The sequence below is a fragment of the Papio anubis genome, chromosome 12 (genome assembly GCF_008728515.1).
Source record: "Papio anubis isolate 15944 chromosome 12, Panubis1.0, whole genome shotgun sequence".
NCBI lineage: Eukaryota > Metazoa > Chordata > Mammalia > Primates > Cercopithecidae > Papio > Papio anubis.
The window spans coordinates 82,430,824-82,502,912 of NC_044987.1; positions in this window are offsets into that span (position 1 = coordinate 82,430,824).

Consider the following 72,089-nt stretch of genomic DNA (forward strand, 5'->3'; position numbering starts at 1 on the left):
GAAGAATATACTTATGTGTTACTTGTTAAAGTGAGAAGGCATATACCTGGTGAAAAATGAGCAGCACCAATAATATTTCCTTAAAATATTTTAAATGTGCTCCCATTATATTTACATTTCCATACATGCTCCCATTATATATACATTTATATTTGCTCCAATTATACTTACATCCCATTCCCTCTTTTTGATCATTTGTAAGCAAATCCAACATATTTGAAGGACAATAAATGAAATGATGATGAAAATGTATATTATAAAGAGCACTGGAAAAGACTTATAATATTATTTGAAAAAATGCCATGTGGAGGAAATAGGTTTTTTTTTCCTTTTTTCTATAATATTACAGTAAAGGCAGAACTAGAATCAATTAACTAAAAATGGCAAGGAGATAGATTTCATCTGCTAAGTCTCCCAGGCATCTCCCACTTATTCTACCAAAATATAATCCTTGATTCTCTCCTCAATCTATTCTATTCCTCCCAAGTCATCCCAGTCAGTAAACAGCTTCACACTTTGATCAAATGAAATCCTAAAATTACTTCTTGATTGCTTTTCTTCCTTCCCTCTGAATACCTAATCTATAGCTGCGTCTTTCAGAGTTAACCTACAAATGCATCCATCCACTTGTTTTTAATCTCCACTGGCAAGACCCTAGTCTAAACCACCACAATTTCTCAGTAGGTCTAACTGGTTTTCCTATTTCTATTATGGCCCTTGTACAACAGATCCTATTAAAAACATCATACTCATTTTTAGGATACAGTGTAAAATTTTAATTGACTCTATAAGGTCATATGTTTCTCTTTCTTGTTTGCATCTCCAAAACTTCTTGATGATTTCTCATTCATCACCTTGCTCCAGACATGCAGGCATATTTCTTTTCCTAAAATAAGTCAATGTAATTATATGCCTTAGAAAATTTGGGGGGTTGTTGAGTGATTTTTTACCCTTATCTTCATGTGGTTGGCTTTTTCTTGACATAACTGTTTCAATGTCTATGGCCTTAAAGAGACCTCTGGCCTCCAATCTAAAATAGCTCCCAATCTCTATTACAAAACCTTGTTGACTTTGTCTCTTTTATTAGAAAGTTAAGTTCCATTGGAACAGTAACCATATCTCTTGTCTTATTATTAAATGTTTAGGACTTGGATGAATATCTGGCACATTGTTGCGTAGTATTCAATAATATTGAAGATCAGAGAAAAACTGCCTAAAGGTAAAACGACAAATAATAAGCAACACAAGAAGTGATGGATGTTGCTGTGTTAGAATAGAATTCAATCAACTGAATGGAGGGTTGTATTTGATGACCATTAAAACTTTATTAAACTTTAGATTATATGGGTTTATGATTTTGGATATATATATATAGAAAAACTTTGTGAAAAATAGTACATCCAGTTGGTGCTTATGGGCTGTGGAAGTAGACTGAATAGTGTTCTCACATTTGCTAATCATATGATCATGGACTATTTACTTTCTCTTTTCTCAAGATTCTGATCTGTAAAAAGAGAACAATGTTTATATCTCTATAATGTACACTGTTTGCTGTATCTATAATGGCTGCTGATTTTATTAAATAAGAAACTAAATATAATGAAGATACAGTGCTTAGCCTAGTGCCTTCCAGATGTGACCAACACATGTAACTTTAATTTTTAAATTTATTATTTTATATTGAACTGCATAAAAAGTTCAAGTTTGCTTTGCTAAACCATTCTCAGCAATGCTACTATGTTTTTATCAACATCATTCCAGTGCTATATTTTCATGTCTGGTCTTCTTTGTTTCTTCTCAGTTCTCATGAGGATTCTGTCTGTACATTGTATGATATATATGTATCAGGTGGAAAATATCACAGAATATACCATGGGGCTCTTTCGCTTTTATATTATCTTTCAATGACATAATATTTTCTGTATAATTATGAAGCTAAGCAGCCTTATTGAGATTATATTTATGCAGTTTAAATATAGATGAAAAAGTGTTTAACGGACAACAGTTCAGGGGCTGTTGGACAGCTAATGGTCTTTCCAATACTTTTACTAAGTTGCAAAGAGTTTGGCCTTAAAGATTCTTAAGGCCAAGCATTTAAGGAGGATATAGAAACCTCACATGAATGGGTAGTTGCTTTTAAGAAACACCACTTTTCCCTCTACTATTATCATGGTTTTCTAAATGTACTAATGGGAAGTTTTATGGAATAAATTACTTGATATCTCTGCATGGTACAAATTTCAGGAAATGTTAGTAATGAGAAAGACTTTTTATGAAGAGGAACATAATTAAGTATATTTCTCAATATGCATGTGATGATTAATACTGAGTGTCAACTTGATTGGAGTGAGGGATCCAAAGTATTAATCCTGAGAGTGTCTGTATGGGTATCGCCAAAAGAGATTAACATTTGAGTCTGTGGGCTGGGGAAGAGAGATCCGCCTTAATCTGGTGGGTACAATCTAATCAGCTGCCAGCAAATATAAAGCAGGCAGAAAAACATGAAAAGGAGAGATGGGCCTAGCCTCTTAGCCGACATCTTTCTCCTGTGCTGGATGCTTCCTGCCCTCCAACATCAGACTCCAAGTTCTTCTGTTGTGGGACTCGGACTGGCTCTCCTTGCTCCTCAGCTTGCAGCCAGCCTATTGTGGGACCTTGTGATCATGGAAGTTAATACTTAATAAACTCCCCTTTATATATGTGTGTGTGTGTGTGTTTGTGTGTATATATAATATGTATATATACAGTATATACATATATGTATATATATACTACTAGTTCTGCCCCTCTAAGAGAACACTAATAGAAAGCATTAACTTTAGACATTTTTGTGCTTGGCCATCCAAAAGTACATTATTTTGGAGAAACTAAAGGAATATAAATAAAAATATGCAGTTGAATTTTACTCTTAAATAGCTGAGTGATCTACCTTCAAGAATACATGGAATCAAATAATTTTTAAAAATTCATAATTATGTATTTAATATTGCTAGAATATGTTACTAAACATTTGAATATACTTGACTGGTCAGGAGGAAGATTCCTGTATGACTGTATAATTAAAGTCATTTGAGTTTTCTGTTGAACATTAAAAACTAAAGTATTTTCACATGGTTCACATGTTTTCCTTTGCATAAAGGAAAAAATAAGAGGTTTTGTTAAATGATGTTGAAAATTAGCTCATTTAAGTAATGACAAAATGTTCGATTAATAAAACTTAAAATATAAAAGTAAAAGCAAATATAATATCTCTACATATTTAAATGCAATGCTTTGTTGTAATGAACCAATTGAAATACAAATGGAAGATATTTTAAAATAGAAAATATTACAATTACGAATTTCAGAGGGTCAAGTTGGCCAAAATACTTAGCTGTTCCCCATGCATTTTACCTCAGGATCATTTAGGCTCTGAGAATGTATGTCAATATCAGGAAAAAGGAATTCTTCAGCCTAAATGCCCCTCAACAGTAGACTGCATAAAGAAAATGTGGTGCGTATACATCGTTGAATACCAGGCAGCCATAAAAAAAAAAAAAAAAAATTAGATCGTGTCCTCTGCAGCAACAATGATGCGGCGTATCCTAAGTGAACTATTGCAGGATCAGAAAGCCAAACACTGCGTGTTCTCACTTTTTAGTGAGAGCTAAATGTTGAGTACATATGGACACAAAGATGGAACAATAGGCACTGGGGTCTACTTGAGGGTGGAGGATAGAAGGAGAGTGAAGATTGAAAACTACCTATCAGATAATATGCTTATTACCTGGGTGACAATTTGTACACCAATCCTCTGTGGCACACTTTGCCTATATAACAAACTCACACATGTACACTTGAACCTAAAATAAAAATTGTAGAAAAGAAATTTGACATAGATATGAAACATCTGTACACTGAATACTATAGATTTTAACAAGATATGAAACATCTGTATACCTAATACTATAAAACATTGCTGAGTGAAATTAAAGATCACTTAATTAAATGGAGAGTTATACCTTGGAGAGAAAAAAAAAGAAAATGGGATTTTTAGTAATAACCCTTGTTCTCTAAATGTTAAAATTCCACCCAGACTCAGCCTATTTTTTTTGGACAAGGCTGATGGCCTATTTAGCGAATAGTTTCAGTATAAGAATAAACAAAAAGATTGAGGACAGAGATATGCCACAATCTTCACATAAACACAGAATACCGATAGACATGAGCATTGGTTTATTAGGCCATTCATTATATTCTGCTAAGTATGTGAAAGCACAGGAGGAAAGTGATTTAAAAGAGTTTTAATTTTCTCAAAATGTTGATATAAGAGTCTCTTCCCCTGGACCCTTATGTAGCCATTATACTAAAAATCTTTCATTCAAAATGACCTTGTATACTATTGAAGTGCCACAAAATTAAACTGCTAAATATTATTTCTGTCAAATTATTCCAGTATATCATTACTCCATTTTTTAAAAAAGAGCTGAGATATTTTGTAATTAAATAAGGAAAACATTTTTTTTTCATTTTCTGAGAAGTTAAAGAAACTTCTAACAAAGTTTTATTTTAGGATTCCTTTTTTTCCAATACTGAGAATGTCACTAAAATGTAAATCTTATGTTTCTTTAATTAAATGAAAATAATAATCCTAGATATAATTGGTAACTTTAGAACTAAAATAATTTTCTGCAGCAACTATGTCTAATTATACAAGGGAAATCTCAAGAAACATGCTCATTTTATGCAGATTCCTTTAGAAATTGCCTGAGCTCATTAATTAAAGAAAAACTGAACTATATAAACACAAACAAATTTACATTATATACTTCAGCTGCTTCTGGGGATATCAAACTTAATTTAAATTTAGAACATGCTATGGTAAGAATGCTGCTGAAATCAACTAATACTAGCTATAAGTACAGGTGCAACAGCTATGAACGATGAGTAAATTAAATAGTATTCCATGATTCTGGCAAATCTCGATGCTTATTTGGTAGTTTCTTATTATATTATCAATAAATAGCAGATTCGTCATGCAAATGAATCCCAATACAAAGGAGCCCCATCTGTAATTGATTATTTGGTTATCAGTCATTTTAAACCATTTGGACTAATTTAAGGTTGATTCGGGGAATATACAGTTATTGAAAGTAAAAATGGAGAAAGGCAAACGAAATAGTAAAATTGCAGTGCTTTCAAGAGATGAATAAACATAAAATTTGGTTGTACAAATATCTTAGAACTTTATCATAAAAAGAACTTTCAAAGTTAGAAGTGACTTTTGAAATCACGTATTCTTTTCTCAGTGTCAATTCCTCCCAGCACCTAGCAACTTAATGGCAAAGGGAGACAAACACGGGGCCCACAACTCCTTTCCTGTGAATTTTCCACTGACTACACCATGAAGACTTTCTGTCTGAAAAATATTTAATAATTCATGAATACAATTAAAATACTGGTCTACTTCAGTAGAATTTGATGGTACATAATATTCCTTTTCCTTCTGATCCCCTGAGTTGGTTCTAATTAGAAAGAAAAGCAGTTTAAGAACTTTATTCACATTGAATGCAATATCACAAAGTTTCCACATTCTAATTTTTTCACTGAAACCTAGAAACCTCTGTGTAAATGACTATCCCCAGCAGATTAAAAAATACATACATTTAGAGAATATGACTCACCCTATTGTAATGATTAACAGATGCCTACAAATATTCACAATGCAAGGGAAATGTGAATATGGTGAGGTGCAAAGGGTTTTGAACAGACTGAAATTATTGCACTTCTTCAAGCCTTCGTTTCTTGATATTCAGAATAAGTTGGATTAAAATGCTTCCATTTGACACTCAACTGACTCTCACTCAACTGACAATATTGGACAATTTGTCCAAATGAATTAGGAAGTTAACAAGACTAACGTTATTCAGAATTTTCCAATGAGGTATACCTAGTAAATCATACTTACTTTATTACAATAAAGCCAATGATATCTATGATTAATATTTTAGAAGGAAATCATAGCAGCAAAAATATTATCTATCATTTTAAGGACATACATACTAACAAGAACAATGCTAGCAGATGGTAAATTAGATTTTTTAAAATTTTTAGGTGCCAGAGAAAACGGACTGTGACATTCACACTTCTATAATGGGATCCCTGTGTTTTTGAAGATGAATAAATGAGCTTGAAAATGTAACTCTTTTGATTAGAAAGAACAAATCCTAAGCAACTGGCATAGGAATTCATTGTAAGGTTTTAAGTATGCAAGGTATTTCAGGAAGCCCAAGAGTAAGAAATGAGTCAGTCCCATAAAAGAGTTGAAAGCCGACCTGAAAGTATTTCGGTAATTTATTTAGTCTCCTCTTGCTTTTGCAGGTCTCTTTTCATTCTGCATTGTCTGTTTTCATTTCTCCATTTCTATCAACTTTTTTTTTTTTTTCTGTGAGAGCCAGAAAATATCTCAGCCATGGCTCAAAAGATTCATCTATTTTCCTACTGAGACTAAATAATCATCTCTTGAGAGAGACATTTCTTTTTTTTTTTTTTTTTTTTTTTTTTTTTTTTTTGTGTGGGCTCTTTTTTTTTTCACCCAGGCTGGAGTTGGGCGGGGGGCTTGATCTCGGTCTCCCGTGCGTCCTCCGCCCCCCGGCGTGTACGCCAGTTCTCCTGCCTCAGCCTCCCGAGTAGCTGGGACTACAGGCGCCCGCCACCACTCCCGGCTAGTTTTTTGTATTTTTAGTAGAGACGGGGTTTCACCATGTTAGCCAGGATGGTCTCGATCTCCTGACCTCGTGATCCACCCGCCTCGGCCTCCCAAAGTGCTGGGATTACAGGCTTGAGCCACCGCGCCCAGCCGAGAGAGACATTTCTTTGTTAGTAGGATCAGATGTCCACCCTGTTAATCTCCTGTGACAATTAGAGGTGGAGTCATGTGGTAAGAATCTGACTGTTTAAAGGCTCATCTGTGTCTTTATAGAATAGGTAATTCTCAGAAAAGGGGTAATGGTTTCTGCATTGAATGAAAAAAATACACAACATGTATTATTAGTATTTTTAAATTCCATCCCAAGGATAATGTTCAGTACAAAGGAGATGCTAAATAAACAATTTTGAATAAATACCTATTTTAGAATAACAATTTTCAACTACCATTCTTTATTTCTGGAAGAATAATTTGCCTAACCACACTAATTTATGGAGGAACAATAAATAATAATAACTGAATTTAATTAACTTTTATTACATGCCAGAAACTATGTTAAATACTTCACACGTAATCAATAGAACAAAGCATATAATTGCTTTATTATATGTCTCATTTTTCAGATACTATTCTAAGGACTAGAGATTCAGATACATGAAACATTTAATTGCAATTGTGGCGAGTATTCCTAAAGGGAAGCAAAGGATGCTATGGAGAAGTAGAGTCAGGAAATCTATCTTATTTCATACTCACAGGAACCCTACTACATAGAGTTACAGATGAATTACCTGACATTTAGCACTATTAAATTACTTCCCAAGTGTCACAGAAGGGTGGGACAGAGCCTACATTAGAACTCAAGCTTTTCTGGTACAGAAGTCCTTGTGCTGTTATACTGAGGGGATACTTGTCCTAGTCCATTTCCTGTTGCTATATCAGAATACCATAGACTGAATAATTTGTAATGAACAGAAATGTATTTAGCTTATGGTTTTGGCAGCTGAGAGGTCCAAGAGCCTGGTGCTGGCATCCCATGAGGGCCCTCTTTCTGTATTAGAACATGGCAGAGGGCAAAAGGGCATCACATGGCAAAAAGGCAAGACTGTTTATGTGAGCTCAGGCCCCTCTTTCTCTTCTTATAGGACCACCAGTCCCATCATGAAGGCCTCATCCTGATGATCTCATCTAATCTTAATTACTCCCCAAAGCCCCACCTTCAATCAGTGTATGGATTTTGGGAGTATGTTTTCAATACAGCAAATCTGAAGGACAAATTCAAACCATAGCACTACTAAAATTTGTAATTTGTGATGGATACAAAGTCAAACACATGGTAATTCTTGGCATAAATGAAGGCTAGAACAAAGGTTTCCTGACTTTAAGTCACACTCTTTATCCTGCCAATAATTTTTCTTTACAAAAATAAATAAGTAATGAAAGAATGGGTTCAGTTTTCTCATGAGCTAAATTACAGAAAGTGTCAAATCCATTTAGCTGTGTTGCTAACAGTGACATAAAAACCTCAAATCCACACTTTTCATTAGATTTACCTTTTGGAGAGAAAATCGATTTCTTGTAAAAGAGGTGCTGGCACAAATAGAATCTTTTGAATTTTATTATTATAAATGTATTTATTGGAAATAAAGTTTTATGTTTTGTATTTTTTAAATGAGATTTGTTTTAGTTCCATAGCATAAATAAAATTGGAAGAGTCGGCTTTCAAAATCCATCAGTTTGGATGTCTTTTACAGCAACAAATTGTTGCCCTAACCTCTGCATTTTTTTATGGCTGAGTATACTCTAAAAATCAAATGATTCTCTATAATTGAAGTGTGAATCTTATTTTCAACGAAATAATTATTGGCTAACTAAACTACATACTTTTAATGTAATTTTTGAATTGTGTATTTTTTTTCCTCCTTTTCAATTTATAGAGAAAATTTCTGCTATACATTCTTAAGATTATTTACCTTAGTAAATCACTTTATAGCATTGTATAATAGCTAATGATAGTTGCTAAAATATATTCAAATTTTACCATTTGCTTAATATGCATGAGTTAGAGGTCAGGAGTTCGAGACCAGTCCAGCCACCATGAAGAAACCCTGTCTCTACTAAAAATACAAAAAATTATCCTGGTGTGGTGACGGGCACATGTAATCCCAGCTACTCAGGAGGCTGAGGCAGGAGAATTGCTTGAGCCTGGGAGGCGGAGGTTGCCGTAAGCCGAGATCACGCCACTGCATTCCAGCCTGGGCAACAGAAATGAAACTGTCTCAGAAAAAAAAAAAAAAAAAAAAAAAAAAAAAAAAAAAAAAAAAAAAAAAAAAAAAAAAAAAACCTCAGTTAGTAAAGCAACAGTTAACAGTGACATTAAGGGCTAACATTCTAAGATGATATATTTAAATTTCAAAATATTATCAAATCTATACATTCAAAACAATTTTACTTTGGGCTAATAAGATAGGGCAAAATAGAGAGACAGTTTCTTTTTCAGTGACCCCTTATTTCTTTTTTTTTTTTTTTTGAGGCCGAGTCTCGCTCTGTCACCCAGGCTGGAGTGCAGTGGCCGGATCTCAGCTCACTGCAAGCTCCGCCTCCCGGGTTCCCGCCATTCTCCTGCCTCAGGCTCCCGAGTAGCTGGGACTACAGGCGCCCGCCACCTCGCCCGGCTAGTTTTTTTTTTTTTGTATTTTTTAGTAGAGACGAGGTTTCATTGTGTTAGCCAGGATGGTCTCGATCTCCTGACCTCGTGATCCGCCCGTCTCGGCCTCCCAAAGTGCTGGGATTACAGGCTTGAGCCACCGCGCCCGGCCGACCCCTTATTTCTAAATGCATCTTACTTTCTATCTGGCTTTGTGCTCTGAGGACTATAACTTATTCTACATTTCCTAAGTTTTCTGTGAGGGGTTAATAAATACTTCCAGTATTTCCAAGAAAAAAATAATAAAAAACAATAAACTATATATAAGGCTCTTACAATTTGTTTCATTATTTTAACTTGAGTATTATGATTGTCTTGGGTGTTTTTCTTTTAAATGGGGAGTATTTTAATGCTGAATGAAATCTGAATATGGCAAATTGAAAAAGTCATGCACTTTCAATTGTTTCAAGATTAAATAGATTAATCAAGTTTGTCATATGTTATGCTTTCCTATGGTGTTCCAGAAAGATTGATGTTATATAGAGACATTAAAAAATAATCAGGCCAGGAATGCTGGCTCATGCCTATAATACCAGCACTTTGAGAGGCATAGGTAGAAGGATTGCTTGAGCCCAGGAGTTCAAGACCATCTTGGACAACATAGTGAGACCCTGTCTCTACAGAATTTTTTTTTTTTTTTTTTTTTTAATGAGGCTGGGCATGGTGGCTCACATCTGTAATTCCAGACATTTGGGAGCCCGAGGTGAGAGGATCCCTTGAGCCCAGGAGTTTGAGACCCATGTAGGCAACATAGTAAGACCCCATCTCTACAAAAATAATGATAATAATAAAAAATAAAAAATTAGCCAGGTGTGTTATCGTGCACCTGTAATCACAGCTACTTGGGAGAGTGAGGCCAGAGATTTGCTTAAGCTCAGGAAGTCAATGCTGCAGTGAACTGTAATCGTGCCACTGTAATCCAGCCTGGGCAACAACCTTGTCTCGAAAGAAAGAAAGAAAGGAAGAAAGGAAGAAAGGAAGAAAGGAAAGAGAGAAAGAAAGAGAAATAACATTAAAAGCAAACAAAAAAGTACCCAAGCCTATTCTTGTGTGAGTTTATGAAATTATTTTCTTCAAATAGCACTCACTGGTGTGTCTGACTGACTTCTTAAGTAAATTAGATGATATGAAATATTAAGTTTTTGAAGGTCGATAATTGAATATTATTATTTTCATCTCTGGTTTTGAACCGCATGCACTGTGAAACACATATGTAAAAGTTGCTAAGCCAAAGAAGTGAGTTGTATTGGGAATGGAAGAGAGTTCGTAATTAAGAGTGCAGCAGACCAGGCACAGTGGCTCATATCTATAATCCCAGCACTTTGGGAGACCAAGGATGGAGGATTGCTTGAGCCCAAGAGTTCAAGAGCAGCCTGAGCAGCATAACTAGATCCCAACGCTACAAAAAATAAAAAAAATAGCCAGGAGAGGTGGCAAATGCCTGTAATCCCAGCTACTTAGGAGAGTGAGGTGGGAGAATCACTTGAGCCCAGAAGATCAAGGCTGCAGTGAGCCATGATTGTACAATTGCACACCAGCCTGGGCAATGGAGTGAGACCCTGTCTCAAAAATAAATAAAATAAAAAATAATTAAAAAAAAACCAGTGCAGCAAACACAATTGCTTGGGCTAAGAAAAATCCAGGCTTTACATTTACTGGCTATATAAATTTGGGCAAGTTAGTAAACCTCTCTGTAGTTATTTCCTTGTCTGTAATAATAATAATAAAACTAGTATGCCATGATGTTTAGGGATTCATGTAATAATATCTGATCATGCTTCATAAATTTCATATAGTGTCATAATTATTTATCCCCCAGCATATCAATACTTTTTTCTATACTTATCATTGCTTAGTTTTGAAATATTGTAAAAAAATGAAACTATGGCACTTTATGGAAACTCTTTAAAAATAGAAGGCAACTTATAGAGGTAGCAATAGATTCAGATAAAATGAAAAGATCTCTGATTTCTGTGACTTGATCAGTTGCCCTAGTATACTTTCTCTTACTTCTTTTTATATAAATTGCATCAGTTTTAGTTTTACATGCTTTAATGAGATTTTAGTTAACCACTGTGTCAAATTTGAAATAGATAAGTAACAGTAATAACAAAAGTAATAGCAACAGGAATTATAACATTTATTGTGAGTCAGGCTATGTGCTACTTCTTTATATTTGTGTAAATTGCCTCATTAATTGAATAAAATATAATCTATAGTTATCCCTATTTTGTAAAAGAGAAAACTGAGGTTTAATTAGCCATGAGTATGACAGTGAAGAAGAGTTTTGCAACTATTGACTATCTGCTAAGAAATTTAATAACTTTCTTCCTTGCCTCCTTTGTATATACATATTTCTTAAGTTAGACTTTCATAAGTTACAAAATTCAATTTTTGTTTGTTTAAATACAAATAACAGAAGTTTTTTTATTTTTTATTTTCAAAATGAATTCAGTATCAGAACTTACAACTGCCTTAAAAAAAAAAAAGAGGAAGAACTGCAGGCAAAACACAGAATCCTCGTATTAAAATTCTAAATATATTACAGTTGGATAGAAGAAATAAGTTCTAGTGTTCTTTACTATTGTTGGATGGGTAAAGTTAACAATGGCATGTAGTTTCAAATAGCTAGAAGGAAGATATTGAATGTTACCAACACAAAAAAATTATATGTGATCGAGATGATGGATATGCTAATTATATCTGTATCTATAGAATGTATCCCTTGAGTATGAGGGCAGACTACTGTATCTATTTAATTTTGTTGTTGCCTTTTTACATAGATGGGTATATTTTCTCTTTAGCATATTTCATATTGATCTGATCACTATACATTATATTTATCAAAACATCACCACGTACCTCATAAATATGTACAATTATTATGTCAATCAAAAATAAAATAAATTTTAAAAATAAAAACACCTTCAAAAACCATAAAATAAAAAGCTAATTATTTATTTTCTCCTTTTGTTTAAAAATATTACCTGTACTTATAAAACATTAATTGTACTGTTCAATTCTTTAATAATGATAGAGTTTTTATAAAATGATGGGCACATAAAAAGTTTATTTCTGAATTATATTCTTTATAAATCTACATCTTAGGAACATAAAGTAGTGCATAAACATAAAATAATTCATTGTTAAAGGATTCTTATTTAATTTTTTTGAATAGGTATCAAATAATTACAAAGCTAGATTTTTGTGCAAAGTTTGCATTTTGTGTTTTACTTCTAATTTATGCAGATACAGGAAGCTGCTCTTGGGACTTTATTTTCACACAAATTCAAAAATATTTTCTATGTGATTGTGGAGATAGATTTTCAAATTAACGCAAAGCTCCTGAATTGTATTGAAATGGAAATGTGCTAATGTACTTTAGTATTGTAGAAATAAATATTATTTCGGAATTATAATTTCTGAACCTTTGCATTCTTAAAAGTTATGAATTGGTATTTTCCCTATAGATGCTTTAGTTAGGCAGAATAATATGATTTGACAATAAGAATTATATAAATACAGTAGTACCCTCATTTGCAGTTTTGCTTTCTGTGGTTTCAGTTATCCAAGGTTAACCAGGGTCTGAACATACTAAAGGGAAAGTTTCAGAAACAAGCAATTCATACATTTTAAATTGTGTGTCATTCTGAGTAACATGATGAAATCTTGTACATCTCAATCTCTCCTGCCTGGGACATGAACCACCCTTTGGCCGGCATAACCACACTATATATGCTACCCGCCCATTTGTCACTTAGTAGCCATTTCAGTTATCAGATTGACACGGTTTTATAGTGCTTATGTTCAAGGAATCCTTATTTTAATTAATAATGGCCCCAAAGCACAATTGGAGTGATGCTGGCAATTTGGATTTTCCAAAGAGAAGCAGTAAAGTGCTTTCTTTAAGTAAAAAGTGAAAGCTCTCAATGTAAGGGAAGGGAAAAAGTCATAAGCTGAAGTTACTAAGATCTATGGTAAGAATAAATCTGCTATTTATGAAATTGTGGAGGAAGAAAGAGATTCATGCTTAGTATATAGTTTCAGACATTTATTAAGTGTCTTAGAATGTATTCCTTGAGGATAAGGGCTGACTACTGTATCTATTTAATATTGTTGTGGTCTTTTTATATAGATGGACACATTTTCAGTGTTCTCTTTGGTATATTTCATACTATGTAATTTAGTTTTCTTCAAAAGAGAATAGAATAATTCATCAGAAATAAAAATTTTCAGTTCATAATGTTTTTAGAGAGTAGGATGGACTGAATAGTGTCAGACTACTATTCCCACCAAAAACAACAGGAAAAAACAATGGATAAAATAGAGAATTATTTATATGAGTGCAGTGGTTAGGTGCTGACAAAATAAAAACTTAAGGAACAATTCACAGAAGTGGCAAGAATCTCAGGGAGGTATGCTTAATTTGGTAGCCATTTTTTTCCCCGTTGGGGATTTGCCAATTCTGCCAGCAGGCAGAGGCTGAGAGCCAAGGTTTGCAATTTTATAGGGCTGTTGAATGGGATACAAACAAATACAAAAATCAATCAATCAATCAATCAATAAACAAAACCACCTACAACAAAAAACAGATTTTTAAAGATATATGCCTTGTCTTAAAAACATACCTGAATTAACCCTCAGGACATTTGTTGAAATCTGGGGCTTTTCTGTGGAGACTGAAAAATTAAACACAATTCTACTAATATACAGAATGAAATGTTAATAATCTTAAGAGACAACAATTAAAGGTGGGGATCTATCATAGGGAGAAGCCCTGTAGAGGACACTGAGCTACACTTAATATTACAAATGGCTAGGAATAAATAACTAAACCTTACAGTGCTATGAACAATCCTTGACTGATCACATTCCCAAACTGTGACAAAATTTTTCCAGTCTATTAGCCTAGCAGAGGAAATAGTAAACCCTCCCTGGAAGCATATAACATCGGGAGCCCTTGTAATTGTTTTATATGCAATCAAGAATTTCTGCCAATCAAGAATTACCATACATAACAAAATATAAGAGTACTTCAATAAAAACTAATATTAAAAACAGACAAAAACAACAAATGAAATGATGTAATTTTATTAGTAGATGGCAATGAATTTGAAATATACTTGACCATAGGCACAAATAGAAGTAAACAATAAAAGATGAAGAACTGGAATGTCAAACAAGAAATACAATGAAAATTCTAAAATTAAAAAACATATCATCTGAAATGAAGATAAGTTACATTTTGGATCTAACAGGAGATCAAATGCAGCACAAAACAGAATAATTAAAATATATTAATACAGAATATTATACTGAAGCACGAAGATGAAAAAGAAAATATAAAAATAAGTTTGAGAGAATTGTGGGTAAAAGTGTAAAAGTCTAACAAATGTCTAAATGGGGTTCCCTCAGAAGAGAAAAAGTGAGCAGAAATAATATTTGAAGGGATAATAACCAAACATTTTTCTCACATTTTAAAACTCAGACCTAACAAATACAAATAATATAACACATCGGTGCATCATAGGAGACTGTTGAGAAACAAAGACAAACATAATACTTAAATGATCTGGGGGTGGGGGAACGCACCGTGTTTCAGGAACAGCAATAAGAGCTACAGCTGATTCACCAATAGAAATTATCGGGACAGGAAGATAGACAGGTGGATTACATATTGAAAGTTTTAAAAGAAAATAACTGCCAATGTAAATTTCATACCAAGAAAATATAATCTTTAAAAATGATACCAAAATAATTGTTTCAGATGTACAAAAACTGATTTATTTATTTATTTTTTTTTTGAGATGGAGTGTTGCTCTGTCACCCAGGCTGGAGTGCAATGGTGCGATCTCGTCTCACTGCAACCTCCGCCTCCTGGGTTCAAACAATTCTCCTGCCTCAACCTCCCAAATAGGTGGGATTACAGCCACCATGTCCAGCTAATTTTTATATTTTTTAGTAGAGGCGGGGTTTCATCATGTTGGTGAGGCTGGTCTTTAACTCCTTACCTCAGATGATCCACCTGCCTCAACCTCCCAAAGTGCTGGGATTATAGGCATGAGCCACCACATCCAGCCCAAAAACTGATAATTTATTGCTAGCAAACCAACACTGAAAGACATATTAAAGGGAGCTCTTGAGACAGAAAGACACTCAAGGAGATCCCCAAGGAGATCCCCAAGGAGAAACATGGATTGAAGAAAAATAGTAGGAATAGGATAGTACAAACAAACATGTGGGCAAATATAAATACCTAAATCAGATATTGAAGGTATAAAAACAATAGCAATATCTTGTGTGTTTTAAAATTGATGTACGGTTATTATGTTTGGCAACAATAATGAAAATACAGGAGAAATAAATGAAACTAAACGGTTATAATTTTTTAGCATTACCAAGACAAAGTAAAAATTGTTATTGGTTTTATAAGTCAAAGATTTATGTTATAATCTTTAAGGCTACTAATAAAAAATAGAAACTGAAACTGATTTTATACTTAAAAAAATTAATGGAAGTGAGAACATTTGATTATTCAAAAGAAGGCAAAAAGGGAAAATTAACATAAAGCAGGTTTGCTGGTATAAAACAAGCAAAAAGATGGTAGTTATGAACCCAACTTTAGCTGTAATTACATTACATATAATATAGGAAATTATTTTATGTGTTTCCTGTATTTTATTATAAAGCTTTACTTTTTTAACCTTTCATATTTAAATTAAAAATACTTCAGATAATACTTTCATGTATAGTACGAGATAGAGGTCAAGATATAACAATATCCAATTGCTCAGCATTAGTTACTGAAAATCCATCTTTTCCCTTCTGCGTTGCTGTAACATCTTTGTTATCAGAAACCAATATGTGTTTATGTGTCTATGTCTGGTCTCTCTTCTTTATTAGTCTAATTTTAAAATAATTTCATAATATGTCTTGACATTTAGACTGACATAATTTTTACTTAGGCCCTTACTTCTAAAGTTAGTACCCACTTTGCCTTTGTAACTATTAATAACTGAATCTCTTTTGGGCACTCACTTATGTCCTATCTTCTCCTTGAAAGAACATCCTGACTAGATAAGCTTGTGTGTGCACAGGAAAATTTTAGAAGATGAAAGATCTTACAAAGTAAAACAATATTGTAGGTTTGAGCAAGTTATTTACTTTCTCATTATTTCAGTTTTTTCTTCATAATATTGAAATTATAACTGTAGTTTGTCAATAAAAATGTTACAGGGTTAAACTTGAAAGGAATATACAGCAATTTGTACAGTATGTGGCACATAGTTATCCTGCAATAAATTTTCTAAATTCATGTTACTTTTTTTTTTTTTTTTACCATTTTATTATAGATGAGAGTAGGCACACTATGTAGAAAGACTCAAGAGAAATTCAATTGGCTCTACTAGGAATTCATAATAATAAGCAGAGAGAAATCAGTTAAGAGAACAGATTATTCTCTTCACTAAGTGTTCTCTTAACTAAATGGGTACTAGTTTTAGAAATAGGGGTTGTAAATCAAAATGATGTTAATCCAAACAGATTTCAAATAGAAAGTGATATAGTACAGTCTTGACAAGGGTATAATCCTCTCCCTTGATTATATGTATCTACTTAAATCAATAATAAATAAGACATATGTGCTGTGAAAAGTTTCAAGCTTTCTGAAACATATTTCAGCCAATAAACCAAGGTGACAACAATCGCATATAATCCCGCTTAAATGATGTATTGCTATATATAGCAAGCTGATAAAAAACTCTGTTTTTTCCTTACAGCAACATGTTAGAAGATAAAGAGTCACTTTCATTATGGTCAGAGAATGTTGAAATTGTATCACGCTCACAACATGTTTAGCACTGTTCAATATGCTTTATATATACCCACACACATATATATGTGTATATATATACCCACACATATATATTATATATATACACACTCATGTGTGTGTGTGTGTGTGTGTATATATATGTATATATATACAATTTCCTCCCTAGGAAAATGTTCATTGCATAGTCACTTCCAGTTTACAAATATCAAAATTGAAACACAGAGAATTTAGATAACTTGCCCAAGGTCACCCGCCTGGTAAATAGAGGAGCTGAGATTCAAGCCTGGCCCATTAGCTTTGAAGTCAATACAATATAGAAAATTAATATAATGTTTTTGCAAACTTGAATACAATATAAAATTAGTAATGTCCACCAGAATGCTTTCAATGTATTATAAACACTTTTAATAGTGATCAATATAAAACATTATGAGATTTGGAGGATTGAAGAGTTCTCTGACTTCCCAGGTTGAAATATCTTTAGTGTGAAATACTAGGATTTTTATGACATAGACACTGCCTCTTTGTCTTCTCCACCTACCATTTCCTTAAACATCTTTTGCAGTTGTGTTTCAATATCACAATATATCTGAAAGTTTCCAATTATACCAGGCTCTCTCCTTGATTCTGGATCTGTTCCTTCCATCTGACTATAATGTCTCCCCCATCTAACCCTGCCAGTGTCACCTTCTTCCTCAAAGTTTTTCTCATAAATAAAATCAATATCTCCTTTATAAGCCATTTTGCCTTTTACATTTTGCCTTTTACTTTTTGGCAATGTTTTTACTTGATATAGATTTGTTTCTATTTCAATTTATACTAATTGATATTAAGTAAAAAATTAGGTCTTATTCATCTTTATATTGTCATTGTTTAATTCAATGCCAATCACATGGTTTGTATTCAAAAGTTATTTATCATATGAATAAAAAATATGAAGAAGGCCAGGTGCAATGGCCCATGCCTATAATCTCAGCACTTTGGGAGGCTAAGGTGGGTGGATTACCTGAGATCAGGAGTTAGAGACTAGCCTGGCTAACATGGAAAAAACCCGTCTCTACTAAAAATGCAAAAATTAGCTAGCGGTGGTGGCTCATGCCTATAATTCCAGCTACTCAGGAGGCTAAGGCAGGAGAATCACATGAATCCAGGAGGTGGAGGTTACTGTGAGCCAAGATTGTGCCATTGCACTCCAGCCTGGGCAGCAAGAGTGAAAGTTCGTTCCACCTCCCACCAAAAAAAAAAAAAAAAAAAAGAATGAATGACTATGCCAAAAGTTTATGAAATTGGACCACTAAGATTCTATGTTGGGGTCCGCGTGTTTCCTAAACAAAGGAATGAACACACAAGACAACACAAGACAAGACAAACATGGCGGCCGCCTCCAATGGCGGCTCTGCTTTATTTTATACAGTCGTTTGTGGAATGTTGCCAAGTTACAAGACACATTGTTGTTTTTCTGACCTTTCCCTGACTTTCTGGATTTTCAAGATGTTTACACATAAACAAGCCCCCAGGGTCTGCTGTTAGCAGCTGGCTCCTTTGTCCTCCCTGTTTACAGGGAAGGAACACCCTGCTTCCTTTGCAGGAGCAGGACTTATCCGAACGCCCTGCTTCGTTTGCAAGAGCAGGACTTATCGGGAGCATCTCGTTTGTGAGCATGTAGTCCTCTACAATTCTAGGTTTTGAATAATGTTTTTTGTTTGTTTGTTTGTTTGTTTTCTGAATTAAGGATAATAATGCATAGAAACATACACTAATTTATAGACTGGATTTTTTTTTTTTTTTTTTGAGACAGAGTCTTGCTCTGTTAACCAGGCTGGAATGCAGTGGCACGATCTCAGCTCACTACCACCTCTGCCTACTGGGTTCAAGCCATTCTCCTGCCTCAGCCTCCCCAGTAGCTGGGATTACGGGTGTGCACTACCACGCCCAGCTAATTTTTGTATTTTTAGTAGAGACAGGGTTTCACCATGTTGGCCAGGCTGGTCTCGAACTCCTGACTTCTTGATCCACCTGCCTCAGACTCCCAAGTGCTGGGATTACAGGCGTGAGCCACCGGGCCTGGCCTTAGAATGGATAAACTTCTATACCATGTGTGCGTCTCTGTACTAGAAGTCCATGGAATAGCTAGAAAGGTTCATAAAAGATACTAACAGTTATAAGGCACAGTAGAAGATAATAAAGGCTATAAGAAATGCTCTGATAAAGTGCTATAGAATTTTAAAAGAATTTCTAGTCACATGAAAATAAATTTTAAAAATTCTGTTACTCATCTATTTTAAAAAGTGTCTTCGATATCTTGTTCAGTGCTGGGCACATACTAGATTCTCAGTTTTTATGCCATGACTAAATAATTTATTCATGTAAGTTAGTGTAAGAAGAACATTTTATTTAGGGAAAGAAATAGATAAAATAATCTCAGAAGCCAAAAACAGATGGGGCAGGTGTGGGGGAAAAGTATTTGTTTTAAGTTGAGGGGTGAAGGGTTTGGGGGTGTGGTATGAAGGCCCAGCGAGAATAACATTGCACTAGAATATTTATGGATTCTCTGTCCTGCAGAGGTAGAAAAGGAAGAATAAGTCAGACTGATTTTATAACAGTTTTATTGAGATATAATTTACATATGTACAATTCATTCAAATAAATGACACAACAATGATTTTTATTATATTCACAGAGTTTTGTAATGATCACCACAAACAATTCCTTCATTTAATCATAATTCTAATGGCTCAAGGTTATGATAATTAAACACCATCAATACAAGTCACTCAATATAGCATCTAGTTCCTATTAAATCTTGTTTAATAAATTTCAGCCACATCTCATTCTAGTAAATTATAAGTGACAGAGATAAATTCTGTGAAATGTCTGCAGTTATCTGAACCTCTGACTGCCAGAGTTATTAAATATGAGCAGATTGTTGACCTACCTCAAATAGTGTTCAGGAAAGATCTAAACAGCAAGTCAAGTTTTTATTTTTATTTTTCATTTTTTTCATTCTGTTGCACAGCATGGTGAATATAGTTAATAATAGAGTGGTGTACATTTAGAAATTGCTATGAGAGTGAATATCAAATATTCTTACCACAAAAAAAGTTACACATTTGAGGTGATGGATATGTTAACCCACTTGATTTTTAACAATCACTGAAAAATGGACCTGTCAGAGTCCGTAAGTGAGCAAATCTACGAAGCTAGCTAAATTGACAGCATACCCACAGAGGACGGGGCGAGCTAATGCTCACTACTAGGAATCATTCCTTTAGCAAAGGTCATGGATGAGGCAGCCTCTCAGGGCCTCCCATGGGTTCTGGGTGGAACAAGTTCCTCTCTGACCTGTGACTTAAACATGCTAGGAAAAAAAAAAGCTTCCCCTCTGCTTTTTATTAGCAAAGCTCTGTGGTCTTTGAATGTCAAATGTGAAAAGAGACAAGTGCAGCTGTCCACATGAAGTGGCTTATGACTTAAAATGGTTTTGGAAAAAAACCTGTAATACTACAAATCCTTCTTGTCAATCCTTTTATAAGTATGCAATGTCATATTCTCTTCCATCCAAAAAAATAAAATGAAAAATAAATACCCTGAAAAGGAAAGTTTTTGAAGTCTTGGTTAGAGCATCAACTAGTGTGAAATTTCTGTGAAATGGGAGATAGAAGTTGCAGTAGCTCAAGCCTGTAATCTCAGCACTTTGGAAGGCCAAGGAGGGTGGACTACTTGAGGTCAGGAGTCCAAGACCAACATGGTCAACATGGGGAAAACCTGTCTCTACTAAAAATACAAAAATTAACCAGGTGTGGTGGTACGTGCTTTAGTCCCAGCTACTCGGGAGGCTGAGGCAGGAGAATTGCTTGAACCTGGCAGATGGAGGTTGCAGTGAGCTGAGATCACACCACTGCACTCCAGCTTGGGGGACAGAGTGAGACTCCATCTCAACAACAACAACAACAAAAGATTTTAAATTACCTTCTTATTGTTGTCATAGTAAAGAAATACATACCTGTCAGTTCAGTTAGAGCTGGGTGCATATGTATGTTTGCGTGCTTGCCCGTGCTTCCTTCAGGGAGTGGATTTGTGTCCTCCTTATGGCTGCTAAGGTTTCACTGTCCTCCCAGTGGGGAATACCAGAAGCATGTAGTGTCTGATCATTTAGAGATCACCTGGTCTAACTCCACTGTTCAGTGTGACTTTCCAATAGTTGCACAAAAAGCTGCAGGAAGAACAAAGGTTAAAAATAAGTTTAAGATAGACTTTTTGAATTGTGACATGAGGGATTTCATAAACTATCTCCCCAGTGAAACTAGAATAATTGGTAAAAATTATTAAGGAACAACCATTCTATGTCTCTGGAAGTTGTCCCAAGGACAGAGAAAAGACACATATTGAGACACAGATCACAAATGTGATTCATTGAAGAGATAAGTGGATTTTCTTACAGAGTAGAAAAAAAAAATTGACATTAACTGAACACTCACAATATTTCTGTCAGTGTGCCAGACATTTGTAATAGATTTTATTTAATTGAAATCCCACAAAAGTTCCAAAAGGTTGCTACACTTTTACTTGAAGTGAAAGATTGATTCATTCATTGGATACTATATTTACTGAGCATCTTCTGTATGCCAGACATTGAGTTAGGTCTTGAGGATACAGTGACCAACAAGGATGAATCTTTCTGTATAGTGTAGGATAAACATTGAACAACTGATGCTAACTTTACAATGTAGTAACTATATTAGCACAAATACAACTATCTATCTATCTATGTATCATCTATCTATCTATCTATCTATCTATCATCTATCTATCTAATCTATCTATCTGTCTAATCTATCTATCTGTTATTGACTACTTAATGTGTACCAGGTGCTGAGCTACATTCTTACCTATAATACAATAGTGAACATTTATGTGTCAGGTGCTGTTTTAATACACAAAATAAACTATAAGTTGGGTGCTATTAGTATCTCTGTTTTACAATTGCTGAAACCAAGGCCCATAGATATTGATAACTTAAGATCTTACAGAGTTCATTAATGGAATTTGAGGCTTCGATCCTAACTATATTGACTCTAGAAGCTTTCTCTTAAATACTATGCTATTTACCTTCTCAATTAATTGTTCCTGTCACCCTTTCATAGCTTATAAGTAACCACGCTGAAACTCAAACTGTTTCAGCTTTAGAAACTACACTCTGAACCTCTCTGCCATGCTGTCAGCATGTGAAAAAGTGCAGGACAAACTACTTAGTGCTGAAAGAAATATAATGAGGAGATTCATCCAGATAAGGCTTCAGTCAGTAAGGAATGCTGAGGTTGAGGTGGGTGAGCTGTGTAGCGGTGACTTAGCAGAAGGGGGAAGAAGAGGGACAATGTGCTGGGCAGAGGAGACAGGTTGAGAAAGTACCAGAAATGTCAATGAACTTAAAGTGTTAAAGGAAGGTCAGTGTAGCTAGTGAATGCTCAGTGAAAAGGGAAGTAGAGCTATATGTGTCTGGAGAGATAGTCTGTGATCAGCTCATTCACTGAAGATTAAAACACGTACACACACAAAAGGAAAGTTAATTGTCAGTTTTAAATGGAGTCAGATAAGTATCACACCTCAATTTCTGATTTCCACACAGTTGCGTTCCTCCATTAATTCTTGGGCTTAATTTCAGTTCTTGTTTTTAAAAATAGTTTTTCAGGTGTTCTTTCAAAAGTGTGAGAAAAATTAGGAATCTGATGTGAAAGACTTTTACTGTTTCTATCCAGTAGCTGTAAGGAATTTGCATATCAGATTTGTGGATTTAGAAGTTTCAGTGGAAAGCCTTTACCAATACTAATTAGTAAATTTAAAAAAATACATTTTATCATCTAACAAGAACACTTGGTAAGTAATTAAATATATTCCACATAAAGACAGATTGCTGGATCTGAAATTGAAATTTTAGTGCAACTTTAGGTAATGAATATATTATTTTATGACCTGTCAACTGTTTAGCCATAATTATAATTCCTTCATACGGAACGCTCGTTTTGTCCTTCCAAAATTGCATCATTTTTTTGGACAAATTTCAGAAGAACCCTAATTAATAAGTGGAGCTATTTTCTTTTTGGCCTTTATAAAATTCCCTTAAAAGTCAGCCCTCCTGGGAATAAAATAGTTTACAATTAGCAATTCAAATCAGCCATTATACAATATTTCCGTTTTTTTTTTTTTTTTTTTTAACTCTTGCAAGTAGATGTGGTCAGGCAGAAAAACAATTAGAGATGTGCTGAAAAATTTTTATTTTTTGTATCAGATTTGTCTGAAGATTTTTCTGGGGTTCATGTCTCAATAGTATTTTAAAACAATCTATAAAGATAAAAATTTCTGTATTATACATGTTGTAAATGACAGTTGAAATAACAGAGATGGAAAATAACTAGTGCTTTGATATCAGATTTAAGATGGCAAGACTCTGACATATAACTTCGTTTTTATTCACGCACTATTCATTCAATCCATTTCTATTGAATTTTTATTGAAGTTTTACTCTTGGCCAGATAAGGCATTAATATTGTACACAAAAACTGAAATAAGCCAAGATCTCTCTTTTCCAGGACTTCACCATCCAGTGGAAAAGACAGAAATTTAAAGAAATACAGTGACAAGGACAAGTACTCTAACAGATGTGTCTAAAGACTGCTCTGGGTTAAAAGAAAAGAATGATTGATGAAGTACTCACAAGAATGTGCTTTTAAAACTATGTCTTGACACATTTGGAACGCAGAGCTGAATCTGCATACCATTCACTCTGCCTCTGTTTCTGCACATTCACCTTTTAGTGCAGACTCGCCAGATTCCCCCATATCCTGCTGTCCTTCACCTCCAAGCCTTTGCACACACAGTTTCCTCTGCCTAGAGTGCCCTTTCCAAGCTCCACTTTTCCTCAGTGTCTCTTTTTTTTTTTTTTTTTTTTGAGATAGAGACTCTGTCGCCAGGTTGGAGTGTAGTGGTGCTATCTCAGCTCACTGCAACCTCCGCCTCCTGGGTTCAAGCGATTCTCCTGCCTCAGCTTCCCGAGTAGCTGGGATTACAGGCATGCACCACCACGCCCAACTGATTTTTGTATTTTTAGTAGAGATGGATTTTCACCATGTTGGTCAGATGGTCTCAATCTGTTGACTTCGTGATCCACCCGCCTCGGCCTCCCAATGACAGGTGTGAGCCACCGCACCCAGCAGTGCCTCTTATATTATTAGGTTGGTGCAAAAGTAATTGCTGTTTTTTTGCAATTAACAGTAACGGTGAAGACGGCAATTACTTTTGCACTAACCTAATATGATAAATTTTACCTCAAAGGTGGTTTCCTTTGAACTTTCCATTGTTCTTTTTCTTCTCATGTATCATTCAATCTTATTTGTTAGATTAATGTTTTCCACAAAGTTATGATTATTTATTTCACTGTTTTCCCCAGTGCTACCCTTGAATATAGGAAATATCTAATCTCCTTTGTATCTTTTATTTATAGCACAGTAATTAAGCTGTAGTTGGTGTTTAATAAATGTTCACAGAATGAAGTTGAGTTGAGGAAATGTTTCCAAGGCAGATGAGATAGGACATGTGGAGTTCCAGGCAAGGGAGGAGTGTATGCAAAGGAAAAGGAATGCAAGACAGCACAGTGGTTTCTAGCAATGGCAATCAATCCAATGTGGATGCAGAAAATTTAGAACAAGGCTATAGGAGGACAGAGATTTAAGAAAGAAACTGGAACTCCAGCTTGCAGAGGGCCTTGTTTACTTTGCCCAGGGGTTTGGGCTACCTCCTGCAGAAGAATTGTAAAGAAGATTTGGAAGAACTTACGCAGAAAAATGAGATGATCCTATCTGTGTTTTGGAGAGATAGCCAGTTGGTGGCATGAATGATGAACTTCATATATGAAGCTCTGGAGTTAAAACAACCAAATCAGAGTGACATTTTTATTTTAAAAAGAGCAAATTAATTAGAAAGATGCTTTAAAGATGGGAATCATTGGCTCTGAAGAAAATATGAACTTAGACATTATTTTTAATGTACTTTTTCTAATGCAGTATGATGGCATGTTGCACTGTGTAAAGCAATGTTAACTGTGATTTTTGGTCAAATGTCATGCAAACCATTGTTGGATAGTGCTGGAGCAGCACAGTTCAAAAGGAAACACTATAGTAATTGTCCTCCACTACTAGCCACCATTCTCCAACACATGGATCCTATCTTTTTGGAGGAAGAGGTGAGGAAAATTCAGTCTGACGCTAACGCTTTCAAGTGAACTCAGCTGTCTTTGATTACAAATTTAGGAAGCAATTGAGATGCCATTACTGTGTGTAAGGTTTTGCCTTGAAATAATTTCAATAGACCTTTTTTGTATGTATGCAAACTCAACAAATTATTTTTAGTCAAAAAAAGTTATTTCTTGGAAAAAATGGCCATCCTTTTATTTTTCTAGTTCTAGTAACTGGCACACAGTTATCACTTAGGAAATGCTTAAATGAATGAATGACTGAAAGGACGACAGAAAGTTGAAGACTGAGGAAAGAATGGCATGTAACTGCTTCATGATTCTAGCACAAACGTACAAAGAAGAACCATTTACTTGATTCTCAGCAATAAATACTTTTCCCAAATGTTTTGAGCATAAGAGGTTTTATATTTTTTTAATTTGCATGCAGCATTTGTTTTTGTCAATTAAAAAAATAAAATAAGCGTACTCCAAAACATATATTAACTTTCAAATTTTAATGGCTATACTATTCCCAAACTAATATTTATTTAATATATTTGTCACTTAAAGTATTTATTGCATTACAATCTAAATGTTCTTTTCCTTTTACCATCAACTTAACATATGTTTATTGAGGAACTTGTGTGTCCCCACATGCTGCTGCAATGACGAGACATAGTCACTATTTCCAAATAGTTTATGGCCTTGAGAGGAGGAAAAAAAAAAAAAATGCACAAAAACAATTTCAATACCAGTTATGTAGTGTATTAGTCTACAAAGACTGCCATAACAAAACAGGCTGGGTGGCTTAAACAACATAAATCTACTTTCTCACAGTTCTAGAGGCTACAAGTATAAGATCAAAGCGTGGGCAGGTTCCGTTTCTTATGAGGCATCTCACCTTGTCTTGCAGATTGCCACCTTCTTGCTATGTCCTCATATGGTTGAACCCTTGCATTGTATATTTGTCTCTCATCTCTGTGTATATCCAAAAGTCTTCTTATAAGGACAACAGTCATATTGAATTAGGTCCCACCCAAAATATCTCATTTTTACTTAGTTATATATTTAAATAACTGTTTCCAAATATGATTACATTCTGATGTACTACAGGTTAGGACTTTCAATATATCAATTTTGGGGAAGCACAGTTTATCCTGAAACAAGTAGAATATAAGATACAGTCCATTTAAAGGGAGCAAGTGCCTCAGATCCTCAAGTTAAACTTGAAAATAGAGATTTATTTTTTAAGAAGAAAATTATATATATAATTCTGTGCTGATGAAGATATTTACATAAAAATATAAAATTTTTACAACTCTATTACTGTGTCAGCTACCTGCTTTAATATGTCATACTTATTTCCACAACCTCAATGGATATGTGATGAATGAAAATTTTAGGTTTTTCTATAGAACAGGAGAAAATTTTTGCAATCTATTCATCTGACAAAGGTCTAATATTGAGAATTGACAATACTTAAAAAATTTAAAATGAGGATTTCACACATCCTCCCAATTTCCTTTCAGTTTTTAATATCCCCAATTTATGTCCACCTTCCTGTTTGACTGCCTTCCCAGGTAGCTTTAGGCTACAGCATCAGACAGAGAATAAACAATCTTCCCTGGACTATTTAATCAGCTTCCTAAATTGTAAGATCAAATCACTGTAATCAGTTGTATGCGCGTGTTTCAGTAGTTTGCTTCTGTGAATTAACTCTGACTGAAAAAATTGGTTGCAGAGCCAGTAGAAGACCTTTCTGCATTTTTAGCTTTGTGTTCTTTTGTAAAAACCTGGAAATCTGAAGTTAAATGTGTGTATCAGATTATTATTTTCATACACTGTGCAATTCAAATAAATGATATTTTATCAATTTTAAGTAAACAAAATACTGTGAATTTTTTCATTATTAAACCAAATATGACGTCTGCACAGCTGTAGAAAACACATTTTAGCGGGAACTGACAAAAGCCAATTACTTCATTTCATTAAAAAACCTTAAAACTTTTCTTACCATATAAAAAAAATGCAAGAATGATCATTTTATAAATATTCTATGAATCATCAATCCTGCCATTTTAAAGTAGTTTGTAATTTAGAAAGATAGTTTAGTGTTTAAGTGTTTCTTAAATTTTAAGCCCTATTTCCATTATCATTATTAGTCTTTGCATCCTACTTTGGAAAAACTAATATGTTTTAAATAATTCTGTCCTTACACTGGCCATTCAAACAACAAAATTTTTCAACATTTTGATTTATTTTTTCCTCTCTAAGTATGTCACCCTGGGTAAAAATGCTATTAATAACCAGATTAAGGCATAAAAGTAAAAATATGGACTTGGCACCTGATAACAGTTATCTTTTCCAGATCAAAATTATATTCCCTTCTAAATTTGCATTATAGTGAGAACAGATGGACAGTCAGCCAATAAATGGTTTGTTATTGCATTTATAATCTTAGAAAGCACAATGAACTCATAAATTTAAATCTGAAATTCTTGGGCAACAGCTGAAATCTGTTCACTTGTCAATAATGTTATTATATGGAAGCTTTATAATTCAGATAAGACAAAGATGGTATGATACAGAGAAAAACCCAGAAGACAATTATAATGACACATTTTTTAAAATTAGAAAACAAAAAATAAGCTGTTTAATAATTTAACATTGTGACTTATTGTCACAATATTTAAAAACCATCTTTAAATATCAAATGAAATTTTACTTTGGGAAACATGGCTTTATATCTTTTTAAAATTATATTTTGCCACTTGTTTTAACAGGTAGCAATACAAGTTATACTTACTCATAACAAATTAAACATTTGATAAATTAAGACTTGAACTTTAGATTCTAACATGTGTTAGTACATTCATTTATTGAAAATTCTGTTTGATTTCTCTTTCCATTGCCAAAAGTATCATGTGGTGAAGCAATGAGAATACAGTCATCAAGTGATTCTTTATTAGAGCTATATAACACCTTTAAAGACATTAAAATAATCTTCAAATTGACAACCATTCTGCAATTAATTACACTTGGAAATATGTCACATGCAGATCCAAGGTGCAAAGTATTACATGTCATATATTATGTATTGACTCAATTACATCACATATTAAATGCAATCATTGGATTTATTTTTCTAAAATTACCTTTTAGAAAAGGGGTCCCGAGCCCCCAGGCCATGGACTAGTACCTGCTCATGGCCTGTTAGGAACTGGGCCACACAGCAGGAGGTGAGGGGAAGGCAAGCAAACGTTACCACCTGAGCTCTGCCTCCTGTCAGATCAGTAGCAGCATTAGATTCTCACAGGAGTGCAAACCCTATTGTGAACTGTGCATGTGAGGGATCTAGGTTGTGCACTTCTTATGGGAATCTAACTAATGTCTCGTGATCTGAGGTGGAACAGTTTCATCCTGAAACCAGCCTCCACCATCATCTGTGGAAAAATTGTCTTCCATGAAACCAGTCTCTTGTGCCAAAATGGTTGAGAACTGCTGCTTCAGAATACATACAGACTACAGAATTTATAAGAATGCCTAGAATGTTTAGGAAGTGAATAACAATGTAATTTGCAGCCCCTCATATTTGAAATTATTTTTAAATAAATGATCCTTATTAGTTTCTTGAACTAGTAGCTGTGTATGATAGTTTCCTCACATGCATATCAAAAAATTTCAACCATGTGTTATACATGAAAGACACTACAGTTAGGAGAGAGAGATTCAATAGTATTATTTTTAATAAATTTATAAGCCCTTCCATGGCACTTTGATTTCCAGTACCTATTAGTAGAAGGGGTGTACTCTCCCTTCCTTTGAAACTAGGCTTGACACAGGAGTTGCTTTGGTAAAAGGAATGTAAGCATCCATCACTTAATGGAATGTCCAACAGAAGCTTTATGAACCATCTCATAGTTTTACGAAGATTCTTCTTTTCCATTTGCCATGATAAAAACAAGTTATAGATAAAGATTACTCCATTAGCCGGGATCCACAAATGAAGAAGATATGTAAAACAAAATTGAGCAGAGACAAGCAGAGCCAAAGCTATGTCCTAAATAAAGGTAACAAGAAAGAAATAACTTTTTTTTTTTTTTTTTTTTTTGCTGTATGACACTGTTACAAAATCATCTGCTTCCAAACATTCCTATTTTATTTAAATTTTTATTAGACTCCATAGATTTTATCTATTTTCATCTGTTTACATAATTATATATTTTTCCCTTTTTAATGTATTGGTTGAGTGGGTTATGCTGTTACAATTCTTTAGTTATAACAATATTCTTGGAATAAATACTACTTAGTTATAGTGTGCTATTCTTTTCATAAAAATGATTAAAAGCTGGATTTACATGATTGTATTTTCATTGGGATTCTATATGTATAGTAATAAACTAAATTAGGTTTGTGCTATTAAACTTGGTGAAGATAATTTTGTAATATTGCATAACCTGAATAATTGTAATGTTACAGCTATTAGCTTTCCAAAGGTTGCTGGGAACTTCAGTTTACAACATTCTGTACTAAATTCCTTTTTAAGATGGCAGCCTGAGAAGAGGCTGCAATACTCTTCATCTTCTCCATATTTGTAAGAATTACAAGGAAAAATAGAAAACTAAAAGATAAGCAGAAAGAGAACATTTCCACAATTCTAATACCATGAAAGGGAGCAAAATATCTAAAAGATGAGCAGTCTGAGATAATACAGGAAAATCACCAAATATAGGGCAAAGGCAAACAGGCAAAAACAGCACCAAGATTGTTTTATACATGGAGATAGTGGGTACTAGGAGCTGATAGAACCAGAGGGACCGAAACAGGAGTCGCTAAGCAAGTGCATTTCCAGTGTTTGTTTCCAAACAGGAGCAATGGGTGAGTGAACTCAGACAGAAGAGACAGTACAGTGTTGTTGATGGCAGAGTTGGGTGGTATAGGGAGGACCTATGTATAAAAGTACAGCACTGAACATACTATCAAGCTACTACCTTCTTATTTTCTCTGAAGCTAGGCCAGGATTCAAGACATATTCCGCTCACTCTCTCTAAGCAGTCTGTATAAACAGAAACAGAAAATAGTCTAAATGGAAACATCACTGCAAAGATGAGCAAACAATCAAGATGTCTAACAGATCAAGACATCCAAGATAGTTGAAAACCTCAACATATGGACAAATATAAACATCAGCGAAGTGTTAACTGATGAAGCAGATTTAGACTTTCAAATAATAATAATCATGTTACTCGTAGTAGCTAACATTGATTATTTTCTTTGTGGCTAGAATCTTTCTACGTCTTTGTATTTTACCCTTGATTGGGTTATATAAAGGAATAAACCACCATTATAATACAAGAACTGGAGAACTGGAGAAGTGGAGAAAAAAAGGGAGATATCTCAGAAATAAAAACTGTTGTTCAAATTGAAAATAAAAGGACAGAATGGACTGTGAGGAAATGTAGATTTGGTCTTAGAAGATCTTGTTAAAGAGTGAAACCAGAAGGCATCACAGATAGAGAAGGAGGTGGGAGATGTAAAGGAAAGTTGTGAACCAATGAGGATGCATCCAATAGTTCCAACGTCAAACTAGGAGATTCAGAGGAGCATATGTGACACATAAATGGCCAATACAATGAGTAATCTAGAAGTGAGGAATGAGTTTTTTTTTAATGAAAATAATCCACTCTTTCTTAGGGAAGATATACTAAAAAACAAACTAGGAAACTTAGATACAGTGGCAAAGAGTAATTTTACCAAAAATAAAAACAATCTAGAAAATTAAGATACAGTGGCAAACAATAACTGTACCAAAAATAAAAACAAAATCAAAAATGTTTGTAGGAAAACATGAAAATAGGGTACTGGAGGAAGATGGCAATGAGACAACATCTTCAAGCAGAAGTAATGCAAAGGCTCTGAGACAGGTAGGGAAAATATTTATAGTCTTAAATTCATTTGTTAATAACAAAGAGATTAAAAATCAGTAAACTATGCTGTCAAGTTAGGAAATAAACCTATTCAAGGTATAAGAAGGGATTAATAGAGAAAAAGTAGAAACTAATGTAATAAAAATGAAAGAATAGAGTTAACAAAAGAAACCTTAAAAATAATAAAATAATAATATGTAAACTTTCTGTTGTATGACAAAGAAGAGATATGGAACAAATAAATAATGTTAGAAATAAAAGTATGGAATAAGTACAGATACCAAGAAGACTAATTGTAAGAAAATAATACGGACAACTTACCCTATCTTGTTTCTGGGAAATACACATGACAAAAAAAAAAAAAAAAAAAAAAAATAGCTCTAGAACCAAATAAGTGGAATAAAAGTGGAATCAAAATGTAATCTCCTGAGATACTGAAATATTAGATGAAGACCTGCCAGCCCAGAACACTTTCCTTTCGATAATCCAGATTTCAAATTAAGCACTATTTCCTTTGAGACTTTCTTGACCATCCTAAGGAAATCAGTTGCCCAGTCTTAGTTCATTACCTACTTAATTTTCTCATAGCTTTTATCAGTGCTTGGTAATTTGTTACATTGTTATGTTATGTTTTGACCTGATAGTAGCTACTAAGTTGTTGTCTAATTGACTGATTTATTAATTGCTTTTTATTTTCTGATTTCTTTATTATTCTTTTTGTTGTTTTCCTCTTTCTCACTTTGTACCATTTGTTTGATTAATCTTTTTCCCTTTTCTCTTTTTTTTTCCTACTAAATTCCAAGTTAATCAGATATGACATTTCACCCAGTGACAATTTTAAGGGATGAGTTTCAACAAACTGTTAAGAAACAGAGTTTCCATCTTCTACTTACTTACTCTTTCAGCATTGGAAAAAGAAGAGATGAGTTTCCCTTCTCATCTGGCATGATGTGTTCTTTATCTTGATTGAATGGAGCTCAGAATCATCCCATACTGGTAAAGCTCAGTAAAATCAGTAAAATCTCAAATGGGCATCACATGAGTTGTTATAAATAGATGAATCCCAATCGAAATAACAGCATCTGCACATACACAAAAAGAAGTAAGTTCTAGTGAATGCCAGTGTGGAACACAAGATCAGATACTTGTGAATTAACAGAAAAACTGTAAAACGTTCGAAGAAAAGTATTGTAAGAGACCAGAGGCCATAGTAAGATACAGCCATAGGCAGCAGGAAGGCGAATCATCCAGAGTTGGATTGGTGAGGTATATTTGAAGTTCAAGGATGAAAGGAACACCTAAGTGGTGGAGGAGACCATTGCGGCTAAAACAACAAGAGCAACAAAACACTCACCGAGGTTGGGAAATAGTGAAATGGCATCAGTTCTCTGCCTTGAGACTCTGAAACTCAGGCCATTTGCCCTGAGACTGCCACGTGGTTCAAGGTGATTTTTTATTAATAATTAATTCAAGAATTTTCTGAAAGCACAAGTCAATTAGGTCAGTACTGAAAAAGAATTCTATAAATCATGAATGCTGCAATCCTTCAAAGCACTTTTCTTACATAGCCAGGGCAGTCATTATACCACTTAAAAAATGAAATTTTTATCATCAGATTACTTATTCACATTCTTTTCCATTTTCTAAAGTTAATGATTTTCATAGCCAACTTGATTCCTAGGCATAGTTCAATATATCTAGCTTTTTAGACCAAAGGTACATTTTTAATGTACAGAAGAATGGAGTGACTCTCAGTCTTGTTGTAGACATAAGCATACTCTAAGTAGGTGTTTTTTGCATTTAATTTTGGATGTTTGCATAAAAGTAGGACAATATGCAGTAACTTTGAGATAGGTAACATAGTGTGCTTTCTTGACTTTGGATAAGTGGCAGCTGTGAAAATGAGCTAACTGCTGGGAGAGTAATTGACTTAGGGTCCCAGAGGCTGTACTCTGAATCCACCAACACCCAGTTCATGTCAAGATCAAACTTCCAACAGGCTGCTCCCAGGCAGTGACTGAGTGTAGCAGGAGACTGCAGCAGGACTGCTTCTGGAGATTATTTTCACTGAAGGACTTAGTGATATTCTGGATGAAATTTCTTAGAACCACTCTGCAGGGTGAGATGCTTCTATACAAACTCCTTTCCCTCCCTCTCCCTCCCACATGGATCAAATATGCATTGATTCCTTCCTGTGGCTCCTTTCTCATTTACACTCACAGGCAGTGCCCTAATAAATCTCTTGCACATATAATTATGTCTTGGTATCTGCCTCTCAGAGGACCCAGAATAACAACAGATTCTGAAATTGCTTTAAAAATATCTATCAACCTTGTCTTTGGTAATATTTCTGGAAAAGTTTCATCTTGCTTTTTTTTCTTGTAATAAATTGTCGGATAAAATCACTTTAGTGTTTGAAAACCCCAAAAATAAAACTTGGTACAATAATTCCTCTGATGTACTACACATCTCAGTATGTTCTACTTTTCTGGGCTAGAGCTGGACTAGTACGTCTTTTTAATGATTCAGGAAACCAGTGTCAGAAACCAACAAACACCTTAAAAAGTAGATGGAAGGACTGTAATTCTTTTTAAAGTTGTGATAGATCCATTTCAATATCACATAGATTCCCATATATGTGAAGAAAACATACATATTGGAAACCTTGGCATGTACATATCTTTTAAAAATATAAAAATATTCCCTGAGAACGGTGTGAGTTCATTTAGATCACTGAATTAAGGGCTGAGTGTAAAACATCATTTCAGATGTTAGAAATACACATCACTCCCTAAAAGCATCTAGGCGCCCAGCGTATTTGTTCCTGCTTTGCAGATATTTACCATACTTTAACAGAGTTGAGGGTACTTTGCTTTAGTTGAGTCCCTCAGGAGAAACCACTTGAACAAGAATCAGAGTGTTTTCGGCTTCTCAGCTTGACTCTGCCACAGCAGTGTGTATGATTTTTCACTAGCTGTTGTTCTCAAGGCCTCCTTTTGGGCTTCTCCATTTCCCATTTCCCCTACATCATTTACATAGAAGGAGTAGAAGAGAAAGGACTCTAATGGCAAATGCCTGAGAAATTCTCGAGAGTTCTGTGTTCCCAGAGGAGCATGGCTCCAGCTTTGACTCCAATTTCCTCACATTTCTCTGAAAATTCCACAAAACACAACAAAAAATGTTTTAAATATTTCTACAGGACTAATACAGATAATAAAACAATCTATACCTTCAGGCAGAGAAAACCCACAAATTCACTCTCTTCCCAATTAAAAAAAAAAAAGTGCCTCTGTGGGAGGTAGGGTCAGGAGATCCTTCACAGCCCCAGAGTTAGAGTGGAAGTCACAACTGTGGAGCAGATCAGTAGTGGATCAGAAGGACTGCTGTACTGAGAAGTGAAAGAAAGACAGACACAGCATGAGCAGTGACAGAACTCAGAAACCCCAGCAAATAGAATGCCCTGCAGGAGGGGAGAGCACCATTGTAAGGGACATGGATGTGCTTTGGTCAAGAATTAGGACTAGGCAGACATCCAGGCCTGCGTGACTCAGCGAGTTTAGGGTGCAGGTGTATACTCCACTTGTCATATAACCTGCTTGTGTAAGCTCAAACTTGGCTCTGAGCCACTATTGTCCGTAGAAGGTGCAACTGCCCTGCCGACACTACGGGCTGTTAGGTATGGCTTGACATGGCTCTGGCGCCCAGAGAAAGAGAGAGAGAGAACCAGAGCTCTCTGTCTTGCAGACGGATAGAGGGGAGCAACAGCACGGCTCATGCTGGTGCCCAAAAAGAGAAAGAGTTACTCTGCTGACCCTGAAGGCAAGGGAGAGCCGGCCGTGCAGCTGCAGATGTGGGGTGGCAGGAGCCGCAGAGCCGGAGCAGACAGCCGAGATAAAGGTGGAAAGTGTTAGAGGGCTAGGGTGAGTAAGCCGGTGATGAGAAAGCTGCTGAATAAAACTACATTTCACCTGCCTACGACCCCGCCCCAGAGTGTTCTTTCAGCTATCCATCCACTCCCCTCGGACCTCAGCTAGGGCTGGACCCTAACCCTGGGCGTGGCATTTGGCATAATCGTGGATCTGGACCTAACAATCACGAGCGGGGAACTGCTGTGGCAAAGCTTGAGAATGAAATGATCAGGACAGGAGAACTGGGAAAGCAAAAGGAAACGGCAGGGAAATTTGGACTAAAGCACAAACTTTAATTAAATAAATTGCCTGAGACATAACAGAAGAGGGAGCCCTTGAGCTGAGAAACCCAGAGAGCTTCCCTAAACTCTTCTGTGCTGGAGCTCTCACTTCTCACCTGCCAGGTGAGCTAGCTGGTCCAGGGGAAATTTACTAATAAGGAATGGAAGTAGAGGACAGAGCGGAGAGTACAGGGATGAAAACAAATAAAACACCTTTGTATGCCTGTCTGTATCATTTTGACTCAAAGATCCCTTAAGTGTATTATTATGCAAAAACCAACATTTCTTGAAATTAAACACAAAGGGAAACAAAGTAAACCCAATCATACATCAATTTGTAAAGTAACTACACAAGGAATGGAACTTCACAGAACAGACCTTTGACTGTATATCCTTAGTTAACAGCATTAAAAGCACAAAAACAAAACAACTAAAAAGAAGTATCAATTTTATGTAGTAATTAATAGTAGTATGATTATTTTATTTTATTTTATTTTATTTTATTTTATTTTATTTTATTTTATTTTGTGACCGGGTTTCACCCTGTTGTTGCCCAGGCTGGAGTGCAGTGGTGAGAACACGTCTCACTGTAGCCCTGACCTTCCCAGGCTCAGGTGATTATCCACCCTCAGCCTCCTGAGTAGCTGGTAATACAGGTGCACACCACCATGCACAACTAATTTTTGTAGTTTTTGTAGAGACAGGGTTTTGTCACATTAATCAGGCTAGTCTCAAACTCCTGGGCTCAAGTGATCTACCCACCTCAGCCTCCCAAATTTCTGGGATTATAGGTATGAGCTACCATGCTGGCCATAAATGTTATCTTGAGACTATGTCCTTCATATATTGAGTGTTAACACAAGATCTTAAGGTCTGCGGAGGAAAAACAAAAGGGCACTTTATTTTCCAAAAAATAACAATCTGCAGATCAGGGAGATGTGTAGCCTCCGATGTAAAGGGAAAGCATGCTCTGGAGAAAAAGAGCAGGTCTGAATTAAATAAAGGAAGTTCATGACCCTACCCTCAAACAGGTCAGTTTATGCAAATGAAGAAATCAGGCCAGGTGCAGTGGCTGATGTCAGGGATCTCAGCACTTTAGGAGGCTGAGGCAGGAGAATTGCTTAAGGTCAGGAGTTTGAGGGCAGCCTGGGCAACATAGCAAGATCCCTGTCTACAAAAAATAAAAATTAGATGACATGTTAGTGTGCACCTGTGGTCCCAGCGACCCTGGAGGCTGAGGTGGGAGCATCATTGAGCTCAAGAGTTAGAGGTTACTGTGAGCTATGATCATGCCACTGCATTCCAGTCTGGAGGACAGAGCATAGGCTCTGTCTGTTTAAAAAAAAAAAAAAAAAGAATTCAAATTTGTTCAGTCCCTGTGGGTTAAAAATATCAGAGTCCTAATTGGGTGGTTTCCGTGCCCAAACTAGAAGTCTCTGTTGGATGACCCTTTTAGGCTAGGTGGGAATACTTTTCCAACTACAGTGTCTCTCTCTTAGCTCAGAAGTACAAACAGGATGTTAAATAAGAATCTTGTATTTTAATACAGTTCATCTAAAAGCTATACATGTTCACCTTGTGCCCTTCCACCAGATCTACTCATTTCAACCTATTCAACTGTAAATAGGATGGGGAAAAGTAATATTCTGTGCTTCCCAGAAAAAGAGAAGAAAAATATTGATGATCACTAATGTCTACTACACTGATACCAAAGTTTCCTAATAATAAAAATGTAGGTATGAGCATTTAATTTGGCACTCTTTGATGTATTTGGTAGGTTACGTGAGAAAATATGGGGGTGTGGTCCAGGCATAGATATATATTCTAAAGCTATCCAGGTGAGTGTAATGTATAGCTATGTTTAAGAACCACAGATACTAGGCCAGGCGCGGTGACTCAAGCCTGTAATCCCAGCACTTTGGGAGGCCGAGACGGGCGGATCACGAGGTCAGGAGATCGAGACCATCCTGGCTAACACGGTGAAACTCCGTCTCTACCAAAAATACAAAGAAAAAAAAGCTAGCCAGGCGAGGTGGCGGGCGCCTATAGTCCCAGCTACTCGGGAGGCTGAGGCAGGAGAACCGTGTGAACCCGGGAGGCGGAGCTTGCAGTGAGCTGAGATCCCGCCACTGTACTCCAGCCTGGGTGGCAGAGCGAGACTCCCTCTCAAAAAATAAATAAATAAATAAAAAGAACCACAGATACTAAAGCCTGTTACAGTTTCTAATGAGGATATTCAATACCCCCAAATTAAATCTGCGGACATGTAATTTCACATACTCTTATTTAAAGTAATAAATTTAAAGTAATAAATAAATAAAGAAAACATTAATGAGAAGAGTGGCAATGTTTTACAATTTTGCAAATACTTTCAATGGCTGATTTTATAGGCTGGATTCTCATATCTTTTCCTGCATTCATCATTTCAATATTACATACCCTTTCAATAGCTTCTGAAAAATGCCACTCGTATACTTGAGAGATTACGAGAGCAGAAAAGGGCAAATAATATATTAGCATTACTTTGAAAATGCTTTTGGCATTATAAGCCTACAGAAAAGATTGCAGAAACCCCTAGGAGTCTCCAGACCATCCATTGAGAAATATTTGTGAGTGTTGTGTACGTATTTCAGCTTCTGAGTTCAAATGATTATATTCTGCACCTAGTTGTGATAATGTTAGGAAAGGTAATATCAAGATTATGTTCTTTATATTCTCTGACAAATCTCTGGAGAACACATGATCTCTCTTACAGGTTATGTACAGTTAGCAGTAAGTAATATTGTTAGCGCCACTCCAAAGGTCATTTTCACCTGCAATATTTACTAGATGAAATTGCCACTCCGGCTTGTGCTTCTGTATCATGGCTAATTAAGATGACTGAGGGCACTAGCTGTTCTGTCTTTATTAGACCCTGAGGGGGATATAGTCTTTGAGTGATTTTATTATCCCACAATGTAAGAAAGTTCTCCAGAGATTTTACCTCTGTCTCCCAGGAAAGAAACAGACAAGCATTATGAGGCTGGACAGGACATCCTGACTCTTAGATACTCAAGAGTGAGGGAAGAATTGCTCAGTGGCTGGAAGTGGGGACACTCAGAGATGAGCCTGGGCAGTCCAGATACAAGTTCATGAAACTGGGGAGTCAGGATTAGTGCAATACAGTGTCAGAGCCACAGAGACCCAGAACCAAATCCTCATGGGCAGGGAATAGGTAAATAATCTTAGAGCCATGCAATGGAATGTTTAAAACCAGCAAAATCAATGGCCTACAGTATAGGAAATACTGTGGATAAATCTCAGTAACATAACATTGAGTGAAAAAAGCAAATCTTAGACTACTTCATGCGGTGCGATACCCAATAATAAAACACTAAGCCAAAAAAATTGTTTCAGATTAAATAACAAAGCAGGGGAGTGACAAACACATGCAGTTATTTTGTAGGGAAGGCAGAGGGATGAGAGGAGGAAGAAAAGATCGATTTAAATAATTGAGAGTGATGTAGTATCAAGTTATGTTTATTTATTAAACAAAATCAAACAAGGTCATGCAAGAGCCAAAAAATCAAGGATAATAATCCAATTCTATGCACCCGAAGTTCAAAAGATTGTTACCTCTCACATATGAAGTGCTTATTGAATAATTTGTTTCCAAATATTAAAAAATAAATATTATTTTTCTAAGTGTTAATTCTTGTGATATTCTTTTTTTTTTTTTGGGCTTTTTATTTTTTATTTATTTATTTATTTTTTTAATTTATTTATTATTATTATACTGTAAGTTGTAGGGTACATGTGCATAACGTGCAGGTTTGTTACATATGTATACTTGTGCCTTGTTGGTGTGCTGCACCCATCAACTCGTCATTTACATCAGGTATAACTCCCAATGCAATCCCTCCCCCCTCCCCCCTCCCCATGATAGGCCCCGGTGTGTGATGTTCCCCTTCCCGAGTCCAAGTGATCTCATTGTTCAGTTCCCACCTATGAGTGAGAACATGCGGTGTTTGGTTTTCTGTTCTTGTGATAGTTTGCTAAGAATGATGGATTCCAGCTGCATCCATGTCCCTACAAAGGACACAAACTCATCCTTTTTGATGGCTGCATAGTATTCCATGGTGTATATGTGCCACATTTTCTTAATCCAATCTGTCACTGATGGACATTTGGGTTGATTCCAAGTCTTTGCTATTGTGAATAGTGCTGCAATAAACATACGTGTGCATGTGTCTTTATAGCAGCATAATTTATAATCCTTTGGGTATATCCCCAGTAATGGGATGGCTGGGTCATATGGTACATCTAGTTCTAGATCCTTGAGGAATCGCCATACTGTTTTCCATAATGGTTGAACTAGTTTACAATCCCACCAACAGTGTAAAAGTGTTCCTATTTCTCCACATCCTCTCCAGCACCTGTTGTTTCCTGACTTTTTAATGATCGCCATTCTAACTGGTGTGAGATGGTATCTCATTGTGGTTTTGATTTGCATTTCTCTGATGGCCAGTGATGATGAGCATTTTTTCATATGTCTGTTGGCTGTATGAATGTCCTCTTTTGAGAAATGTCTGTTCATATCCTTTGCCCACTTTTTGATGGGGTTGTTTGTTTTTTTCTTGTAAATTTGTTTGAGTTCTTTGTAGGTTCTGGATATTAGCCCTTTGTCAGATGAGTAGATTGCAAAAATTTTCTCCCATTCTGTAGGTTGCCTGTTCACTCTGATGGTAGTTTCTTTTGCTGTGCAGAAGCTCTTTAGTTTAATGAGATCCCATTTGTCAATTTTGGCTTTTGCTGCCGTTGCTTTTGGTGTTTTAGACATGAAGTCTTTGCCCATGCCTATGTCCTGAATGGTACTACCTAGGTTTTCCTCTAGGATTTTTATGGTATTAGGTCTAACATTTAAGTCTCTAATCCATCTTGAATTAATTTTCGTATAAGGAGTAAGGAAAGGATCCAGTTTCAGCTTTCTACTTATGGCTAGCCAATTTTCCCAGCACCATTTATTAAATAGGGAATCCTTTCCCCATTTCTTGTTTCTCTCAGGTTTGTCAAAGATCAGATGGCTGTGGATGTGTGGTATTATTTCTGAGGACTCTGTTCTGTTCCATTGGTCTATATCTCTGTTTTGGTACCAGTACCATGCCGTTTTGGTTACTGTAGCCTTGTAGTATAGTTTGAAGTCAGGTAGCGTGATGCCTCCAGCTTTGTTCTTTTGACTTAGGATTGTCTTGGAGATGCGGGCTCTTTTTTGGTTCCATATGAACTTTAAAGCAGTTTTTTCCAATTCTGTGAAGAAACTCATTGGTAGCTTGATGGGGATGGCATTGAATCTATAAATTACCTTGGGCAGTATGGCCATTTTCACGATATTGATTCTTCCTATCCATGAGCATGGTATGTTCTTCCATTTGTTTGTGTCCTCTTTTATTTCAGTGAGCAGTGGTTTGTAGTTCTCCTTGAAGAGGTCCTTTACATCCCTTGTAAGTTGGATTCCTAGGTATTTGATTCTCTTTGAAGCAATTGTGAATGGAAGTTCATTCATGATTTGGCTCTCTGTTTGTCTGTTACTGGTGTATAAGAATGCTTGTGATTTTTGCACATTAATTTTGTATCCTGAGACTTTGCTGAAGTTGCTTATCAGCTTAAGGAGATTTTGGGCTGAGACAATGGGGTTTTCTAAATATACAATCATGTCATCTGCAAACAGGGACAATTTGACTTCTTCTTTTCCTAACTGAATACCCCTGATTTCTTTCTCTTGCCTAATTGCCCTAGCCAGAACTTCCAACACTATGTTGAATAGGAGTGGTGAGAGAGGGCATCCCTGTCTTGTGCCAGTGTTCAAAGGGAATTTTTCCAGTTTTTGCCCATTCAGTATGATATTGGCTGTGGGTTTGTCATAAATAGCTCTTATTATTTTGAGGTACGTTCCATCAATACCGAATTTATTGAGCGTTTGTAGCATGAAGGGCTGTTGAATTTTGTCAAAAGCCTTTTCTGCATCTATTGAGATAACCATGTGGTTCTTGTCTTTGGTTCTGTTTATATGCTGGATTATGTTTATTGATTTGCGAATGTTGAACCAGCCTTGCATCCCAGGGATGAAGCCCACTTGATCATGGTGGATAAGCTTTTTGATGTGTTGCTGAATCCGGTTTGCCAGTATTTTATTGAGGATTTTTGCATCGATGTTCATCAGGGATATTGATCTAAAATTCTCTTTTTTTGTTGTATCTCTGCCAGGCTTTGGTATCAGGATGATTTTGGCCTCATAAAATGAGTTAGGGAGGATTCCCTCTTTTTCTATTGATTGGAATAGTTTCAGAAGGAATGGTACCAACTCCTCCTTGTACCTCTGGTAGAATTCAGCTGTGAATCCATCTGGTCCTGGACTTTTTTTGGTTGGTAGGCTATTAATTGTTGCCTCAATTTCAGAGCCTGCTATTGGTCTATTCAGGGATTCAACTTCTTCCTGGTTTAGTCTTGGAAGAGTGTAAGTGTCCAGGAAATTATCCATTTCTTCTAGATTTTCCAGTTTATTTGCGTAGAGGTGTTTATAGTATTCTCTGATGGTAGTTTGTATTTCTGTGGGGTCGGTGGTGATATCCCCTTTATCATTTTTAATTGCGTCGATTTGATTCTTCTCTCTTTTCTTCTTTATTAGTCTTGCTAGTGGTCTGTCAATTTTGTTGTCTTTTCAAAAAACCAACTCCTGGATTCATTGATTTTTTGGAGGGTTTTTTGTGTCTCTATCTCCTTCAGTTCTGCTCTGATCTTAGTTATTTCTTGCCTTCTGCTAGCTTTCGAATGTGTTTGCTCTTGCTTCTCTAGTTCTTTTAATTGCGATGTTAGAGTGTCAATTTTAGATCTTTCCTGCTTTCTCTTGTGGGCATTTAGTGCTATAAATTTCCCTCTACACACTGCTTTAAATGTGTCCCAGAGATTCTGGTATGTTGTATCTTTGTTCTCATTGGTTTCAAAGAATATCTTTATTTCTGCCTTCATTTCGTTATGTACCCAGTAGTCATTCAGGAGCAGGTTGTTCAGTTTCCATGTAGTTGAGTGGTTTTGATTGAGTTTCTTAGTCCTGAGTTCTAGTTTGATTGCACTGTGGTCTGAGAGACAGTTTGTTATAATTCTGTTCTTGTACATTTGCTGAGGAGTGCTTTACTTCCAATTACGTGGTCAATTTTGGAGTAAGTACGATGTGGTGCTGAGAAGAATGTATATTCTGTTGATTTGGGGTGGAGAGTTCTATAGATGTCTATTAGGTCTGCTTGCTGCAGAGAAGAGTTCAATTCCTGGATATCTTTGTTCACTTTCTGTCTCATTGATCTGTCTAATGTTGACAGTGGAGTGTTGAAGTCTCCCATTATTATTGTATGGGAGTCTAAGTCTCTTTGTAAGTCTCTAAGGACTTGCTTTATGAATCTGGGTGCTCCTGTATTGGGTGCATATATATTTAGGATAGTTAGCTCTTCCTGTTGAATTGATCCCTTTACCATTATGTAATGACCTTCTTTGTCTCTTTTGATCTTTGATGGTTTAAAGTCTGTTTTATCAGAGACTAGTATTGCAACCCCTGCTTTTTTTTGTTCTCCATTTGCTTGGTAAATCTTCCTCCATCCCTTTATTTTGAGCCTATGTATGTCTCTGCGTGTGAGATGGGTCTCCTGAATACAGCAGACTGATGGTTCTTGACTCTTTATCCAGTTTGCCAGTCTGTGTCTTTTAATTGGAGCATTTAGTCCATTTACATTTAAGGTTAAGATTGTTATGTGTGAACTTGATCCTGCCATTATGATATTAACTGGTTATTTTGCTCATTAGTTGATATAGTTTCTTCCTAGCCTCGATGGTCTTTACATTTTGGCATGTTTTTGAGATGGCTGGTACCGGTTGTTCCTTTCCATGTTGAGTACTTCCTTCAGGGTCTCTTGTAAGGCAGGCCTAGTGGTGACAAAATCTCTAAGCATTTGCTTATCTGTAAAGGATTTTATTTCTCCTTCACTTATGAAACTTAGTTTGGCTGGATATGAAATTCTGGGTTTAAAATTCTTTTCTTTAAGAATGTTGAATATTGGCCCCCACTCTCTTCTGGCTTGGAGAGTTTCTGCCGAGAGATCCGCTGTGAGTCTGATGGGCTTCCCTTTGTGGGTAACCCGACCTTTCTCTCTGGCTGCCCTTAAGATTTTTTCCTTCATTTCAACTTTGGTGAATCTGGCAATTATGTGTCTTGGAGTTGCTCTTCTCGAGGAGTATCTTTGTGGCGTTCTCTGTATTTCCTGGATTTGAATGTTGTCCTGCCCTACTAGGTTGGGGAAGTTCTCCTGGATGATATCCTGAAGAGTGTTTTCCAACTTGGTTCCATTTTCCCCCTCACTTTCAGGCACCCCAATCAGACGTAGATTTGGTCTTTTTACATAATCCCATACTTCTTGCAGGCTTTGTTCATTTCTTTTTCTTCTTTTTTCTTTTGGTTTCTCTTCTCGCTTCATTTCATTCATTTGATCCTCAATCGCTGATACTCTTTCTTCCAGTTGATCAAGTCAGTTACTGAAGCTTGTGCATTTGTCACGTATTTCTCGTGTCATGGTTTTCATCTCTTTCATTTCATTTATGACCTTCTCTGCATTAATTACTCTAGCCATCAATTCTTCCACTTTTTTTTCAAGATTTTTAGTTTCTTTGCGCTGGGTACGTAATTCCTCCTTTAGCTCTGAGAAATTTGATGGACTGAAGCCTTCTTCTCTCATCTCGTCAAAGTCATTCTCCGTCCAGCTTTGATCCGTTGCTGGCGATGAGCTGCGCTCCTTTGCCGGGGGAGATGTGCTCTTATTTTTTGAATTTCCAGCTTTTCTGCCCTGCTTTTTCCCCATCTTTGTGGTTTTATCTGCCTCTGGTCTTTGATGATGGTGATGTACTGATGGGGTTTTGGTGTAGGTGTCCTTCCTGTTTGATAGTTTTCCTTCTAACAGTCAGGACCCTCAGCTGTAGGTCTGTTGGAGATTGCTTGAGGTCCACTCCAGACCCTGTTTGCCTGGGTATCAGCAGCAGAGGCTGCAGAAGATAGAATATTTCTGAACAGTGAGTGTACCTGTCTGATTCTTGCTTTGGAAGCTTCCTCTCAGGGGTGTACTCCACCCTGTGAGGTGTGGGGTGTCAGACTGCCCCTAGTGGGGGATGTGTCCCAGTTAGGCTACTCAGGGGTCAGGGACCCGCTTGAGCAGGGAGTCTGTCCCTTCTCAGATCTCAACCTCCGTGTTGGGAGATCCACTGCTCTCTTCAAAGCTGTCAGACAGAGTCGTTTGGGTCTGCAGAGGTATCTGCTGCTTTGTTATTGTTTACTGTGCCCTGCCCCCAGAGGTGGAGTCTACAGAGACAGGCAGGTTTCCTTGAGCTGCTGTGAGCTCCACCCAGTTCGAGCTTCCCAGCAGCTTTGTTTACCTACTTAAGCCTCAGCAATGGTGGGCGCCCCTCCCCCAGCCTTGCTGCTGCCTTGCCGGTAGATCACAGACTGCTGTGATAGCAATGAGGGAGGCTCCGTGGGTGTGGGACCCTCCCAGCCAGGTGTGGGATATGATCTCCTGGTGTTCCTGTTTGCTCAAAGCGCAGTATTGGGGTGGGAGTTACCCGATTCTCCAGGTGTTGTGTGTCTCAGTTCCCCTGGCTAGGAAAAGGGATTCCCTTCCCCCTTGCGCTTCCCAGGTGAGGCAATGCCTCGCCCTGCTTCAGCTCTCGCTGGTCGGGCTGCAGCAGCTGACCAGTACCGATCTTCCGGCACTCCCCAGTGAGATGAACCCAGTACCTCAGTTGAAAATGCCGAAATCACCGGTCTTCTGTGTCGCTGGCGCTGGGAGTTGAAGACTGGAGCTGCTCCTATTCGGCCATCTTGCTCCGCCCCCCGTGATATTCTTACAGACCAATAAAATGGTAATATGCAAACAAATTTTTAACTTGAAAGAAAAGACTAAGGGAATTTTCAAAACCTTAGATTTCTATTGAAACAAAATATGAAAAAGGAATGCCATGCCTACTTACCTTTTATTTCCTGTTTCAGTGAAAAATGACTTAGTAGAAATAAACAATATATATTTTAAGTATGTTTTTGATCTCTGTTTGAATTAAATTAGTATTACTTTTCCTCTAAAGAGTAACTATATGTTAGTTACTTTGTTATTTTTCTTTTTTTCCCTCATGTTGGCCACATTTCCAACCTCTAAATTAATACATGTATCTAATAGACACACACACAGACACACACATACATATACACAGAGAGAGATATGTATGTATGTGTGTGTATATATATACATATTAGTAGAAATATTGTACTTCTCATAATATAATATTCAGTTAAAGATATCTGTTTTCTGGTTAGGCAACTGATCAAACGATTGACTATTTAGAATAATAAACAACAGAATTTTTCAATTCAGGAAAGAAGTTGTCGTCCGGGTGAGAGTCGTTACAAAGAAAGACCTGAGTTAAGATGGAAATTAAATATTTACATCAGAACTGGGTGTGGTGGCTCACACTTGTAATCCCAGTTCTTTGGGAGGCCTAAATGGGAGAATCACTTGAGCCCTGAGTTCAATGCTGCAGTGAACCGTGTTTGTGCCACTGCACTCTAGCCTTGGTGTCAGAACAAGACTCTGTCCTTAAAAAACATAAACATCAAATAAACACTTATATCTACTTTTGGTCTCTCTTAATAAACTAACTAAAATGGCAGCAAAGTATTTTTTTTTTTAAATTATACTTTGAGTTCTAGGGTACATGTGCACAACGTGCAGGTTTTTTACATATGTATACTTGTGCCATGTTGGTGTGCTGCACCCATCAACTTGTCAGCACCCATCAACTCGTCATTTACATCAGGTATAACTCCCAATGCCATCCCTCCCCTCTACCCCTCCCCATAATAGGCCCCATGTGTGATGTTCCCCTTCCAGAGTCCAAGTGATCTCATTGTTCAGTTCCCACCTATGAGTGAGAACATGTGGTGTTTGGTTTTCTGTTCTTGCGATAGTTTGCTGAGAATGATGGTTTCCAGCTGCATCCATGTCCCTACAAAGGACATGAACTCATCCTTTTTTATGGCTGCAGAATATTCCATGGTGTATATGTGCCACATTTTCTTAATCCAGTCTGTCATTGATGGACATTTGGGTTGATTCCAAGTCTTTGCTATTGTGAGTAGTGCCGCAATAAACATATGTGTGCATGTGTCTTTATAGCAGCATGATTTATAATCCTTTGGGTATATCCCCAGTAATGGGATGGCTGGGTCATATGGTATTTCTAGTTCTAGATCCTTGAGGAATCACCATACTGTTTTCCACAATGGTTGAACCAGTTTACAATCCCACCAACAGTGTAAAAGTGTTCCTATTTCTCCACATCCTCTCCAGCACCTGTTGTTTCCTGACTTTTTAATGATTGCTATTCTAACTGGTGTGAGATGGTATCTCACTGTGGTTTTGATTTGCATTTCTCTGATGGCCAGTGATGACAAGCATTTTTTCATGTGTCTGTTGGCTGAATGCATGTCTTCTTTTGAGAAATGTCTATTCATATCCTTTGCCCACTTTTTGATGGGGTTGTTTGTTTTTTTCTTGTAAATTTGTTTGAGTTCTGTGTAAGTTCTGGATATTAGCCCTTTGTCAGATGAGTAGATTGCAAAATTTTTCTCCCATTCTGTAGGTTGCCTGTTCACTCTGATGGTAGTTTCTTTTGCTGTGCAGAACCTCTTTAGTTTAATTAGATCCCATTTGTCAATTATGGCTTTTGTTGCTGTTGCTTTTGGTGTTTTAGACGTGAAGTCCTTGCCCATGCCTATGTCCTGAATGGTATTACCTAGGTTTTCTTCTAGGGTTTTTATGGTTTTAGGTCTAACATTTAAGTCTCTAACCCATCTTGAATTAATTTTCGTATAAGGAGTAAGGAAAGGATCCAGTTTCAGCTTTCTACTTATGGCTAGCCAATTTTCCCAGCACTATTTATTAAATAGGGAATCCTTTCTCCATTTCTTGTTTTTCTCAGGTTTGTCAAAGATTGGATGGCTATAGATGTATGGTATTATTTCTGAGGGCTCTGTTCTGTTCCATTGGTCTATATCTCTGTTTTGGAGGACACAAACAAATGGAAGAACATTCCATGCTCATGGATAGGAAGAATCAATATCGTGAAAATGGCCATACTGCCCAAGGTAATCTATAGATTCAATGCCATCCCCATTAAGCTACCAATGACTTTCTTCACAGAATTGGAAAAAACTGCTTTAAAGTTCATATGGAACCAAAAAAGACCCCACATTGCCAAGACAATCCTAAGTCAAAAGAACAAAGCTGGAGGCATCATACTACCTGACTTCAAACTGTACTACAAGGTTACAGTAACCAAAACAGCATGGTACTGGTAGCAAAGTAATTTTTAAAACATAAACCTATATATAACAGGAAGAAAGAGAGGAGAAAATAGAAGCAAAATTTTGGAAGCTGAAAAGAATGGTAATTATATTACAAACTTGAGAAAAATAAAGTCCAGTCAGCAGTTGGGAAAACTGAATATCATACACATTGGTTCCATAGAATGTCCAAGAAAGTTAGAAGTATGTGACCTCAAGTTCATTTAGAGGTAGGGATAGTAGGAAAGGAGAACTAGTGGAAAACCTATTTTAGCCTCAGAACTCCTCTTTCATGTGGGGAGAGAGAAAATTAACTGCTCTTTCTCCACCCCAGCAGAAATTCTGTAGGTTCATTACCTGGGCAGGGTTAAATACGAGAATTTTGAACTGGAAGACATCAGGCACAGTTAAGAACAGGTATATTCCTGTACTCAAAGTTTTTCATCTCATGTTGTTTCTAACCACCGAAAAGGCTATACAATCAATGACTGTTATATACCTGAAAAGTGACTTTTTTTTTTTTTTTTTTTTTTTGAGACAGAGTCTCGCTCTGTCTCCCAGGCTGTAGTGCAGTGGTATAATCTTGGCTCACTGCAAGCTCCGCCTCCCGGGTTCACGCCGTTCTCCTGCCTCAGCCTCCCGAGTAGCTGGAACTACAGGCGCCCGCCACTACGCCCGGCTAATTTTTTGTATTTTTAGTAGAGATGGGGTTTCACCGTGTTAGCCAGGATGGTTTTGATCTCCTGACCTCGTGATCCGCCCTCCTTAGCCTCCCAAAGTGCTGGGATTACAGGCGTGAGCCACTGCGCCTGGCCTATGATTTTTAAAAAGATAAAAATCAAGACAAACACACAAGGAAAAACACTTGAAAGAAAGAGAGACTACCTGGTTCTAAGAAACTTTCAGAAAATTATGGTAAACATTCTCAGCGAGCCAGGAGAAATTTCCCAGAAATGAACATTATGAATTTCTAAGTGAAAAGGATTTACCATGAAAATAAAGTTGGCCTGGCACAGTGGCTCATGCTTGTAATCCTAGCACTTTGGGAGGCCGTGGTGGGCAGATTACCTGAGGTCAGGAGTTTGAGGCCAGCTTGGCCAACACGGTGAAACCCTGTCTCTACTAAAAATACAAAAATTAGCCGGGCGTGGTGGCATGTGCCTGTAATTGCAGCTACCCGGGAGGCTGAGGCAGGAGAATCACTGGAACCCTGGAGGTGGAGGCTGCAGTGAGCTGAGATCGTGCCACTGGCACTCTAGCCTGGGTAACAGAGCAAGACTTCATGTAGAAAGAAAAAGAGACAGAGACAGAGAGAGAGAGAGAGAGAGGGTGAGAGAGAGGAAAATAAACTTAAAATTTCACAATCTGAAAACCAGAGGAAAATCCCAAATGCTGAAAGAGATGAAAAAGTGAGGTGTTGGGGATAGGCAACACACTAAAGATGAGAAATCAGATTGGCTTCAAACTTCTCATCTCAAGCAATGGAAAGCAGAAAGAAAATGTCCTATGTCTTCAAAATTCCGAAATTTTGATTTAATGTAATTTCCAAAGTAGAATCTGATATATGAAGAAACCATCAATGATGTATTAGAGTGAAATAGGAGCAACCTGCTGTATTTTACAAATTGTATCTGCCCTGCCCTGCTCCCTCCTTCTGGAAAATATTTCACTAAAGTGAAGTAGAAAGCAAAAAAAAAAAAAAAAAAAAAGGAGGAAGAAAAGACATGGGATTTAGGAAACAAGGGCTCTAGTGCCCAAGAATGGTAAAGAAAACACCTGCCACGCGAATGAAGAAATTCTTCTTCATGGAGAACCACCTGGCCTTCAGATGTCTCTGCCAGAAACATGTCTTAAATCTAGGTGGTGATCCATGTCCTGAAGTCTTAGGAATGATGAAATAGATACAATGTCTGTGTCTTTAGAGGTGATGTAAACATTGGCAAAGGATTTGCAGCTGAAGTATAGTTCAGAGGAAAATGAACCAGGGAACAAATAAAAAATCCAAGGCGAAGGAAACCTTCATGAGAAAAGTAATCATAGTTTACTACATGACTATTTGTGAACACTGTTTACATATAACTAAGGACTGAATACCACTCCCCCCCCCCCCCCCCCCGCAATGCATATGTTGAAGCTCTAACCTCCAATATGACTGTATTTGGAGATGGAGCCTTTAGGAGAGAATTAACTTTAAATGAGACCTTAAGGGTGTTCCTCTGATATAGTTTGGATATTTGTCACCCCAAACTCTCATGTTGAAATGTAATCCCTAATGTTGGAGGTAGGGCCTAGTGAAAGGTGTTTGGGTCATGGGGGTGGATCCTTCAGGAATGGCCTTGTGCTCTCTCTGTGGTAACGAGTGAGCTCTCACTCTATTAATTCATACAAAAGTTGGATGTTTAAAAGAGGTGGCACCCCTCCCTTCATTCTCTCTTGCTACCCCTCTCACCATGTGACACGTCTGCTCCCTTTATTCCTTCTGCCATGATTGAAAGTTTCCTGCAGTCCTCAGCAGAAGTAGATGCTGACACTATGCTTCTTATACAGCCTGCAGAACAGTGAGCCAAATAAACCTCTTTTCTTTATGAATTACTTAGCCTCAGATATTCCTTTATAGCAACACAAAACTGATTAACACAGACTCTAATCCAATAAGGATAGAGCCCTTATAAAGAGAAGACAAGACACCAGACACACACTCTCTCTGTCACTCTTTCTTACGGCAGTCTGAGCCAATACACATATTCAAAATAATCTAAAGGTTGCACATTTATTTAACTGAAATTATGATATAAAAGATGGAAAAGAAAGTACTTTTTGTAGCAGTGGAAACAAGAAAAATAGCAAAATAATTATTTAATTATAGTAATAAATCAATAGCCATTACTTATTGGTGTAAAATCAAGAAGTAACAATACAATGTAATTATTTAGGGACATGAAATTAAATTGTAAACCAAAATTCAGAGAAGAAAGCTGAAAATGTTGCCTCTGGAGAAATGGAAATAAGTGAGAAAATGGGAATGGGAAAAGGTACAGGACTTTAAGTTTTAAAATAAAACATGTATTATTTATTTAAATACTTCTTTTTAAAATTATGTACATGTTATATTTTAAAGATAATAAAAAATGAAATTTGTTTGTACGCATGAGAGAGAAAGAGAGAAATAAGTTTGTCCTCTCAAAAGAAAACTGTGTCTGAATTTCAGTTGCTTATTTTGTAGGTGTGTCTAAATTGGATCTTAGAAAGTAGATAGAAACACATTTTTCCTGTAATTTAATTTATGAAAACATGAAATTCATAAAGCTGGATCTAGAAGTGCTGTGACCTGCCTTCTTAAAGTCTAAGATCTAGTGGGACAAGTGAATCTGCTTCTTCATGGACTCCAGGTGGCCTCTCATCCCTGTGGCAAGAGGAAGGAAAGTACTAATTCCCTCAAATGAGCTTTCATTTTAGAGCTGTGCATGGCATCATCCTCATTAGAAACTAATCACTAAGAGTGGGGAAGAAATATAGAAATATATTCCTGAAAGAAAACCGTGTGAATAGATATTCACCCAGTGACTGGCCAAAACACACACACACACTCACACTCACACACACTCACACACACACACACGGACACAATGTCAATTAGAAAAGCTAAACCCTGTAGGTTCACAATCAAATGTCAGTTGGCTCTTTCTCACAACATCTTTCACTATAATAATGTTATCACTCGACATGAAAGCCCAGCAGTTCCAAATTGTCTTCAACTTATTTCTGCTTTGGACTGTTGACATTTAAACATTTGCTAAGTTCAATAAAGTCTACTGCTTCAGTAACTAATTTATTCCAGCATGATATAGTTCAGTATTTCATTGCTGCTTGATTAAATTATTGAAGTTCCTCATTACTGGTTTAACTCAAGTTGGATTTTCTGGTTTTTTTTTTTTTTTTTTTTTTCCACCTCACTCTCACAATCACACAGTTCTTATCATTCTCTATTTTTTCTTAAGTATTTCACATATTTTCCCAAAACTATAATAGCTTAAAACTAAAAACAAGCTTATTATTTATATTTAATAAACTTTAGTTCTTTAACAGGATGTAATATTATATAACTCTTAGAATTACAATTCTCAAGAATGTAGGGGTTATAGGCATATTATGGTGTGATATTAAAGAAATAAAAAAGCACACAACCTAGTTGTCACAATGTTATGCATGGTGCACCATTAGCACCTGAATGAAGAAAGAAATTAATTCACAAACAGCTTGATGTGATGTTAGAATTAAATGTTTTCTTTATATTTTTCTTTAACATCCATGATAAGACATCTGTGGTAAAGACTTCCAGTGCTCAAACATACTGATAGTCTGTCTGCGCCTATGGACATTTGAGAAGTTTGTGCTTCTCAGTCCTTTTGCAGCCAGGTGGGATCATTTGATTGGTTCTGTCCAATGGCCTGTGATAGAAGCAACATAGGACATTTTCATGCTGAAGCATTTGATTCCTGGGGTGAACCTCTCCAGCTCTGTTTCTTCCCTTGGCACAGTGATCAGAGAGTCATTTTCCTGTGGAGACGGAAGCCACAGGATGTAAGCACCTTGGGTCACACAGTCACTTTACAGGGGACGATTGCCCTGCTGAGTCATCCAGGCCACTGTGCACTGGACATGCGTGATAAATAAACCTTTGTTTTATTAACATAATGATTTTATGTGTTCATTTGTTTAAGCAAGATAAGTTAGGTTCTCCTGATTAACACATCTTTTAAATGATGAAAGTGATAAAGCAAAAATACTTGATAATCAAATGAAGAAAAATTCTTTTACATGCTTAAATAAATAGAAATCACAATTACAATTGTCCTGAGGTTTTAAATCCATTTAGAAATAAAGTAGATTAATTTTGAAATATATTTTAAAATGAATTAATTTTCTGCTGAAAAATACTAATTTGGATTTATTTTGCACTTTCTTTATGTCTGGATTGATTATTCCTTAGTACATTCTAAATTTGTACCAGCCCTTCTATGACTAATAGAATTGTCATAAAAGATAGCCGTGCTTTTATTTAATTCCAACAGTAATTCAGTTTGATGTATTTGTTCATTCATTTATTCTTTCGTTAATTTATGTAAAATATCTTAACTGAAAACCTACCACTGTCAGACACTGTTCTAAGTACTCAGAATACAAATAACAGTAACCAAGACAACTGCATTTAATAACTCTCTTTTTTCTGTTCTATAAATTATTTGAAGCATTTTATCTCATTTGATTCTTGTATTTATGATGAGCCTGGTTATTATTCTAATCTTGGGTAAAGAATCTGAGTCCTAGAGAATTCAAGTAATGTTCATGAAGTACCACAGCTGATAAATGAAAAACCTAGGATTCAAATCCATGTCTGAAACCAACATGTAACCTCTTTTGTTCATGTTAAGTGTTACTATAAACCCCAGTTTTCAGTTTACATTTATTGCCCTATTTTATATAAATATAATACCCTATCACTCTTCAAAGTATTCTGGTGTGGAAGATAAAATAGATGGCCATTTACTCATGCTTTATAGCTTCACATGGTCTCTGCTCACAGGATAGGGAAAGTTCAACCATGTCCAGAGATATTTTCAAGGGTAATCAAACATAAAGGTAACATTGAAAGACCAGTAAATATTCCTAGTTTGTTGTTATCTTATGTAGTAGAGGAGTCTCAACAGAAAAGGGCACTTTAGGAAAAACAAAAAATAAGCAGGAAATTGGAGTAGTGATGCATAAAGAAATGCAGTGACAGCCAAGAAATGTCAATGAAGAACCCAACTGTGCTAATTTGCTGTCAAGAAGACACACAACTGTACTTCATAATGTTAAATTATGTATGACTTTCCCAAACTTGTTTATTTACTGGATTATGCAAGAGTACCCAGATGGCTAGTCAAGGTCATATGGACAAGTAGCATAGTACAGAATGTTGACTGAAAAGAACAATATCACTGATAAATAAGAATAATCAGTCTCTGAACATCACACTCAGTGCATTTGTGAGCCAACCTATAGATCAAGAGTTAAATACTCTGAGTTTATTTTGTGACTACAGACATTAGCCATGGTGGGCCTCTGTCAGATTATAAATTTGGAAAGTTACTTCATATTTTACTTGACTGACCAGTAGTTATTATCTGATTTATGCCCATAGTTGTTCTAAATAAATGAATAAAAAATGAAATGGGAGAGAAGAAGAGAGAAAAGAAGAATTGTAAGGCAGTTTCTACTGCAAAGATATATAGACAAACCAGATTTCAATTCTTCTATCTTAGTAGTTATGGCACATGTGGGAAATGTTTAGTAGCAGCCTCAATTGTCAGTTTTCTCACTTATAAAGTAGAGAGCATATTATTTTGTTAGAACTGTTGGGGGGATGGTAGGTGCATATATGAAAAAATAAAATAATTTTCAAAATGAGTCAACAATACAATGAATTCATATACAATTTAATGTTACTTGGGTTGGATACTTTTAAGTATTATGTTCAATGCAAAGCAAATAATCCTGTGCTCTACACCAAGATCAGCCCATTTCTAGAGGACTGATACTGACAATTGCCAGCAAATAATAATGAATATTGCCAGTCAGGGACTCATTTGGGGGATAATGAAGGCCCTAGAATCCATGACATATGAATATTTTAAAATAGTAAAAAGAAATGTGGATATTTAGGTTTTATCTGGAAAAACATGGGCGAACCTATCTATTTTTAAATACTCGAAAGTCTTTCACAATCAATCAGCATAAGTAAATCAATCCAATAGCAGATGTCCTGGGAGTTAGGTTTGGTATAATAATTATAACAGTCCATAATTTGTAGATTTAAGGGTGTGCTTTAAGTGGCTGGGTAACCATTTACAAGGGCCTGAGAGAAGCTAGCAAACATTTTTAAAAAGTTGAAATTTTGAAATTCTTGAATTCTAAGAATTCTTCCAACTCTCATATGTTTCTTCATGCCAACTAGTTTACAGTGAAACAATATATTTGAAATGTCATGCATCCACTAGAAGTTTATGCAAAAAATGAAATAGAAACAAAATTGTGGAGGACAAAGATGTAAAAAATAAGATGGAAAATATACATTGCAGAAACAAATCAGTTAAAAATTATTAACAAAATAAGAAACATTTTAGGACTTAAGAACTCGACTTTCTAGATTGAAAGGGCTCACAAAACGATGAAAAAAATATGAAAGGATAAAATCATACTGAAGCAAACATACCATTGTGGATGTTCCTAACACTGAGAATAACGTGAAAAACCTAACGCCTTTCAGAGGGTGGGATCAAAAAAGGCCACATACTAAGGTGTGTGAAGCAAAATTACTTTGGACTTCTCTTTTCTAATTTTTGGAGTTTGAAGTAGTTTGATTTCTTAGAATATCGGAATGTATTTTCTGCTCTTCTTGTAAAGTAGAAAAATTAAAAACACTTTTATATTCCAAATTATTTTTATTTTTTGAATATAAATCTTTTTTTAAATCCAGGGTTGGCAAAATAAAGCCTGCAGTACAAATCTGGCTCTTTGCCTAGTTTAATAATGACCTGTGACCTACTAGTTTTGACATACTAATGACAACTTAAGTAGCTAAAAATATCAAAAGAAGAATAATATTTTATGACACATAAGTATTATATTAAAATTCAGTTTCAGTATGGATAAAGTATTATTGGAAAATAATATGTTTTTTCATTAACATATTATCTATAACTGCTTTGACAATGCAATAGAAGAGTGATTGCAGCAGAGATGATATATGGCAAAGTAGTAGCAGACTACAATCACAATACTACAGTAATAATTGCCCAGCATTTCCAGTATTGTCTTGCCACAGCATTTTAGTTATTATACTTGTTTAGTGCTTCTTATCTTATTTTGCAGGTGCATACCAATCATGACAAAATAAGAGGAGAAAAGTGGACTTTGAATAATGTGCTCATCAGCCACAGTACACTATAGTTTGTTTTGTTATTGAATTTGATAGCAGAACATGGAAGTTTTTAAGTGGTAACACTAAAGGCGTGCTAAAATAATACATCATACATTAATATTACCCGATAAAGCACTTGTCAGATATTCCCAACTCCCAAGAAAACAATGGTCGGAAATATTAGAAAATTTAAAATGTTTATCAGGGCAGAATTTCTTCATAAAAATTAAAAAATCAAAATGCGCCTGCTAGTAAAGTAATCTTTCATGTAGCTCAATTGTTAGTTGAGCAAAGAAAACCATTTGCTGATAGGTACTAAATTGTGTTTGGTAGCAGTTGCTGAAGAAATGTGAACAAAGAAATACACTTTTGAAAAGGTTGGCCTTTTGCTGAGAGGAGCATATAAAATAATGTAACTGACATTCATAGTGAATTTTTTAAAACACAAATGATTTTTGTGGCTTCCCTTGTCTCTTGAAAGGACTGATATTGCTAAGTTATTGTTTATTCAGAGAGTCAACAATAAGTCACTGACAATTCACCTCCATGAAGTAGTTTGTGGAAAACTATGACTCCACCATGTGTTATTGAACTGATAGTGACAGTAGTACACTTTCTTTGCTCTTGTATATTCTCTCATGCTCTCACTTATTGTGAAATCATTATATATATAAAATGTGTGTGTGCTTAACACACAATTGATATTTGAATTACAAGAAATGTTAATTTGTCTTGTATAACTGCTATGATGTCAAAAGTTAAATCAAGTCTCTACTGAGCTCAAATTACAGTTCCAGCAGCATTACTTGGATTTCAAATCAAGTGCCAAGGACATTTTTATATATCAAAATCTATTTAACAGGGAAATTTGGATATTTCTACCAAATATTCAATTAGAAGTAATTATCTCAAAGAAATGACAAGCAATGAGTTAAGTATTAATCTATAAGAAGTACATAAATGTCTTCAAATTAATGAAGGTGCTCAATTAAAATCATATTCTTGTGGATGGATAGAATAGTACCTATATATGTGAAAACACACTTTTAAATATCAGATACTATACAATGTTATTAAAAATCACCATTAACCAATGAACATACGTAACTGATTTTGATAAAAGGGAATACTGACTCTGGATCCAATTAAGCAAAATATTATCCCTCCCCAGAAGAATTATATTATTCTTTTTTAACTTTTATTTTAAGTTCAGGGGTACATGCACAGGTTTTTTACATAGGTCAACTTGGTTGTGGGAGTTTGCTGTACAGATTATTTCATCATCCAGGTATTAAGCATAGTACCTATTAGTTATTTTTTCTGATCCTTTCCCTCCTCCCACCCTTCACCCTCCTATGGGTCCCAATGTGTGTTGTTCCCCTCTATGTGTACATGTGTTGTCATCATTTAGTTCCCACTTATAGTGGGAACATGTGGTATTTCATTTTCTCTTCCTGCATTAGTTTGCTAAGGATAATGGCTTCCAGTTTCATCCATGTTCCTGCAAAAGATGTGATCATCTTCTTTTAATGACTGTGTAGTATTACATGGTGTATATTATGTATCATGTTTTCTTTGCCCAGTCTATCACTGATTAGCATTTAGGTTGATTTGATGTCTTTGCTATTGTGAATAATGTTATAATTAACATACTCATGCATGTATCTTTATAATACAATAATTTACATTACTTTGGGTATATGCTCAGTAATGGGATTGCTGGGTTGAATGGTATTTCTGTCTTTAGGTCTTTGAGGAATCATCACACCATCTTCCACAATGGTTAAACTAATTTACACTCCAACCAACAGTGTATAAGTATCCCTTTCTTTCCACAACCTCAAAAGCATCTGTTATTTTTTGACTCTTCAATAGTAGCCATTTTGACTGGTGTGAGATGGTATCTCCTTGTGGTTTTGATTTGCATTTCTCTAATTATCAATGATATTGAGCTTTCCTCATATGCTTGTTGGCTGTATGTATGTCTTTTTATGAAAAGTGTCTGTTCATGCCCTTTGCCAACTTTTTAATGGGGTTCTTTGTTTTTATCTTGTAAATTTGTATAAGTTCCTTATAGATGCTGGATATTAGCCCTTTGTTAGATGCATAGTTTGCAAATATTTTCTTCTATTCTTTAGGTTGTTCATTTGTGATACACTTGAACACACTCTTTAGTTAAATTAAATGTCATTTGTCAATTTTTGCGTACATTGTAATCGCTTTTGGCATCTTCATCAGGAAATCTTTGCCTGTGTATATGTCCTGAATGGTATTGCTTAGATTTTCTTCTAGGGTTTTTGTAGTTTTGGGTTTTACATTTAAGTCATTAATCTATCTTGAATTAGTTTTTGCATATAGTATAAGAAAGTTGTCCAGTTTTAATCTTCTGCATATGGCAGAAGTTATCCCAGCATCATTTATTGAGTAAGGGATTATTTCCCTATTGCTTATTTCTGTCATGTTTGTCAAAGATCAGATAGTTGTAGGTATGCTATCTTCTTTCTGGGTTTTGTAGTCTGTTCCACTGGTCTACATGTCTGTTTTTGTACCAGTACCATGTTGTTTTAGTTACTGTAGCCTTGTAGTATAATTTGAAGTTAGGTAGTGTGATGCCTCCAGCTTTATTATTTTTATTTAGCATTGCCTTGGCTATTTGAGCTCTTTTTCAGTTCCATATGAAACTAGAAAAATAACATTTTCTAGTTCTGTGAAGAATGCCAATGGAAGTTTAATAGGAATAGCATTGAATCTATAAATTGCTTTGGGGAGTATGGCCATTTTATAAATATTGATTCTTCCTAGCCATGAGCATGAAATCGTTTTACAAGTGTTTTTGCCATCTCTGATTTCTTTGGGCGGTGGTTTATAGTCCATCTTGTAGAGATCTTTGACCTCCCTAGTTAGCTGTATTCCTAGATATTTTGTGCTTTTTGTAGCAGTGGTGAATGGGAGTTTGCTCCCAATTTGGATGTCAGCTTGATTGTTAGTATATGAAAATGTTAGTGATTTTTGCACATTGATTTTGTATCCTGAGACTACTGATTTTTTTCTTTTTTACCAGATTAAGAAGCTTTTGGGCTGAGGCTATGGGATTTCTAGATAAAGGATTATGTCATTTGTAAACAGGGATAGTTTGACTTCTTCTCTATTTGGATGCCCTTTCTTTCTTTCTCTTGCCTGACTTCCCTGGCCAGGAGTTCCAATACTATGTTGAATAGGAGTGGTGAGAGAGGGCATTCTTGTCTGGTGCTGGTTTTCAAGAGGAATGCTTCCAGCTTTTGCCTATTCAGTATGTTGTTGACTGTGGATCTGTCATAATAGCTCTCATTATTTTGAGGTATGTTACTTCAGTACATATTTTACTGAGAATTTTTAACATAAATGAGTGTTGAATTTTATGGAAAACTACATAATCATGTAGTTTTTGTCTTTGGTTCTATTTATGTGATGAAACACATTTATTCGTTGCATATGTTGAACCAACCTTGCATCCTGGGGATATAGCCTACTTGATCATGGGGAATAAGGTTTTTGATGTGCTGATTGATTCAGTTTGCTGGTATTTTGTTGATCAACATTGATGGGCATAAAGGATACTGGCCTGGAGTTTCCTTTTTTGGTTGTATTTCTGCCAGATTTTGGTATCAGGATAATGCTGGCCTCACAGAATGAATTACAGAGGAGTCTGTCCTCCTCAAACTTTTGGAATAGTTTTAGTAGGAATGGTACCAGCTCTCTTTTCTACATCTGATAAAATTCATCTATGAATCTGTCTATTCATGGCCTTTTTTGGTTGGTAGGCTATTTATTACTGCCTCAGTTTTAGAGCTCATTATTGGTCTGTTCAGAGATTCAATTTCCTCCTGGTTCAGTCTGGGGAGGGTGTATGTGTCCAGGAATGTATCCGTTTCTTCTAGATATTCTAGTTTATGTGCATAGAGGTGTTCATAAGACTCTCAGATATTTGTTTGTATATTTGTGGGGTCAGTCATAATATCACCCTTGTTGTTTCTGATTGTGTTTATTTGAATTGTTTCTTCTTTATTAGACTAGCTAGTGGTCTATTTATTTTATTAATTTTTTTTTTCAGAAGATCAGATCCTGAATTCACTGATCTTTTGAATGGTTTTTCATGTCTCTATCTCTTTCAGTTCAGCTCTGATTTTGGTTATATCCTGTCTTCTGTTAGCTTTGGAATTTGTCTGCTCTTGTTTCTCTAGTTCTTTAATTCGTGATGCTAGGTTGTTAACTTGAGATCTTTCTACCTTTTTGATGTGGGCAATTAGTGCTATAAATTTCTCTATTGACACTGCCTTAGCTATGTGCCAGAGATTTTGGTATGCTGTATCTTTGTTCTCATTAGTTTCAAAGAACTTCTTGATTTCTTCCTTAGTTTCATTATTTATTCAAAAGTCGTTCTGGAGCAGATTATTCAATTTCTATGTAGTGTTATGATTTTTAGTTAATTTCTAACTTTTCATTTCTAATTTGATTGTGCTGTGGTCTGAGATACTTTGTTATAATTTTAGTTCTTTTGCATTTGCTGAGGAGTGTTTTACTTCTAATCATGTGATTGATTTTAGGGCATGTGCCATGTGGTGATAACAATAATACATATTCTGTCATTTTTGGGTGGAGAGTTTTATAGGTATCAGGTCCATTTGATCCAGTGCTGGATTAAGGGTCCTGAATATCTTTGTTAATTTTCTGTCTAGATAATCTGTCTAACATTATCAGTGGGGTGTTAAAATCTCCCACTATTGTTGTGTGGGAGTCTAAGTCTCTTTGAAGGTCTCTAAGAACTTGCTTTCTGAATGTGCGTGCTACTGTGTTAGGTGTATATATATTTAGAAGGGTTAGATTTTCTTGTTGAATTGAACCCTTTACCATTATGCCATACCCTTCTTTGTCTTTTTTTTTTTTTAATTTTTTAAAATTTATTTATTATTATTATACTGTAAGTTGTAGGGTACATGTGCATACCGTGCAGGTTTGTTACATATGTATACTTGTGCCTTGTTGGTGTGCTGCACCCATCAACTCATCATTTACATCAGGTATAACTCCCAGTTGATCCTCCCCCCCTCCCCCCTCCCAGCAGTAAGGCCCTGGTGTGTGATGTTCCCCTTCCCTGAGGTCCAAAGTGATGCTGTTGTTCTGGACCCACCTATAGGTGAAATTCCAGGTGTTTGGTTTTAGTTTTCAAGACTGACCAGGTTCGGCTTGCATTCCATTGACCACAAAAGGACACAAACTCATCCTTTTTGTGGCTGCATGGTATTCCATGGTTGACATATGTACCCACATTTCTTAATCAGTCTGTCACTGATGGTGTTTGGGTTGAGTTTGAGTGCGCTGTTGGACTGAACGCGCGTAACCGATGTGCATGTGTCTTTATAGCGGCGCCATTTCGCCATCCTTTGAATTTATATACCCAGTATTGGGATAGCTGGGTCATATGGGTACATCCTAGTTCTAAAAGATGCCGAGGTGTACGCCCGCAACTACATAATGAACTGGTTACAATCCCACACCAACAGTGTAAAAGTGTTCCTATTTCTCACATCCTGTCCGGCACAGGCATTTCCACGACACCATTCTAACTGGTGTGAGATGGTATCTCATTGTGGTTTTGATTTGCATTTCTCTGATGGCCAGTGATGCGTTTTCATGTCGACGGCTGTATGAAAGTCTTCTTTTGAGAAATGTCATTTCATATCCTTTGCCCACTTTTGATGGGGTTGTTTGTTTTTTCTTGTAAATTTATTTGAGGTTCTTTACAGCGGGTTCTGGATATTAGCCCTTTGTCAGATGGTAGTTGCAAGAAATGTTCTCCATTCTGTGGGTTGCATAATTCACTCTGATGGTAGTTTCTTTTGCGTGCAGAAGCTCTTTGGTTAATAGGGGATCCCATTTACATTCCAATTTGGCTTTTGCTGCCATTGCTTTGTTGTTTGAGACGCTTGAGGTCTTTTTTTGCTGTGCCTGTATTCACGAGATGGTACTACCTAGGTTTCATACAGGTTTGTAAGGTATTAGGTTAGCATTTAAGTCTCTAATCCATCTTGAATTAATTTTCATTATAAGGAGTAAGGAAAGGATCCAGTTTCAGCTTTCTACTTATGGCTGACCTTCAATTTTTAACTTTTTAAACACCGTAAAGCCAGGGATGTACCACGACAGCGTTTTTCTCCTCGGTTTCGAAGTCCGGTAACGGCGGGTGGTAACAGGGACTACCGACCGCCGACACGGTCCCACCACCATCATGCGAACGTTGCGCGTTTTGTTTGCGGCATTGTTTGAGAATTCGGTGGTGGTGCCTCCGCTTTGTTCGCGACGGTTGTCGCGGAGATCGCGGGCTCTTTTGGTTCCATATGAACTTTAAGCAGTTTTTTCAGTTCTGTGAAGAAACTCGGTAGTGGCACCGATAGGGATGGCATTGAATCTATAAATTACAGCAGGCAGTATAGCCATTTTCAATAATGATTCTTCCTATCCAGGCATGGTATGTTTGTTTGGTGTCCTCTTTTTATTTCACTGAGCGGTGGTTTGTAGTTCTCGAAGGGTCCTTTACATCCCTTAAGTTGGATTCCTAGGTATTTTATTCTCTTTGGAAGCAATTGTGAATGGAAGTTCATTCTGATTTGGCTCTCTGTTTGTCTGTTACTGGGTGTGGCAGAATGCTTGTGATTTTGCATTAATTTTGTATCCTGAGACTTTGCTGAAGTTGCTATCAGCCACAGGGAGATTTTTGGGCTGAGACAATGGGGTTTTCCTAAATATACAATCATGTCATCTATAAGGCAGGACAAATTTGACTTCTTCTTTTTCTAACTGAATACCCTTGATTTCTTTCTCTTGCCTGGTATTTCTTCCAGGCTTTGGCACTGTGAATAGAGGGTGGTGAGAGGGGGCATCCTATCTTAATGCCAGTTTCAAAGGGAATTTTCAGTTTGCCCATTCAATTATGATGTGACAGGTTTTCATCATAATAAGCTCTTATTATTTTGGTACGTTCCATCAATACCGAATTTATTGAGCGATTTTTAGCATGAGGAGCTGTTGAATTTTTGTCAAAGCAGCATACTGCATCTATTAGAGATAATCATGTGGTTCTTGTCTTTGGTTCTGTTTGTAATGCTTTGGATTATGTTTATTGATTTGTGAATGTTGAACCAGCCTTGCATCCCAGGGATGAAGCCCACACTTGATCATGGTGGATAAGCTTTTTGATGTGTTGCTGAATCCGGTTTGCCAGTATTTTGTTTGAGGGATTTTTTTGCATCGATGTTCATCAGGGATCATTGATCTAAAATTCTCTTTTTTATTATTATCTACTTAGGCTTTGGTATCAGGATGATTTGGCCTCATAAGATGGGTTGGGGTTTCCCTCTTTTTTCTATTGATTGGAATAGTTTCAAGAGGAATGGTGCCAACTCCTCTTGTACCTCTGGTAGAATTCAGCTGTGAATCCATCTGGTCCTGGACTTTTTGGTTGGTAGGCTAATAGTATTTACCCCTCAATTTCAGAGCCTGCTATTAGTCTATTCAGGGATTCAACTTCTTCCTAGTTTTAGTCTTGGAAGGTGTAAGTGTCAGAAGTATCCATTTCTTCCTAGTTTTCCAGTTTATTTTGCATAGAGGTGTTTATAGTATTCTCTGATGGTAGTTTGCATTTCCTGTGAGATTAGGTGGTGATATCCCCTTTATCATTTTAATTCGTCGTTTGATTCTTCTCTCTTTTTCTTCTTTATTAGTCTTGCTGTTGGTCTGTCAATTTTGTTGTCTTTCAAAAAACCAACTCCTGGATTCATTGAAGTTTTTGGAGGGTTTTTGTGTCTCTGCTCTCCTTCAGTTAACTCTGATCTTAGTTATTTCTTGCCGCTGCCATAGCTTTGAATGTGTTTGCTCTTTGCTTCTCTGGTTCTTTTAATTGCGATGTTAGAGTGTCAATTTTAGATCTTTCTGTGCTTTCTCTTGTGGCATTTAGTGCTATAGAATTTCCCTCACTACTTTAAATGTGTCCCAAGAGATTCCTGGTGTATTTGTATCTTTGTTCTCATTGGTTTCAAAGAATATCTTTATTTCTGCCTTCATTTTAGATTTATGTACCCAGTAGTCATTCAGAACGGGTTGTTCAGTTTCCATGTAGTTGAGTGGTTTTTTGATTGAGTTTTCTTAGTCCACAGTTCTAGTTTGATTGCACTGTGGTCCAGGAGGGCAGTTTGTTTATAATTCTGTTCTTATTACATTTTGAGGTGCTTTACTTCCAATTAAGTGGTCAATTTTGGAGTAAGTGCGATGTGGTGCTGAAGAATGTATATTCTGTTGATTTGGGGTGGAGGAGTTCTATAGATGTCTGTGGGTCTTGCTTGCTGCAGAGAAAGAGTTCAATTCCTGGATATCTTTGTTCACTTTCTGTCTCATTGATCCTATCTAATATTGACAGTGGAGTGTTAAGTCTCCCAGTATTATTGTATGGGTCTAAGTCTCTTGTAAGTCTCTAAGGACTTTGCTTTATGAATCTAGATTGCTCCTATGTATTGGGTGCATATATATTTTAGGATAGTTAGCTCTTCCTGTTGAGATTGATCCCTTTACCATTATGTAATGACCTTCTTTGTCTCTTTTTGATCTTTGATGGTTTAGTCTGTTTATCAGAGACTAGTATTGCAACCCACAGCTTTTGTTCTCCACATTTGCTTGAGTGATCTTCCTCCCATCCCTTTGGTAGACTATGTGTCTCTGCGTTGTTGAGGATGGATCTCCTGAGATACAGCAGACTGATGGTTCTTGACTCTTTATCAGTTTGCCAGTCTGTGTCTTTTAATTGGGCATTTAGTCCATTTTACATTTAAGGTTAAAGATTGTTATGTGTGAGGGCAGTCCTGCCATTTATGATATTAACTGGTTATTTTGCTTTCGTTAGTTGATGCGAGTTTCTTCTAGCCTGATGGTCTTTACATTTTGGCATGTTTGGAGATGGCTAAAGGGTACGGTTCTGTTCCTTTCCATGTTTAGTGCTTCCCTTCAGGGTCTCTTGTAAGAGCAGGCCTAATTAGTGACAAAATCTCTAAGCATTTGCTTATCTGTAAGGATTTTATTTCTCTCCCTTCATATGAAACTTAGTTTGGCTGGATATATGAAATTCTAGGTTTAAAAATTCTTTTCTTTAAGAATGTTGGATATTTACTCTCTTCTGGCTTGTAGAGTTTTCTGCCGAGAGATCTGCTGTTAGTCTGATGGGCTTCCCTTTGGGTAACCCTGACCTTTCTCTCTCTGGCTGCCCTTAAGATTTTTTCCTTCATTTCAACTTTGGTGAATCTGGCAATTATGTGTCTTGGGTTGCTCTTCTCGAGGAGTATCTTTGTGGCATTCTCTGTATTTCCTGGATTTGAATGTTGGCCTGCCCTACTAGGTTAAGGAAGTTCTCCTGGATGATATCCTGAAGAGTGTTTTCCAACTTGGTTCCATTTTCCCCCCTCACTTTCAGGCACCCCAATCAGGCTATTAGATTTGGTCTTTTTACATAATCCATACTTCTTGCAGGCTTTGTTCATTTCTTTTTCTTCTTTTTCTTTTTGGTTTCTCTTCTTTCGCTTCATTTCATTCATTTGATCCTCAATGCAGCTGATACTCTCTTTCTTCCAGTTGATCCAAGTCAGTTACTGAAGCTTGTGCATTTGTCCGTATTTCATTAATCATGGTTTTTCATCTCTTTCATTTCATTTATGACCTTCTCTGCATTAAGGTACTCTAGCCATCAATTCTTCCACTTTTTCAAAGGATTTTTAGTTTCTTTGCTGGGTGCAGTAATTCCTCCTTTAGCTCTGAGAAATTTGTTGGGCTGCGACCTTCTTCTCTCATCTGCGTCAAAGTCATTCTCCGTCCAGCTTTGATCCGTTTACTTTAGCGATGAGCTGCGGCCTCCTTTGCGGGGAGATGTGCTCTTATTTTTTGAATTTGGCTTTCTACCCTGCTTTCCCCATCTTTGTGGTTTTATCTGCCTCTGGTCTTTGATGATGGTGATGTACTGATGGGGTTTTGGTGTAGGTGTCCTTCTGTTTGATAGTTTTTCCTTCTAACAGTCAGGACCCTCAGCTGTAGGTCTGTTGGAGATTGCTTGAGTCCACTTGGGAGACCCTGTTTGCCTGGGTATCAGCAGCAGGAGCTGCAGAGATAGAGTATTTCCTGAACAGTGAGTGTACCTGTGGTTCTTGCTTTGGAAGCTCTCAGGGGTGTGCTCACCCCTGTGAGGTGTGGGGTGTCAGACTGCTGAGGTGGGGGTCCTTGTTAGTTAGGCTACTCAGGGTCAGGGACCAGCTTGAGCAGGGGAGTCTGTCCCTTCATGGATATAAGCCTGGTGGGAGATCCACTGCTCTCTTCAAAGCTGTCCAGACAGAGTTGTTTGTGTCTGCAGGGGTGTCTGCTGCTTTGTTGTGTTTACTGTGCCCTGTCCCCAGGAGGTGGAGTCTACGAGACAGGCAGGTTTCCTTGGGCTGCTGTGGGCTCCACCCAGTTCGAGCGCCCAGCGGCTGTTTCTTTAGAAGCCTCAGCAATGGTGGGCCCCTCACCAGCCCTGCAGCTGCTGCCTTGCCGGTGATCACGGGCCTGCGTGTGGCCGAGGGAGGCTCGGTGGGTGGGGACCCTCCCGGCCGGAGTGTGGGATATGATCTCCTGAATTGTGCCTGTTGCTTAAAACATTGTGGGGTGGGAGTTACCGTTCCCTCCCAGGTGTTTGTGTCTCAGTTCCCCTGGCTAGGAAAAGGGATTCCCTTCCCCCTTGCACTTCCCAGGTGAGGCAATGCCTCGCCCTGCTTCAGCTCTCGCTGGTTGGGCTGCAGCAGGTGACCAGTACCGATCGTCCGGCACTCCCCAGTGAGATGAACCCAGTACCTCAGTTGAAAATGCCGAAATCACCGGTCTTCTGTGTCGCTGGCGCTGGGAATTGGAGACTGGAGCTGCTCCTATTCGGCCATCTTGTTCCGCCCCTCCTTCTGTCTTTTTTTAAATCTTTGTTGGTTTAAAGTCTCTTTTGTCAGAAACTAGGATTGCAACATCTACTTCTTTCTGTTTCCACTTGCTTGGTAGATTTTTCTTCATCACTTTATTTTGAGCCTACATGTGTCATTGCATGTGAAATTGGTCTCTTAGAGGCAGCATACCAATGGGTCTTGGTTATTTATCCAGATTGCCCTTCTGTGTCTTTTAATCGGGTCATTTAGCTCATTTACATTCAAGGTCAGTATTGATATGTGTGGATTTCATTGTGTCATCATGGTGTTAGCTGGTTATTTTGCAGACTTGTTTATGTGGTTGCTTTATAGTGTCACTGATCTGTGTAGTTCAGTGTGTTTTTGTAGTGGCTGGTAATGTTTTTACTTTACATATTTAGTGCTTCTTTCAGGAACTCTTGTAAGGTCTGATGGTAACAAATTCAGTCAGAATTTGCTTGTCTAAAAATTATCTTATTTTTTCTTTGCTTATGAAGCTTGGTTTGATCAGATAGGAAATTCTATGTTAGAATTTCCTTTCTTTAGAAATGTTAAATATCGGTACCCAATCTTTTCTGTCTTGTAAGGTTTCAACTGAGAGGTCTACTGTTAGTCTGATGGGATTCCCTGTATAGGTGACTTGGCCTTTCTCTTGAACTTTGACTTTTTTTTTTATTTTGACTTTGGAGAATCTGATGGTTATGTATCTTGGGGATGATCTTTTCATGGAGTATTTTGCTAGGGTTCTCTGCATTTCCTGAATTTGAATGTAGGTCTTTCTAGCTGGATTAAGGAATTTCTGATGGATGATATCCTGAAATATGATTTCCAAGTGGTTCCATTCTCCTCATCTCTTTCACGTACACCAATCATTCATAGATTTGGTCTGTTTACATAATTCCATATTTCTCAGATATTTCATTCATTCTTTTTCATTATTTTTCTTTATTCTTGTCTTCAGAAAGACAGTCTTCCAACTCTGAGATTCTTTCCTCTGCTTGGTCTATTCTGCTATCAATAGTTGTGATTGCATTATGAAATTATTATAGTTTGTTTTTCAGCTCTATCAGATCTGTTACACTTTTCTTTGTACTGATTATTTTTCAGTCAGCTCCTACAGTATTTTATCATGCTTTTTAATTACCTCGCATTGGGTTACAACATACTTGTTCAGTTCAGTGAACTCTGTTCCTATCCATATTCTGAATTCTACTCCTGTCATTTCAGCCACCTCAGCTTCAGTCTGGTTCCAAATGTTTGCTGGAGAGGTAATGCAGTCATTTGGAGAAAATAGGGCACTCTGGCTTTTTGAGGTTTCAGCATTCTTGTGCTGATTCTTCCTCATCTTTCTGGGCTTATCTACCTTTAATCTTTGAGGTTGCTGACCTTTGGATTTTTTTTCTTTTATTTTATCCTATATGATGACCTTGAGGGTTTGATTGTAGTATAAGGTGGATTCAGACAACTGGCTTCATTTCTGGAAGATTTTAGGGGTCCAATATTCAGCCCCCAACTCCTGTATTGCATGGTCTAACTCTAGGGAACTTGTACTGATCCCTGAATTTGTTCTCTGGCTTCTTGAGGGTTGAAGTCTCCCGAAATGGGGGGACCAAGTTGCTGTAGCTGCAGCAGAGTGCTACCAGATACAGGGATGCCTGCCTCTCTGTGGGCATTCACCATAAGGGTGGAAGCAAGGCAGCTGAAAAGAGGGATTGGGGGACCCCTTCTGGATACTGTGTGCACTATTGCACTGAAAGTGGTGTTGATTTGGGGCAGCTTGCTGGCCAGGGCAGGTCTGGGTGCCTTCTCTGTGCCCCACAAGCAGGAGTAATTGCTTGGTGTGTGCAAGAATCCCTTATTCTCCATGTGTTAGCACAAGCACAGGGTGCTGGCAGGGGTGATTCTTCCCAGTCCTGTGCCTGCCAAGGCTGTGTCTACAATGGTAGTAGGCAGGGATCCTGGGGTATACTGCATTCCCACATACTGGAATGGCAAGTAAGGCAAAACCTGCCCATGCGGGCACACACCAGCAAAGTGATGTGATGAGTTGCCATGGCCTCAGGGGAAGCTGCTGTATGGGGAGGGAATGTGTAGGCTAGTGTGTCTGTAGCAGCTGCCTCTCTGGAGCTCTCCACCTGTCAGGCATGGTATTGGCTCAGAAGCTATGGTGTGGGCCCCTAGTGTACCCAAGACTACCCTGGAAGCATGCATGGCCTGGCTGGGGCCCTGGGAGAGGTCAACAGACCAAGAAGTGCTCAGGTTGGACCACCCCATCTGGTGTGCAAGACCACCTTGAAGCTATCATGCACAACAGTTCCCCTAGGGCTAAAGTTTCTTATGGAGGCAAGTCAAGCCTAGAGGGATGGCTGTCCCTGGCCACACTTCACCACAGATGCTTCTGCATCAAATCCTCTGGGCTCCACATGAACTAGCTTGTCTCTCCACTACTTTGCTTGCATCCTGGGGACTTCTTCCCAGAGAGATGCAGATCAGCAATCACTCATTGCAATCAGCCCAGGATGGAGGTTCTGTACTGTGGGTCCAAAGCCAGGGGTTCCCTGTCTGGTGACAAGCAGTCAGGGGGTATGTGGGACCCAAGGGAGATGAACTGGCCTCCTCTTCTTGGGCCAACTGCAGCTTGTTGGAGGTGTGGATAAGGCACTTAAGGTCTCTTTGCACCTTTGTTAGTTAGAGGGTAGTAAGTATAGTTCCACTGCAGAGAGGCAGTGGCAGAGAGGCTTTCAGTAGCCTCTAGAGGCTCTGTTCAGGGAATTGCCAAGTTGCTATTGGCTTGATAGCTCTGGTTGGGGGTGGCTAGAGGCCTAAGCCTGGAGGACCTGTCCAGTAAAAGGTTTGGGAATGGGCACCTACATAACAATCTGGACACTTTTCTTTATGGCTGCTGTCATATGCTAGGGGTCTGCTCCAGTCCCCAGTCACCTCGTTTTTTCCAGTACCTGGAGGTATCACCAGTGAAACAGCAAAGATAGCAGCCTGACTCTCTCTGGGAGCTCCATCCCAGGGAGGTATGGGCCTGTTGATGGCCTGAATGCACCTTTAGGAGGTGGCTGAAGACCTCAGTTGGGGGTTTCCTGCCAAGTCAGCAGGAACAAAATTGGGGTCCTGCTTTTAAAAGTAGCCTGTCCACATTTTTCCAGAGCAGCTGTGATGTGCTGGGGGTCTGTTTCAGCCTCTAATCCCCTCAAACACTCTGAAGCCCAAAGACTGGAATGGCCAAGTCGCCCAAACAGCAAAGATGGCAGCCTGCCCCTCCCTCTGGGAGCTCTGTCCCAAGGAGTATTCAAATCTCTGCCAGCCAGAGAACACTGGCAGGGGTGGCTGGAGGCCCCAGTTGGGAAGTCCTGCCCAGTAAAGAGGAATGGGATTGGGGACCCACTTAAAGAAGCAGTTTGGCCATGTTTTGATACGACAGTTTTATTGTGCTGGGGGATCCCTCTGCCTCTGGTCAGTTTGGACTCTCCATAGCCCAAAGGCTGGATTGGCTAAGTCACCCAAACAGCAGAGATGGCAGCCGGCCCTTCCACCAAGGAGTTCTGTCCCCGGTAGGTGCAACATTGCTACCATTTGCTGGCTAGAATTCCAAGCCAGTGGGTCCTTTCCTGTCAGGTGCTGTGGAAGGGGGTTTACAGACTGTCACTACTTCTCACCCTGGATTCAGCTCCTCTCCTCGGGATATGTATGGGTGTCTAACCTCCCACTTTGCCAGAGTTTCAGTTACTTTTGCTGGGAGGACTGGAAAACCAGAGTATCTAAAGCTTCTAGGTCTCCACACATGCTTGAGTGGCTGCTATGCTGAGACCCCACATCGCTCAGTGTGTCAGACTGAAGGTGCTGGTAAAGTGGGTTCATGAGGGGATCTCCTGACCTGAAGGTTGCAAAGATCTGTGGGAGAAGCATGGGTTCTCGGGATCGCACACTCACTCACTGTTTCCCTGGGCAGGCAAGGTTTCCTTGACCCTGTGTTGTTCCCAGGTGGGCCATCATCCTGCCTTGCTTTTCTCAGTTCTCTGTGGGTTAAGTTGTTTCCTTGATTAGTTTCAGTGCAAGTAACTGAATGTTTCCTTTGAAGGCTCTGCATTTACTCACCCTTTTCATTTCTCTCTGTGAGAGTCAACCATCTTGACTAGCTGCTTCTAGTCAACCATCTTGGCCACTCCCCCTATGTTATTCTTAATGGTAGTACTGTATTAAAAATTGTGTTAAATATTATAATATTTTACATTTCATCAATTAAATTTTGTGTGTATAGTGTTATCTCTTGTTATGTAAGTGCTTACTTATATAAAATTCTGTGTTTTGCATCTTGGTCTGCAAAGCCTAAACATTTTGGTCTTTTACAGAAAAAGTTTGCCAACTCCTCTTTTAATTTTTCATGATATAACTTTCTTAATGTTTAATATTAATCACAGTAATTATTTTATCATAATAATATTGATACTTAATAATATTGAAGTATTATATATAAAAATATTTTCATATTTATCTCTTTCATAAATAATTTATAAGTATTTATTGAACCATATACTTTACATAGCTAAAAATGCACCCTCATAAGTACTCTGGGAAACTATAGAAGACAAATTCATTTTTAGTTTTTCTACACAGGAAAAATGTCTTATTAGAAGCTAAGTCTCAATTTTATTGTAAATATCCAAATACCAGAGACAAAAATTCTTTTTTTGCTTGGTTTTCATGCCTTCTGTTTATAAATGGGTTGATATGAACATGTTTCTACATAATAAAATGATTACTTAGAAGCACAATTTAAAATGTTTTTTTTTTTCCCATATATCTAGTGGTTGTTTATAGCGTTCAGTGATATTTCTAGATCTCACCTTTTTTCATGGTAGAATAACAATTGTTGTTCCTTTGTAGAGGTTCCATCAGCCTGGGTTCCTGAGTAACTATAACACAAAACTGACTTGAGATGGACACGTAGCCTGAGTAAGAAATAAGAATTGGAGGTTCTTGAATTACTACAAAATAACCTAAGTTATCCATATTATTATACTTCATGGTTGTGAATTTTCTGAACCACTTTTAACACATAAACAAACCAACAATCATAATTAACCTCATAGTTACTTTTTCTCTTAAAAGTTAAATTACTATCAGCCTTGAGTGAATGAATTA